Raw genomic sequence first — 71,598 nt, 5'->3', positions numbered from 1 at the left:
TCTCATGGACCAGATGGCCAATATCGTTGAACCTTCGCCAGTTGAAATGACAGAGGCACAACATGTAGATGGAAAATCAGTTGGTACGGTCTCGCTGCATGGAATCCTTTGCCTAGAACGGCGCATGTTGATAGCACTATAAATCAAAAGATGATCCGAAGTGGGGCTAGCTAGGATATCTCCATGAAGTGCTTAAACAGAACCTAACGCATGCCTGAGTCCTCAGACCAGATGCTTGGGGAAAATTAACACTAGAATATCTCCATGAAGTGCTTAAATAGAACCTAACGCATGCCTGAGTCCTCAAACCAGATGCTTGGGGGAAATTAACACTAGGATGTCTCTATGAAGTGCTTAAACAAAATCTAACGCATGCCTGACTCCTCGGACCAGATGCTTGGAGGAAATTAACACTAGGATGTCTCTATGAAGTGCTGTCTCCATGAAGTGCTTAAACAGAACCTAACGAATGCCTGAGTCCTCGGATCAGATACTTGGGGGAAATTAACACTAAGATATCTCCATGAAGTGCTTAAACATCTCCATGAAGTGCTTAAACAGAATCTAACGCATGCCTGAGTCCTCGGACCAGATGATTGGGGGAAATTAACACTAGGATATCTCCATGAAGTGCTTAAACAGAACTTGAACCCTGGATGGCTCTTCGGACCACAGGTTTAGGGGAAACTGACTACCCTGTCATTCTTTCATTTATTTAAATAGAACCTAACGCATGCCTGAGTCCTCGGACTAGATGCTTAAGGGAATTAACACTATAACATTATCATAAATGTTAAACAGAACCCCAATACACGATGGTCCCCTCGGATCACTTACTTCAAATTCTACATTCTTTAATGATTGCACTGTTCGCAATATAGAGCACACAATTATTTTCCTTATTAGTCCTACATAGTTAACCTATGTAAAGTTAGCAGTCGGGTGCCACTGTCAGTTTTGATAAGGTCAGGGTGATAACTTTTCATTACAATCAACAACACCAATTCTAAGCCCTATTTGAAAGAAAAATACCAACTCACCCATTCATGAAACGATTATTGCAAAAAGAAGGAAAGACTCATAAGGTAAAAATGCAATTCTCATTTATTAAATAAAGGGAAAGTACATCATATACAAAATGGCTTAAGCAAGCTTGTTTCAAAAGCTAACTATAATAAAATAAAATAAAAATAATAAAAAAGGGCTCATAGGAATGGTAGGTCCACAATCTTGTTCTAGCAGCAGCAATCGAGCCAGTATGGATGGTACCGGCGATGAGAAAGAAGAAGTAGCGGAGACGCTAGATTCACAATCTTGTTTTAGCAGCAATCGAGTCAGTATGGGTGGTACTGGCGATGAGAAAGAAGAGGAAGCGTGGGTGATACTGGCGATGAGAAAGAAGGAGAGGTGGGAACGCTTGATGAACCCCTCTTCTCCTAGCTACAGGATGTTCTGCTATCAAGGCTAAGCAACAGGTGGGACTCAAACCTTGTCGCACCAAAAATTTGATGCGATCTACACCTGCTTCGGGTCTTGACTGAAGGAGGAGTGATTTCCTTCTTGCTTGGTTGAGAGGAAGGAACGCCTTTGGCCTTTGCTTCCCTTGCCTTAACTGCGTTATTCTAGATCTTGGCAGCATCCTTGATTTCCGAGGAGGGCTTGTTTTCCTTGCCCTCACATTTATCCTTAGCTACCTCATTCCTTAGGCTTTGATCACCATTATGGTGGGGTCCCTGGAAATGCCTAAAGGAAGAAGAATTTGATGCTCCTGCAGAACTCAAGGATCTGTGGATGAGGAAGAATGGTTCCCCCAAATGTGTCTTATATAGAAGGTGAAATCTAGTGGAAATTAATTCGCCAAAATTTCAAAAAGTGAATTACGAGTGAAATGAATCCCACTCAATTTCCAAAGAAGTCTTTAACTGTCAGATCTGCGTCACTTCGTAAAGACCATTAATGAAGGCATGCCTTATGTACTGAAACGTCAAGAACGAGACTTAGGTAAACTCAAAAATAACTTGCAGTCAGAAATGGGTGTGAAGAGACTTTTATCATATCGAGATCTTCCTTTCCTCTCAGAGAGAAAAAAAGAAAAATCCCGAGGGGCTAATGTGGGGGTGACAAACCAGGGAGCCTATACCAATGTATATGTTGGGCTAGGGGCCCAACCCAGAGAATAACTCCTCCTTGGCCAAGCAAGGTGGAGGACAAAGGGGTCGGTTTGTCATTGAGAATGACATTCCGGATCACTCCGTGGAAGATGATAAGTATTAAGAAAGAAAATGACAAAGGGAGGCTTGGAAAGGAAAGTTGTTATCACTACATTAAGTGCTCTGCAACTAATTGAACCCTGTTTTTCAGCCTTTACAACCGCTCCCATCGACTCTGGGAAGGGGCTGATGGGACAAATATCATCACTATCAACCTAAGTCTACACGTGGACGGTGGAAAAGGGGGAGTGGACAGTATAAATAGGGGGGGGGGGATGGATGAAGAAGGGGGGGCTCCTCGAATACAATCCGAGGACGTTTCTTCTTAGTAAATCTATGTCATCTTTCTTTCTAGATCATCTAGACATGTTGGTTGATAGTCTGAGTCGCTAAGATCCAAGTTTCCAATCCATTCTCTACAAATTCATTGTATTGGGCTCGTTAAACCAAGACTCCATATAATTTGGGCTTAGGCTCCGAAATTGAGACCCTACATGAATAATTGTTAATTACTTAAAAAAATACATCTATTTTTTATTAGTATGATCCGTCAAATATTTTTTTTAACTAAATTATATTTTAGACATTTAAAATTTAGGATTATTTTCATTTTGATTCATTAAGATTGAGATTTTTTTTTGGTATGTGTGGTTATGCTAAGTTTGATTTTATTTTCAAAATGGTAATTCTGTTTATGTTCCTGACTAATTTGGCCTCATCATTCATTGATAGTTGATACTTAAGAGTTGAGTCAAATCATTTACGGAAATTGACAAAATGAAAATTTGAAAAATGAATTAAACTTAGTGGATTACAAAAAAAAAAAAAAAAATATATATATATATATATAAGGGATCAAATAAATAAAAACAACCCAAACTTTTATATATAAAAAAAAAAAGTGTAATTCATTTTTAGAGTTCAATGGAATCGCCAACTCTTTCTCCTAGAATAACAAGGGATCACATCCATATTTTTCTCATTGTCAAAACTATCAAATTATTTCACTCTTTTGTATGCAGTTTCAATTTTCATTTAAGCTTTTTCATATTTGGCTATTAAAAGAAAAAAAAGTTATTTTCACAATATTTTCACGACACTTTCATAACAAATTTTAAGTTACAAGTTGTTACGAGTTGTTATTGGTGGACAAAAAAGTAATTTCAATAATAGATTCTAATTAAAACTAATAACAAATTAACACCTATAATTTGTTATTAAAATGTTAGATGTTAATTTGTTATTAAAATGTTGTAAAAATATTTATGAATAAAGCACTCTTAAAAAAAGAAGAAGTAATATTTGATTTATTTCTGGAAGAAAAAAAAAAAAAAAAAAAAAAAAACTTCAAAGGATTCCATTTCCAATTATATCTTCTTCTTCTTCTTTTGAGGAACATTTCCAACTATATGTGGACCACTCACATTGTCCGCTTCACTCAAACAGAGGCGATGACACTTTTGGGTTTCCTGGTCCATACCCTATCCTATGGTCTATTCTGCCAAAAGCTGAGATCCTTCCTACCTAAAACCTTTTCAAACCGAGTTCAGAATTAATGTCAAAAAGAGTACAATTCGTGCAATCCACGTCAACGCTACTGTGTCAAAGCCACATAGGAGGGCTCATATCCACCGCTTCAACTTCGTAGGTTTTTGCAAAGCTAATAATAATAATATAATAATGCCCTTAAAAAGCTACGCCATTGATTAGTTTAAAAACAAACCCTATGTCATCAAGCTTAATCTGTCAGGGACAATGTGGTCCTCATCCCTCGTTACATAGTCAGCAAACTTTTTAATTTTGTGGCTATCGAGTAATGTTTTAAAAAAAAAAGAGTAAAAAATTTTCACTAACCTATTTTTTTAACAAATTTTAAGGTGAAAGAAAGTTACTATTTTTTTCACTAACCTACATAATTATACAAAAGTTTCTAATTCAAGATCTAATAAATCTCATGAAATTTAAAGTATCATTAGGTGGATTCGCTTATATTATTTTCATGGCTTTTTGCCAATAAGTATTCTAGTGCACTTTTTAAAGAAGTTTTAAAAGGATTTCATCTGCACTGAAAAATAACTGAAACTTATAAAAGTATGAACTTATAAATTGAAAATGATTTTAACTCCTTATAAAAAAATCAATCAATTGCATTAAAAATTCTAACTTGGGTGGATTAAAAAAAAAAATTCTAGCTTGGGTTGTACAATGGAACTCTTTAACATGACCTCATAATTCGGTACAAATCATAAGAGACCAAGTCAGGGGAAAAAATTGTAAAATTATTTAGTTCACTTAGATTTATGGTATGCTTCCATAAAAAAGATTTATGGTACGCTGTAGATTTATTTATAGGCACACCGCACACACAGGTGTTCCATTTTTTGTTCATTGCAACAACTGGGTCCCAGACCCATGAGGAAAAGATAGCCGTTGGGAGGAGCGGCAGGGCAATAAAAGAGCTGGGATTATACCCATGAAACTCGGTCAAAAAACATAATAATAATAACAGTTATAGGGATGGGAAATAAGAAAAACTAGCCGTTAAGCTTTGTAAAGCAAGAGAGCCTCCTAACCTTAATGCATTTAGCACCCACCCCACCTGACATTTTGTCTCGGGTTTTCCTCTCTCCCAATGCAAGATTCCCTCTCTCTCTCTCTCTCTCTCTCTCTCTCTCTGAGCTTCACGTGCACATTCAGAGAAGAGAAACCCCACCCTTCAGTTCACACTACAAAACCCTCTTCCAACTGATCTTTGTTTCTGTTTCATTCACACCTCTTTCATAGTAGCGAAAACTCAGATTCTTTTTTTGCTTTTTGTTTTTTGTTTTGTTTTCAAACTCTGCTATACAGTATTTCTTAGTGGCTATGGCTAACCAAGCTTTACTTTTGAACAATTTTTACAAATACCCTTTTCAGATTCTTGAGTTTCTGATGAAAAGGAGGGCGGGTTGGCATTGTATTTCACTCAATAAGAAAGAGAAGTGGAAGGTTCAGTCTAAAATCCATGATCCTTTTCATTTCTTGGGGTTTTTGAAAGATCTCTTCCTTTGCTCCCACTTTTTGTTGCTTTTTTTGCTACCAGTATGTTTCACTAAGCCTGTTTCAAGCGAGATTTGGGATGGGGTAGTTGTCACACAAGCTGACTATGAAGCACTTCAAGCATTCAAACATGAATTAGATGACCCCAGAGGGTTCTTAAGGAGCTGGAATGATAGTGGCTATGGAGCTTGTTCAGGTGGTTGGACTGGAATTAAGTGTGCACAAGGACAGGTTATTGTACTCCAGCTTCCATGGAGAGGACTTGGAGGCCGAATCACTGAAAAGATTGGCCAATTTCAGGCTCTTCGAAAGCTTAGCCTCCATGACAATGTTATTGAAGGTCCAATCCCTTCCTCATTGGGGCTTCTCCCAAGTCTCAGAGGAGTTCAGCTATTCAACAATAGGCTTTCAGGTTCAATCCCTCCTTCATTAGGTTCATGTCCTTTGCTCCAAACACTTGATATTAGTAACAATTTACTCACTGGGACAATCCCAGATAGTCTTGCAAACTCTACCAAACTTTATAGGCTTAATCTAAGCCTCAATTCGTTTTCGGGTTCAATCCCTGTTAGCCTCACTCGCTCTCCTTCCCTTATGTACCTTGCTCTCCAACACAATAACCTCTCTGGCTCTATCCCAAACTCGTGGGGTGGAGCACTAGAAAAGAACAACTTTCAACTTAGGTCATTGGCCGTTGATCATAACTTCTTCTCTGGAAGCATTCCAGCTTCTTTAGGCACATTAAGTGAGCTTGAAGAGATTTCGCTTAGTAATAACCAGATTATTGGATCAATCCCAGTTGAAATAGGGAGGCTTTCTAGGCTAAGAACATTGGATATCTCTAATAATGCCATAAATGGAAGCATGCCTGCTAGTGTCTCTAATCTATCCTCACTTGTTCTTTTGAATCTTGAGAGCAACAACCTTGATAACCAAATCCCACAAGATCTTGACAGATTACATAAACTTTCTGTTCTAAATTTGAGGAGAAACCAATTTAGGGGTAGCATTCCCACAACTTTTGGCAACATTTCCACTCTTACACAACTAGATTTATCCTTCAATAATCTTAGTGGAGAAATCCCAGCTTCCCTTGCTGATCTAAGAAACCTTGTTTCTTTCAATGTTTCTTACAATAATCTCTCTGGTCCTGTTCCCACTGCTCTCTCTCAGAAATTTAATGCAAGCTCTTTTGTGGGGAACGTTCAGCTATGTGGGTTTAGTGGTTCAATTTCATGTCCTTCCCAAGCACCCCCATCTCCAAAGGGATCAAATGCCCATCACCGCAATCTAGGTACCAAAGACATAATTCTCATAGCAGCTGGAGCCCTCCTCATTGTTCTGCTCATTCTTTGTGTCATATTGATCTGCTGCTTGATGAGGAAAAGAGCAGCATCAAAAGCAAAGAATGGTCAGGCCACAGAAAGAGCCGGTGCTGCAAGGGCTGAAAAGGGGGTCCCACCTGTTGGGGGTGAAGTAGAAGCAGGCGGAGAGGCAGGGGGGAAACTAGTCCATTTTGATGGACCAATGGTTTTTACAGCAGATGATCTTTTATGTGCTACCGCAGAGATAATGGGGAAGAGTACTTATGGAACTGTCTATAAGGCCACATTGGAGGATGGGAGTGAAGTTGCTGTGAAGAGATTGAGAGAGAAAATAACTAAAAGTCAGAGAGAATTTGAAGCTGAGGTTAATGTTCTTGGGAAAATCAGGCACCCAAATCTATTGGCACTCAGGGCTTATTACTTGGGACCCAAAGGAGAAAAGCTTCTTGTTTTTGATTACATGCGTAAAGGGAGTCTTGCAACATTCCTCCATGGTAAGTCTTGCAGCTTCATATTCTAAATTTGCAATGATCAGCTAATAATTGTCTACTAGTTTTGATTCCTTTAGAAAAACTTAAATGTCCTCATTATAATTTGTTCCATTTGGTTGCAGCTCGTGGTCCTGATACACCCACCATTGATTGGCCAAAAAGGATGAAAATAGCGCAGGGCATGACTCGCGGCCTATTCTACCTTCACACACATGAGAACATCATACATGGGAACCTCACATCCACCAATGTCCTGCTTGATGAGCACACCAATGCCAAAATTGCAGACTTTGGCCTCTCTCGGCTAATGACAGCTGCTGCTAATTCTAATGTGATTGCTACTGCAGGAGCATTAGGCTATCGAGCACCTGAGCTTTCAAAGCTCAAGAAAGCCAACACGAAAACTGATGTATACAGTCTTGGGGTTATCATATTGGAGCTCCTAACAGGAAAGTCTCCTGGTGAGGCATTGAATGGTGTGGATTTGCCTCAGTGGGTTGCCTCTATTGTAAAAGAGGAGTGGACAAATGAAGTTTTCGATTTAGAGTTGATGAGGGATGCATCTACAATTGGTGATGAGTTGCTAAACACATTAAAACTGGCTTTGCATTGTGTTGATCCTTCCCCGTCAGCTCGACCGGAAGTTCAGCAGGTTCTCCAGCAACTAGAAGAGATTAGACCCGAGGTAGCTTCCAGTTCAGGTGACGATGGAGCTGGAGTCCCTTCAACAAGCGAGTAGAAAGGGATTTCCCGATGTGGGTTTTATATTTTTGTGGCAGAGATATTTAGGAAGACAACTAGTAGTCCATGATTCTTTCATTCTTGAACATTCATTAGTTTTGTCTAGTAATTTGCGTTAGAGTCTGTAAATAGAGTTTGTTTTAATTTATTAAGTGGCTACTTTTGCCATGTCCATTGTGATTTGATAAAATCTTGCAAACTTCCAACTCACCCTAATTTGCCGAGTCCATCTTTCTTTCTTTTTTCTCTTAAAAAGAAAATAATAATTAAAAATTCGATAGCGTCTATCTTGAGTTATGAATCGAAGTTTTGATGTTTGAGCAAAGAGATGATTAATGCTAGGATCACAATGTTTGTCACAACTGATTGAACAAGTCAGCTTAGGTCAGAGCTAAATGATGAAAACAAGTTGTAAAAAATAAAAATAATTTGTTCTATTGAATACATCACCTTGAAAAAGAAATACATGGTCAAAGAGTAATACTAGTTAGTACCACAACATTTTACACAATTTTTGCTACAATTCGCCACGTGGACAAGTTGTGAGTAGTGGGAGAAAAAATAGTAAGTCTATGTGAGTTCAAATCTTTACCACTCACCAAAAGGAATCTTGGTCATTAGAAATGATAATGGAGGATCTGGACAACTACACCAACCCAAAAAGGATATGAAGCAACAACTCAACTTTCAGAAAATTCCAATTACTGTACATACAAAAATTACAGAAAAGAGTACAAAGGAATGTCTGAAAACAAAAAATTTAACAGCCAACAACTTCAGCTGCCATCTTTCACATATGCGTTGGTTTCTTCTGCGAGTGTCTCCCACACGTTTGCCATCTTCTCCGCATATCCCGCCTGTAAACAGGCATAGATTATTATCAGAACCAAAAATTGCTCTTATTAAATGTTATACGTAGCATTATTATCGTCCAGGAAGACATTGCCAATGTAAAAAGAAGGTACCTGATTTACAACAAATCCTCTCAACATGCTCATGAAGTCATCATGCCTCTCCTTGTCATGCCTTTCAAGCTCACTCCTGATATTTTCCTGCATATAACTCACCATTAATAATACTAACACATCTACGCATAGTCTCTCCATGGAAAACAGTTTGCTCTCAAATGTAAATGTTCCTCAACAAATGCCAAAATCAGTTCAAATTATAAGAAACATGACAACCACAGTGCACATAAAACAAAACAGAACCAGACATTGTCACTTTACCAAACAAGCTTTTGAAGGTTAAATGCATTAGAAAGATGAAAACAATAAAATAAACTGATTGAATTAGACATATACAAGTGGCAGACTATAAATCTGTTGCCAATCCCAAAACAGCAACAAATAAAACAGCTCCATTCTGAACTTGGTTCAAACAAAAACTAGTTATTAATTTATTTTTACAAAAGAAAGATAATTAACATCAGTCAACAGAGCATCATGATCGAACTGATGCCAATCTTCCAAAGCAAATTATAATTTAAAATCCTACATCACAATGTATGTTGCCACAAGCTCTCACTCAATGTGCAGAATACAGAAACAGACACAGCTACACAAGTGAATATCTTTTAAGCACAATAATTGAAGCCTTAAGTATCCACTCCTCCACACCCCCCCCCCCCCCCCCCCTTTCTTTTCTCTCTTCTTCCCTCCAAAACAAATGAGGCTAAATATAAAACATGAAGGCAGCTGGAATCTAAACAGCTAGATCATTTTTGGATGGGGAAGTGTTCCTTTCAATAGTGCAAAAGATAGAGCTCCACACCGTGTGAGATATGGAATCTCCTAGAGTATCTAGAAAGAGAAAATAGCCACTTTCAGGGTCATATTAATAAGTAAGGATCACAATATTCTCTTCTCATCTGATCTTGAAGTACATGCTTAAAGTGAAGTTTAAAGCTTGTGTTTTCAGTGAACTAGTCTCAACTATTGATGTGGTCCATGTGGAGGCTTACCATTAGTATACCAATCTCTATGGCTAAAATTTTATCATATCAAATCTATAAATATCTTTATATAAATTTAATTCTCCCTCCTTCCCTCCAATCATTGAGCTTTGCCAAAGCCAAGTTTTTTTTAGGTAAGAATAATTTAATTCATGTGAAAAATAAAAGAAGAAGCCTAAAAAATACAACAAAAAGAATTATCTACATAAAGGTAATGACTCTATGAATGAAACAATGGAATCACTATCCATAAAGCCAAGGTATAAACAAATTTAACAGCTACATGCATGCTTTAAGACATAATTGATATTTTTTGATAAATTGATATTATGACTATTAAGTGGGAAGATGCAGTAAAACTAAAAATGATATTAAGGACCAATTCATTATGGCTAAGCTAACATTATGCTCTCAACAATATTCATATGCAAGAATGTGGTCCCATATGGATGGGAGCTATATTGCATCTTAATTTTTAGCAATAGGCAAAAGAGCAAAGAGAAAATGATATTATCAACTAAAATCATTATTCCACATTGGATGCACATAATACATTACAGATCATCGAAAATAATAAAAATTGTTTCTAAAGCTGGCTATTTACCATCAAAACCATAGAGCCTAAGTTTCAGTTGCCTAAGCAAAAAAAACCAGTAAGGTTACCTTGATCCGTTCATATTCTCTCTCAGCGCAAATTTTAGCATCTTCAGTAGCCCTGACAGTTTCTTTCAACTCTTCTATTCTGCGCAACCTGGACCTGTCTCCACCAAATATTTTTGCCGAAGCAGCTTCAAGCTTCTCAATCTTTAAATGTAAGGAAGCTAAATCTGACGAAAGCGTCTGGACTGTTAGTAAAGCGCTTGATCGGTCAGAAAATGCATTGTTCACAGCTAGCATTATCCCTAGATATTCATGGAGTTTCTCCTGCAATATAATGGAACAATATGGTATGTGCAGCAATGAAAAGATTTTCCTTATGAAGGACAGTGGACCAGAAATATTCTATCAATTCACTACAACCCATCAACATAATTAAGAAAGTTTCCTAGTAATACTAAGGAGAGAGTTTTCAAGAAATCTTTCAATATTTGTGTTTATTATGGATCACCTAGATTATAAAGTTTGAATTTGAATGTATAGCAATAACTCTTGTTAGTTACCAAATGTTTTACTGTCTGCCCATTTAACTCCCGGTACAATCTACTTGATTTAACAGCAGCAGTCGCAACATTTTTCATGTCACCAGCTCGTTCTCTTTGAGAGTCAAACACTGCTTCCTCCGTCTCAAACTTGGTCAGCTTAACAAACGCCAATCCCAATTCCCCCATTGTCTCTCCCATGTCTTGCTGAGCTTTTACAAGCGATTCAGCCTGCAAAGACAATCATTCATACCAAACATTCACTACCAAAAACCAAGAAACCACCAAAGTAAGTACACCTTTAAATAACCCATTAATTGTCTATTGCGCTTTTACATATAAGTTTATTGTCAAATCCACCATTCAGAAATAGTTTTCACTTTAAAAGGACATTGTTTCATTGTAGCCTGAAACTCATACCAATTGTCACATCCCATATGGAGGAATAAAAATCTTCTGTTCTAAGCGTTTCACTTATGCTCCACCAATCGCAGCCTGCCACGTCCATTTTTTTCCCCAATAAAGAAACCAAAATTTAAAATGGAAAAAATATGACATATGGCATACCAGAGTTGGTCGAGTATAAAGTGGGACAAAAGATTTTGATCCTCACCATCATTCTATCTAAAAAATACACAACACGCCAATTCATTTTTACACAAAACATTCATAGAAACTAAACTTATATTGTTCAAGTGCCAAACTTTACAATGTACCAATTCTTCTCATAGTCACATTCCAAATGAAGCAACATATTATCACCATAAATTCCTATCCAAACACACACACACACACACACACACACAACATACAAATTCATTTCGCACGTCACCTTTATTCATATTAAACCCCTATTGTTCAAGTCCCAAACTTTACAATGCCTAATCTATTATTCATTCATTTCTCTTTCAAAATGCAACCATGCAAGTACCAAATTCTAATATCTTTACACATAAACTACAAAGCACATAAACAATAACCTGTTGAGACACATTGCTAAGTTCTTGCTCAAACTCCATCAACTTCTCCTTCTTCTCCAAGAACCACTTATCCTCCTCCACCACCACCGGCTTCACGCTGCCCCAATCATTCGACACCGCCTGCTTCAACTCCCTAAACATCCTCAACAAATCCCTCCCGCCTTTTGCCGGCTGCGCCACCTCATTCACATCAATCGCATCCTCACCAAGCAACTGCCTCGGCAGCCTCGCCGCGCCGTCGATCACCCTCGAAGCCACGTCGACACTCTTCGGCAGCGGCAACTTCCCCTTCGCCTCCAAAAAAACCCTCAACTCCTCGCTCCGCCGAATCACCGGGTGCGCCGCCAATCTCCGGAGGTACTTCTCCAACGACACCCTCCTCTGCTCCACGAACTCCTGCTTCGCCATCACCTGACTCTCCACCACGCTCTTGTCCGGCCGGAGCGGGATGAAGAACCCCCGGTACGACTCCGACAACCGATCCGATAACGTAACCACGTCCTTGAACCGCCTCCGAACACTGAATTCGGATCCGGATCCGCCGAATTCGGGTAAATTCGTCCTCGTCGTAATAAAATACGTGTAGTACGTGGTCCCACCGGGAACCAAAGAATTGGACAGCTCCTGCTCCTTTTGAGGATCCGAAACCGAGATTTGGAGGTAATCGGAGCTCCGAGGGTTTGAATTGGAGGAGGAAAACAAGGGGATTTGATCGTGGCCGTTGGATGAAGAATCGAAGGAAGTGAAGATCGCTTCGGCGTAGGAAGGAGGGTCGAGAAAAGCGTTGAAGGAAGCGTGAGAGCTCAAGATAGAGTTAGAGTTAGGGTTTTGGGGGTCCATGAAGGACGATGAGGACGAGAGCAGCGGATCATCGTGATTGAGTACTAGTTTAGCACCGGAGTGAGATTGACCGTTGGATGAATCGTCAAGAACTAGAGATTCCATTTCTTCTCGAGATTCATGCAGGTTAGTTTCTTCTATGCACATCATTTTAGCAAAAAAAGAAAGTAAATTTTTTGAAATCGATTTTTTCTTTTTTCTTTTTTTGGTTTTAGTGTGGAGGATTGGGTTTAAGACTCATTTTTTTGGTTGAGAGTGAAGAAGAAGGAAGACTTGGGAGTGTATTGTACGGTAAGCGAGGGAGTGAGTTTTGGGGTGGAGACTCGGCTGAGTCAACTCGGGGGGTTTTGGAGTGAGGTAAGAGGGAGTGGAGTGAAGTTTCTAAGTTGGGAATCTATTTTTGGTCAAGATGATGGTAATGCCGCCACGCAAGGTGGTGACATGCGTGTTTATGATTGTTCGCGGAGAAAACGTTGCTTCAAACGACAGATTTGGAGTTATAACCCAAGCCCGATTGGGACCAGTAATTAGATGTAAGAGCACTAGCATACACTTTCTATAATCTTTGCGTATTATCAATAAATTAGGAAATTGGATTTTAGTATATCATCATATTTTATTAGCTAAAATAAAAGGGGATGTTTATTGTTTATTCCGTATTGGTTATGCGTGTCTATTGTCTATTATTTATAATCCCAATCTACAACTACAAAAGTTAGACCATTTTGTAGTTATACTCTGGTTAGATAATGTATTATAAACCTAGTTTAAAAAACCAATATTACTATTTTTATGTGTATTCTAACAAATATTACTGCTAAATTTTAAATATTTTTGCTAAAAAACTATTCACATCAGTAGGTCTATAATATTGTTTATTTACAAAAATGCTATAGTACTGTGTAAATATACATCACCCCCTACTCTCTCTCTCTCTCTCTCTCTCTAGAAAAGGCGAAGGAAGAAGGAGGAATCAACCCAAAACAAACTAACTCAAACAAATCTGAAAATTCATCACAAATCCAACTTAAAATAAACCCAAAACAAAACCCAACACAAACTTATTTGAAAGGCCCAAATCAGCCCCAAACCTAATCTGATGTTGATGTTACCACTACCATGGAGTGCTCGCCACTGCCATGAGAGAGAAAGTGAAGAGCTAGACCTCAAATCTATCTAAAAATGCAAAAAATGGATTCAGATTGATATGGGTTTGTGTCGAAGTGAAGTTTGGAGGTTTGCTTATAGGGTTTTCCAGTGAAGAAAGAGGGAGGAGGAAGAAGAAAGTGACCGCCTGACTGGTAGAGAAAAAGAAAGAAATTTCAGAAAGTCACAAAGAGAGAGAGAGTGTGTGTGTGTGTGTGTGTGTGTGTGCGCGCATGCGCGCGTGTTTGATGTGGGTTATTGAAATAATAATAAAAATATATAAAATGATTATTTAAAGAAAAAGAGAGTGTATAATAGACAATTTGATGTAGGTGTTTTTGTAAAGTGCTTGTATAAAATAGAAAAAAATAAAATTAGAAGGACTGATGTGAATGCTCCAAGTTTTGTTAATGTGAATTTCAGTTAGTTTAACTCATAAAATTTTGAATTTAGTTTAATCAAAATAAAAATCATTCATGTTTTTAGCATGATGATGAATTGGTGATCGTTAAATAAAGTACCTTGGTTTGAATCTAGTATAATCAAAATAAACCTTATTGTTGTTTTTGGCATGATAATGAAGAGTAATCATCGTATATAGCTCTAGATCTTAACTTGTCTATATAAAAAAAAGGTTTTGTTAATATGTTTCTTAATTTTTTTTTTGTTTGGATTAATGACCTTATTGTTCCTTTCACAATTTGGAGGCAAATGTGCTCAAATGTAAATATTAGAAATTTGGAAAAATTTATTGTCTAAAGGGAAAATAAGCGACAAAAAGTTTATTCATTTGTTTTGTTTTGTCTATTAGACAATGAAAATTTTCGTCACCATGAATTTTTGCAACAAACAGTAGGTGACAAAATTCTTTTCCTCATCTAATGTCTTAGGTGACAAAAATACAATATTCAGTGATGAAATTTTTTGCCATCATAAACCTTGTTTATTGTTATTTTTTTTTTCCTCTTTACTTTTTCTTGCATCTCATTTCTCTCTAATCGACTAAGAGGTACTGGTGAAAGACTTGGCGATGGTTCCAGTGATGAGAGGCTAATGTCAACAATTGGGTGTCAGGATCAATGATCTCGAATGGGATATGGTCCTCGAGGTGACAAAGCAATTCAAACAGCAATTTCAATGGTTAGGGATGTGCATGGGTTGGGTTGATGAGTTTTTTTAACTCAACCCACCATGGTAGATTAAAAAAAAAATCAAATCTAACCCAAGCCATCATAGGGGTCCAACCTAACCCACGTGGATCAGGTTGGACCCACGGGTTGGACATTTTTTTTAATTATTATTATTAAATTGAGTATTAGATAACACTACCACAAATAAGAGCAAATTTATAAACAAATAATCATGAGTATAACACCAGACAAACACAAACACAAACACAAACTATATGAGGAGAATTTAGAGTTTGGGTTTTATTTAGGAAGAGGGGCAAAAAAGTAAATAATAAAATTATATAATATATTTTTAATTTTAAATATATATAAATATAGGTGGGTCGAGTTGAGTTAGACGAATTTGTGAATCTTATGAATTGAACTGAACTCAATCCACTATAAAAAATAAATAAAAAATAAAAAATTTTATAACCCAACCTAACCCAACCTATCAACCCTTAAATATCGACCCAATCCGGTGGGTTGGGTTGGATTGGGTCAGTTTTAACGGGTTGGCAGGTTTGTTGCACACTTACAATGGTTTCATCTCTCTCTCTCTCTCTCTCTCTCTCTCTCTCTCTCTCTCTCTCTCTCTCTCTCTCTCTCTCTCTCTCTCTCTCTCTCTCTCTCTCTCTCTCTCTCTCTCTCTCTCTCTCTCTCTCTCATGTGTGTGTGGAGGTTAGTGATTGTTGGTTGGAGTGGCATTGGTGGGTTATTGATGCCACTCCACAGTGGCACTTGTTGGGAAACATAGGCGGAGCCGCGGAGATGAGTGTTAGCGGATGAGGGTGACTTTTCAATTGTTTGAGACTATTTGGGCATAGGAAGAGGAAAGAATTATGTGTCTTATTTGGAAATTGTTGAGTTGGTGATTATGTGGTATTTTAATTAAGTTGATGTTCTTTTATTGGACTATCTTTTTTTGAAAGAGTTTCAACTCATAACGCCCGTTTTTTATGATAGCACTTTAGTATATGACCAAGACACCAATCAGTTTTTGAGGTAGGTAGGGATTGAATTTTAGATCTCTTATTTAACTATCAGAGATTTTACTAGTTAAACTAACTAAAGTTCACCTTTTATTGGACTATCTCATCGCATTGCGGGGATTGCATATTCACCAATTGCAGTTAATATGCTCCCAAAAAAAGCCCACATAGGTGGAGTAGAAAATCCAGGTAATAGAGGTTTTGCACTTGTCATTTGAGCCAGCCTAGGCCCATATCGTTAAGGCAAACTATGCACACGCCCTTCGGTCCAACTAGTCTGCACGTTGTTTAGGCCAGCCCATACTATTGCCTTTCGGTCAAAGTTGTTTGGGCCAAGCTTTATTTGAACTATACATTACACAGAATTAAATCTCTCCAAGTTTGACCAATCCACCTAAACCTTTAATTTTAGAAATACCAAACCCATCACTGGCTGCCCACACCGTTAAGATTGAAGGCCTTTATAAGATTTCAATGCCCTTTGTACTTGGTGCTACGTACTAGGCCTTCTTTTTTTTTTTTTTGAGAAACCAGACCCAGGGGCCAAATAATATATAAAAACAGGAAGTTACAGAACATCTCTTGAAGCAAGGGGTGCTAGATCATCAGGGAGAGAGTCCAGCCAGACCTGTAGCTTGTTACCTGATTTAGATCGTCTAATAAGGAAATGAGCAACAGAGTTGCTTACACGCTTAACATGGGTAAATGAACAAACCTGAAAATCAGAAGCTAGGACAAGAGAGTCCTGTAAAACATGTCCATACTCAGGCTAATGCACCTCTTTGGCAAGCAATCCCCACTTATACCATGTCATGTTTCAAGTTACCAAAAGGGCTTATTAATGAGATTGAGACCCTCATTAGGAAGTTTTGGTGGGGCTATAGAGGTGAACAAAGGAAAATTCATTGGGTTGGTTGGGACAAGATGTGCAGGCCTAAAGGTGAGGGAGGCATGGGGTTTGGAGAACTAGGGAAGTTTAATGATTCGCTTTTGGCTAAGCAAATTTGATGCCTAGCTAATAATGAAGAGAGTCTTTTTCACAAAGTTTTTAAGGCAAAGTTTTTCCCGATGGAGTGCGAAACAAAGGGTTTTATGTGTGGAGGAGTATCATAAAAGCTAAACATGTTATTGATTTGGGAAGGGTTTGGAGAGTTGGAAATGGTGAATCTATCCAGATTCGTGGTGACAGGTGACTGCCCCAAGTCTCAAGTGCCAGAGTCCTTTCTCTAGTCATGGGGTTGGCCTTGGATGCAAGGGTTTGTGACATTATAGACTAGGATTCACTTACATGGAGGGCTGGTTTGATTGACCAAATTTTTTTGCCTCATGAAGCAAAGCTGATAAAAGGCATTCCTTTGAGCTCGCAAGGTGTTTCGGACAAGCAAGTGTGGCTGCCTTCCAATAATGGAGAATTTACAACACGTTCAGCTTACCATTTACTTGCAGGTCAGGGGAGGAAGATGATAGAGAGCTCCGGAAGTACAGTAGGCAGAAGTTCCTTCATTTTGCTGACCTCTTAGCTTATTTGTTCATGAGGAAGAATAGTTTGGAAATTGATTTGCTGGCTGTGATTATGTGGTTAATTTGGGGTAGAAGAAATGCAGCTCGTTTGGATGATTCTATCCTTGAATATCACCAAATTCGGTCCAAAGTTGAAGTGCATTTGCTGGACCAAACCATATCTAAAGCAAGTCAATGGGACCATGGAGGAAACCTTTTAATTGATCTATTCCCACAAGTCTACAACTCTACATAAATGATAGAACTTTTCTCACAATTTCGCTGGTAAAATTTCTAAGCTGTGCCAATTGCCAAAAGTTTCTTAGTGCCAACTGGCAATTCATGCCATTTCTAATAACAACGTGGTTCAAATGCTCTCTCAAGTCTCACTCATTGTAATTATTTAATTATATATATATATATATATGGATAAATTACATATTTGGTCCCTATTCTTTACACTACATTTCAATTTGGTTCCTAACTTTTCAATTGTATCAATTTGGTCCCTAATCTTTCAGTGCCATGTCAATTTAGTTCCTACTGTTATATTTTGAATAAAAATTGCTGACATGACAAATAGTCAAAATAAAATTTTAATTTATTGTCACATCAACGGAAACTAATTTTTTATTTTGGCCATTAGACATATCATCAATTTTCATCCAAAAGATAATGGTACGGGCTAAATTGACAGGATACTGAAAGGTTATGGACCAAATTGATATAATTGAAAGGTTAGGAATCAAATTGAAATATGTTTATAGGATAGGGACTAAAAGCGTAATTTACCCTATATATATATTTATATATATAAAACAAAGGTGTTAATAGTAAGTTAATGTGAAAATTAGTAACTTGCTAGTTCAACAAATTGTGAAAAATATTATGAAAAGTTGATGTGCTTGCATAGTCTATTAACCAATCCTTCATACAAACTTTCTTGCTTTTGTGTCAACTAGGTACCCATTTGTTATTTTATTAACCTAGAGGGCATGGGCATTGCCTCTGGATCCTGGAATACTAAAGGTATGTTTGGTAACTGTTTTTTCCTCTTATTTTTTGTTTCCAAAAATATTTTTTTATTTTTATTTTTGAGGCTAAAAAACTTGTTTGGCAATCCAAAATGGATAGAAAACAAAAAATGTTCTTAAAACTCAATTTGTGAAGAAAACATGCAAAAGACTGTTTTCAGTTTCTAATTTTTAAAAGTTAATGAAAACACACATTTAATTTAATGAATCTGTTTCATTTAATGAGTTAGCATTAGAGTTCAAATCTTAGTAACAACTTATTTTAGTATTTTTATTTTTTATTTTTTTTTCTTCAAAAAACTATCTTTTAAATTTCAACTAACCAAACATGTTTTTTATTTCAAAAATATAAGAAAATTGTTTTTTTTTTTTTTTTTTTTTTTTCATATTTTCAAAAACAAGTTTTTGAAAATAGAAAACAAAAACTATTACCAAACATAGCCAAATTGTTGGGTTCTATTTTTCTTTTCTATCTGAAAAATTGTTGGGTCTACTTATTTCTTCTACTCCAGCTTTTGGTTGAATTAATTTAATTATCCAATCATTTAAGACCACTAAATATATATCTGCTGGTGGTTATGTGCCAAGACAGTATCATAAGAATGTCTTGTGTTTTTTTAAATAAAAAAAAATTAAAAAATTAAAATCCTGGATTAAAATGGCATTGTTACTTAACGGCAAATTATTACCGAATTTGAATGAAAAGACTGAATTGACTCATTTTAATTTAACAAAGTGGATTCCCTAAAAAAAAATTAAAAAAAAAAAGGTTAACAACGTGAAGAATTAAATTGAACAAAAAAAGACCACTGAAAGCAAAATGGACTTAATTAAAATTTAACCTCTTTTTTTTTTTTTAATGGATATAGCTATAACTATTTCTAACATCGCCAATGTGTGTGTGGAGGTTAGCGATTGTTGGTTGGAGTGGCATTGGTGGGTTATTGATGCCACTCCACACTCCACAGTGGCACTTGTTGGGAAACATAGGCGGAGGTGAGTGGCGGCGGATGAGGGTGACTTTTCAATTGTTTGAGACTATTTGGGCATAGGAAGAGGAAAGAATTATGTGTCTTATTTGGTAATTGTTGAGTTGGTGATTATGTGGTATTTTAATTAAGTTGACGTTCTTTAATTAGACTACCTTTTTTTGAGAGAGTTTCAACCTATGGCATCCGTTTTTTATGATAGTTTTTTAGTATTAGACCAAGACACTAATTAGTTTTTGGTATAGACAAGGATTGAATTCTAGATATCTTATTTAACTATTAGAGACTTTACTAATTGAGTTAACGAATATTGCATATTAACCGATTGCAGTTAATATGCTCCCAAAATAAGCCCACATAGGTGGAGCAGAAAATCCAGGTAATAGAGGTTTTGCACTTGTCGTTTGGGCCAGCCTAGGCCCTTATCGTTAAGGCAAACTATGCACACGCCCTTCGGTCCAACTAGTCTGCACGTTGTTTAGGCCAGCCCATACTAGTGTCGTTCGGTCAAAGTTGTTTGGGCCAAGCCTTTATTTGAACTATACAGTACACAGAGTTAAATCTTCTCTAAGTTTGACCAATCCACCTAAACCTTTAATTTCAGAAACGTACCAAACCCATCACTGGCCGCCCATACCGTTAAGATTGGAGGCCTTTATAAGATTTCAATGCCCTCTGTACTTGGTGCTACGTACTAGGCCTCTATAGTCTAAACCATATCTAAAGCAAGTCAATGGGACCATGGAGGAAACCTTTTAATTGATCTATTCCTGCAAGTCTACGACTCTACATAAATGATAAAACTTTTCTCACAATTTCGCTGGTAAGCTATGCCAACTGCCAAAAGTTTCTTAGTGCAACTGACAATTCATGCCATTTCTAATAAAAACGTGGTTCAAATGCTCTCTCAAGTCTCACCCATTTGTTTCTCAAAAAAAAAAAAAAAAAAAAGTCTCACCCATTGTAATTATTTAATTTTATATATAATAAAAAAAAAAACAAAGGTGTTAATAGTAAGTTAATGTGAAAATCAGTAACTTGCTAGTTCAACAAATATTATAAAAAGTTGATATGCTTGCATAGTCTTTTAACCAATCCTCCATACAAACTTTCTTGCTTTTGTGTCAACTAGGTACCTATTTGTTATTTTATTAACCTAGAGGGCATGGGCGTCGTCCCTGGATCCTGGAACACTAAGGGGCTGTTTGGATTCATTTTTTTGATCACTCAATTTTCATTACTCATCACTCAATTTTTCACACCCATTTGGCATCATCACCTAATTTCCATCACTCAATATTTTTCACACTATTTGTGGGCCCATACCTGTCAGCCGGTGCAGCTTTTTTTTTGTTTTGTTTTGTTTTCAGTACCCAAACTCACCGAAGCTAAAAAAAAAAAAAAAACAGAATTGAAGACCGAACCAGTGAAAAAAAAAAAAAAAAACCAGAACTGAAAACCGAACTAGTAAAAAAAAAAAAAACCCAGAAAAAAAAAAAACCGAACAGCCAACCTAGGAGAAGAAAGAAAAAAAAAAGTCAAAAGTGGTCAAAAGGTGCGGCTGGTACTGTTTGTGGGTCCCTTATGTGTGTTTAATTACAATATTGTCATTGAGTTATGAGTTATGGAAATTGAAAACAGCCAAAAGGTGTTTTCAGTTTCCATAACTCATAACTCAAAAATCAGAGAATTGAGTGATGGAAACAAAGTTATCGTTTGCCAAACAACCTTTTTGCTATGGGTTCCACAATTTTTGAGTTATGAGTTATAGAAACTGAGAATTGAGTTATGGAAATTGCCAATCCAAACAGCCCCTAATTGTTGGATTCTATTTTTCTTTTCTAGCTGAATAATTGCTGGGTCTACCTATTTCTTCTACTTCAGCTTTTGGTTGAATTAATTTTATTCTCCAATCATTTAAGACCAGTAAATATATATATGCTGGTGGTTATGTGCCAAGATAATATTATAACCTCAAAAAAAGAAGGGTAAATTGCAAATTACACCCTTGAAATTTTGGGTTGACTGGATTTTACATCCCAAAATTTCAGAAACTTGATTTTACACCCTAAAATTTAGTTCCGTTAGCAATTCACACCCTACGGTTAGTTTTTGCTATTAAGTGACATATGTGCATGCTGACTTGTTTTATTTTCGCTAAATTAGCCCTAAAACCATGTCATTTCTATAAAAAAATATAAACTTACCTGGCACTATACAAACGGTACCGTTTTTCCCAAGCTAAAACACAAAAAAATCCAATCCTAAAACTATACCGTTTCATCCTAATTCTAAAATCTCAAATTAGTCACTCATATCATCAGCTATTCCCAAATCTCTAAGCAAGCCTCATCGTGAACCTATCCACTTGAAAAGTATCAGTGGTAGTGGCTCATCGTGAACCCATCATCCCAGCGGCAACGGCAGCGGCCTTATCGTGAACCTGACAAACGTCCTCGGCTGCTGTGAACCTCAGCCATCAGCCCAGCGGTGACCACAACAACGGCCACAGCAATGGTGAGGTTTGATTACTGTTTGATATGATATGGTTTAGGCTATTTTCATAGCTATTGATGATTTTTCATAATTCTTTTTTTCTTTTTCTAAATTTAGTTTTGATTACTGTTTATATTCACTATTACAGACTCGTGTAAAAGATTATAATGATGACTGTAAGTTCTAAACTAATTATGGTGTAGGAAAACTCGCATTGTGTCGACTTGAGATTAGGTTGTTAAGCACTTGGATTATTGTTGAGTGGTTAGGCAAACCCATGATTGTTGATTGGTTAGGCAAACCCATGAGTGTTGACCTGAGTTCTAAACTAATTCATGTGTTAAGCACTTGGATTATTGTTGATTGGGTAGGCAAACCCATGATTGTTCTATTGCGTAGATGATTTCAACATCTAATAGATTTCCATATTGGAATGAGATTTTTTTTTTTTAATTTATTTTATTTATACAAATGACTGGTTTTTTTACACCTAATAGATGATTGGTTTTTTTACAGATGATTGGTTTTATCACAATGAGCTGCTGCCGCCAGTACCTTTCAGGTGGATGGGTTCATGATGAGGCTTGCTCAGACATTTGGGAATAGCTGATGATACGAGTGATTGATTTGAGATTTTAGAATTAGGCTGAAAAGGTGTAGTTTAGGATTGAATTTTTTGTGTTTTAGCTTGGGCAAAACGGTACCATTTGTATAGTGCTAGGTAAGTTTATATATATATATATATATATATATTTATTTATTTATTTATAGAAATGACATGGTTTTGGGGCTGATTTGGCAAAAATAAAACAAGTCAGCATGCACATGTGTCACTTAACAGCAGAAACTAACCGTAGGGTGTGAATTGCTAACGGAACTAAACTTCAGGGTGTAAAATCAAGTTTTTGAAATTTTGGACTGTAAAATCCAGTCAACCCCAAACTTCAGGGGTGTAATTTGCAATTTACTCAAAAAAGAATATGTCTTGTGTTTTTGTTTTTTTTTTAAATTAAAATCCTGGATTAAAATGGTATTGTTACTGTGGTTGCACGATTTTCCTGGCCCAACTTCTATTGATCAGGCCTTGGCCCAAAGCGCAACCCACAATAAATATTTGTAGAGGATGGGTCAAAGAACTTAGCCTCAGTGAACCTATTCGGTCTGATACATGGACAGTATAGTTTGCAAAAAATAAAAACACAAGAATGAATCTCTCACGTATGATTCTATTTCTTCAGTTCTTAATACAGTTTTTTTTTTCGTCCTCCTTTTTGAGGGACTTCACTACATTATATAGTTCTCCTCCTCTCATCTCAACCTTACACCTGTTGATCATCTAAGCATCTACTTCAGCACCTGTCACATCAGCCGCCCTCATCACTCCCTTTGTGAGTTGCAGAGGCCAAGGTGGTACTGTTCAGGGGTCTTTTCCTCATTAATGCGGCCAAGAGGGTGGTTGGGGCGCAATTAATGTGGTGGTAGCTTTCCATGAGATATTTTGGATTTTATTCATTTTATATGTTGGGAGGATGAACTGAAATGGCTGGGGAGAGTTCCTCGTCTGGGCTCCGTGATGTCCGAGGAGGAGTTACTCCTCGGACAGATTTCCTTGGTGTTATTGGGATCGAGTAATGCTTCATATGTGGTTTTTCTTCGGACAGGACGCTCCTTGGACGGGCCTGAATTTGGAATAGCCCATTATTTTTGGGCCGGGCCCCACAATAGCCCCTCAAAACTCCGGTTTTTATCTCCTTCCGAGGAGAAAAGCGGGGTTTTGATGTTTATGAGAGGATGGAAATAAGGAGATCGTGTGGCGCGCGTGCGGATCGTTACTTTTGACGCGCTACAATTTACGAGGCGCGGCCATTAACTTCTGGAGGCGTTATGTTCCCTTCATCCAACGGCGTGGCGTGGATCGAACGGCCATCGTTTTTTCTCGTATTTTTAGGCAGGAGTGATCTTTTCTCTCTCCTCCTGGCTATATAAGACGTCAGAGGGGTTCAGTTCCTTCTTTTTATCTGTATTTCATAAATCTCAAAGGACTCCAGAGAACTCCATCGAATCCCAGAGATATACGAACACTTGCGTCCGTTACGCCACCGTAGCCGTTTTTTGTGAAGCGTTTCGTCTAGGAGAGATTTCCAGGCGTCCCATTGAGCGTTTTGTGAAGGTACCAGTACATTTCGTTCTTCTCGCCGTTTCAGTTCCTTCCTCGGACTCTATTTTTCTTCTCGGTCTTTACTTTCATTTCCCCAGTTCAGTTCAGATGGGTAGATTCGAAAAACTAGTAAAAACTCCAGTCGCTACGGAGGCCTTTAGGGTAAATACCACATTCCTCCGGGGGTTGGGCTGCAGTACTGTCCTCTTGAAGGAGTATTGACAGATAGAGGTGAGGGAGAAGTCGTTATCCCCATGATTGCTTTCATAGAAGGAGGGATGACACTTCCCATGCGTAGGATTACAAGGGAATACCTGTTCAACCATAGGTTGACGCCGTATCAGTGTGCCCCGAATATGTTCAAGATACTAGGCTGTGTAAATGTCTTAGACGAGCGGATGAATCTAGGCCTTACTTGGCACGATGTGGCTTATCTGTACGAATGTCACCGCCTCGGGGATGATGGGTATTATCTTAAATCCCGGAACGAGGACGTTAGGTTGATCTCTTGTCTCCCAGTATTCAATAAGACCGTGAAGAATGACTTCCTTATTGCTTCTGGGGAGTGGTTCGACGGTATTCATTGTCCAACTCGGGTAGGAAACCCAGGTGCGGCGTTTTTAGGATCGGTCCTTTTTGGGAAAGGATTTAGTATTGAGGGGTTATTTTTCTTGCTTTCTTTGTAATTGGAAAATTTCATGGACTAACCTCACTTTTCTTGGTTGTTTGCAGACAAAGTTCACGTTGCTCCTCGGATAAACTTTGTGAACATGCCAGCGTTGAACTATCTTCTTAGGTCGGAGATTTACGTTGCCGAGGACGGACAGTTGTGTGCGGCCCATCTGGTTCTAGGCTATCAACCTCTGAGCAGCGCTTTCCAGGCAATCGGTCACGCTATAAGGGCTGGCAGTCCGAGGCTGGCTAGGATTGATGTGTCCAAGGACAGGTTCCTAGCTCAATACGATCTGCCACCAGTTGTGTTGCCTGGTGTCAGAAATCCCTACTTAGCAGAGCAGCTACCTCCGGTAAACGAGCCTGGCGCTGCTGTTTTGGTTGAAGAAGAAGCTGAATCATCTCGTCTTTCCCTTGAGGAAGAGATAGACAAGTTTTACTTCGAGGAGGAAATTCAGCAAAACCCCTTGGTGGAACTTTCTAATCCCGAAGCAGAGCAGGACCAACATTCCGCAGTTGGTGTTCCCTCAATCGTTATCTGCTCGGACGATACTTCAGACGAAGAGGCAGAGCCCATGGCAGGAAAGGGAAAGTCTCTAAAGGAGCTGATGTCCTCCCGAGGGAAAGGTCAGTCATCGAAGGGACCAACTCCATCACAGGTCAAAACCCTTCCCCCCGTGGTCCTTCAGGGCGTCTCGGACCCTGGCCTTAAGGTTAATCCGGACCTGAAGAAGAGGAGGCCGGTTGACACTCCTGAGGAAGGTGAGGTGATTGCCCAGCTGACCAAGCAGCAAAAAACCACACGGGCGCCAAGGAGCAGGAGGGGTAACTCCTCGGAGAGCCGGGATGAGGAGAACCTTGCTGAAGTGCGCGCCACCCCTCGCGCATGGAACCCCAAGTTGGAGCTGGATGGGGTTGCCATCCCTTTCAATGCTTCGGTCCGAGAGTATAACCGAGGCCGGGCAGGGTACGTGGCGGATGCCTTAGAGCAACCCCTACTCCTTCCTCGGGACATGGAGGCCTATAGGCGGTTCTCTCAGCCCGAGATCTTCCTATCCCTTAAAAGGGATCTCGCGCTGGTAAGTAATCCTTTTACTGTTTTATTAATTTACTTACACCCCTGTTAGATTTAAAAAAAAAAAAAAAAAAAAAAAAAAAAAAACAATCTTGTTTCGTTCGTAGATTACTCAGCAGGTGTTCGTGGCTGAGGAGTTTTGCCGTGATAACTGTAGTCGGGCTGAGGCTGAGTCCCAGGCTTGGACGGAGATGGAAAAAACCTTGGGGTCCCTCAAGCACGATCACCTTAAACTCACGGACGAGTTCAAGGAGTCGGAGAACCGGCGCAAAAGTGCAGAGGCTGGTTTGAAGAGTGCCGAGACCCAGGCGGAGGACCAGCGCAAAGAGCTGTACTCGACACAAATTAACCTCGCCACCGAGAGGCAGGCAGTGCAGGATCTCAAGACTGCCCTGCAAAAAGTCGAGGATGAGCTGAGGCAGGTCAAAGAGGAGGCCCAGCTGATCCGAGAGGCTACTGAGGCCGAGAAGAATGCTGCTCGCCAGCTCGGGGCCGAAGAGACGGAGGCCAGGCTATCCGAGGAGATCCCCGAGGTGTGCAGGGATTACTGCAGTATTTCATGGGCTCATGCTCTCGATGCTGTAGGAGTTCCTGCGGATTCGGCACTAAGACTGCCCGAGAGCATCTTCTATCCTCAGGAGATCCGAGAGAATCCTGATGACGCCCAAGTCGCTTCAGAGCAGGACCTGGCGGTGCCTGATGCCGTCCTTGTGCCTGATATGGCGAAGGATCCCGCCGCAGACTCTACCATCGAGGTTCCTCCTCCTCAGCCCGAGCAGAAAGAAGATCCTCCTGCTAAGGCTTAGCCTTTTAGGCTTTTGATCTTTGTACTCTTTCCCTTTTTTTTTTTTTTTTTTTTGAATGAGAGTCGTCTTATTTTTCCATTCTTTTGTAAGGACCTCCCTTTCTAATGTACTCGGAATATTAATACAAAATGTTCGTTTTGCTTACTATGGATGTATGTCAGTAGCGCTCTTTTTTAAACATTTGCAACGATGTAGATGCAGGTAAACGATCAAAATAAAATGGGTTTTTGGGCTGCGCATTTGAGGGTTGCGATGGTGCTAGACTGCGCGCACGCATTAAAATGATTTCCTTTAAGTAATAATCTCCCAATCTATCATAAGTAATAATTTCCCCTAAGTCTGTGGTCCGAGGAGCCATGCATGACTTAGATTCTGTTTAAAACTTATGAATAGTTGCCTTAAGTAATAATTTCCCCTAAGTCTGTGGTCCGAGGAGCCATGCAGGACTTAGGTTCTGTTTAAAACTTATGAATAGTTGCCTTAAGTATTAATTTCCCCTAAGTCTGTGGTCCGAGGAGCCATGCAGGACTTAGGTTCTATTTAAAACTTATGAATAGTTGCCTTAAGTATTAATTTCCCCGAAGTCTGTGGTCCGAGGAGCCATGCAGGACTTAGGTTCTGTTTAAAACTTATGAATAGTTGCCTTAAGTATTAATTTCCCCGAAGTCTGTGGTCCGAGGAGCCATGCAGGACTAAGGTTCTGTTTAAAACTTATGAATAGTTGCCTTAAGTATTAATTTCCCCGAAGTCTGTGGTTCGAGGAGCCATGCAGGACTTAGGTTCTGTTTAAAACTTATGAATAGTTGCCTTAAGTATTAATTTCCCCTAAGTCTGTGGTCCGAGGAGCCATGCAGGACTTAGGTTCTGTTTAAAACTTATGAATACTTGCCTTAAGTATTAATTTCCCCCAAGTCTGTGGTCCAAGGAGCCATGCAGGACTTAGGTTCTGTTTAAAACTTATGAATAGTTGCCTTAAGTATTAATTTCCCCCAAGTCTGTGGTCCGAGGAGCCATGCAGGACTTAGGTTCTGTTTAAAACTTATGAATAGTTGCCTTAAGTATTAATTTCCCCTAAGTCTGTGGTCCGAGGAGCCATGCAGGACTTAGGTTCTGTTTAAAACTTATGAATAGTTGCCTTAAGTATTAATTTCCCCTAAGTCTGTGGTCCGAGGAGCCATGCAGGACTTAGGTTCTGTTTAAAACTTATGAATAGTTGCCTTAAGTATTAATTTCCCCTAAGTCTGTGGTCCGAGGAGCCATGTAGGATTTAGGTTCTGTTTAAAACTTATGAATAGTTGCCTTAAGTATTAATTTCCCCTAAGTCTGTGGTCCGAGGAGCCATGCAGGATTTAGGTTCTGTTTAAAACTTATGAATAGTTGTCAGTAGATCAGCAAGCAGCGGATAGTCATGAAAGAAAACGTATGCTAAGCCATTCTCATTAATAACAATATCTTCTGAGGTTATTTACATTCCATGGTCGAGGTACAGCTTTTTCATCCAAATCTTCTAGGTAGTAGGCGCCTATTCCGGCCACGGATGTGACACGGTATGGTCCCTCCCAATTGGGCCCCAACTTGCCCCAAGAGGGGTTCTTTGCGCTGCCAAGAATCTTCCTCATCACGAGATCACCTGGACCCAGAGGCCGCAGTTTGACGTTAGCATCATACCCTTGTCTCAGCTTCTGGTGATAATAGGCCATATGAATCATCGCTTTTTCCCTTCTTTCTTCAGCTAGGTCCAGACTCTGTTCCAATAACTCGTCGTTATCGTTTGGGGTAAACGATCTAGACCTTAGTGTGGGAAAGTTGTTCTCGATCAGGAGCACGGCCTCAGCCCCATAAGTCATTGAGAAGGGGGTCTCACCGGTCGATCGTCGTGGCGTCGTCCAATAAGTCCATAAGACGTGGGGGAGTTCTTCTACCCATCTCCCCTTTGCCTCGTCCAGTCTCTTCTTCAGTCCATTCACTATGACTTTGTTCACGGCCTCGACCTGCCCATTTCCTTGAGGGTAGGCGGGGGTGGAATATCGGTTAATGATTCCAAACTCGCGGCAATACTCCCTAAAGTTCCTACTGTCGAACTGCAGACCATTGTCGGAAATGAGTGTACGCGGAGTCCCGAAGCGGGTGATGATGTTCTTCCAGATGAATTTTTGGGCGTCCACGTCCCTAATGTTGGCCAAAGGTTCAGCTTCCACTCATTTAGTGAAGTAATCAGTTCCGACTATTATGTATCGCTTGTTCCCCGCAGCTTTGGGGAAAGGTCCGACTATATCAAGGCCCCATTGTGCGAACGGCCATGGGCTAGAAAGGGGGTTGAGAACCCCTCCGGATTGGTGGATATTCGGGGCGAATCTTTGGCACTGGTCGCACTTCTTAGCGTATTCTTGGGCCTTTCTTTGCATGTTCGGCCACCAGTACCCTTGGGTGAGTGCCCTGTGCGCTAGCGACCTTCCTCCGGTGTGGCTTCCGCAAATCCCCTCGTGTAACTCCTCAAGTAAAGACTCGGACTCTTCTGGATGTATGCAGAGTAGGTACGGTCCAGAGTAAGAGCGTCGATATAATTTGTGGTCCTCTGACAGCCAGAACCGAGGAGCATTCCTGCGTATCTTCTCTGCTTCCAGTTTTTCCTCCGGTAAGATGTCGTTTTGGAGGAAGCTCTTTATGGGATCCATCCAGCTGGGACTTTTTCTGATCTGATGGACTTGACCCGGGTTTCTGCGGATGGGACTTGCCTGTGATAGATCTTCCACAAGGATCATTCGCGGCAAATTATGCGCCGAGGACGTGGCGAGAGTGGCCAGCGAGTTTGCATGGGTGTTTACGCTCCTGGAAATGTGCGTCAGACTGAAGGATTCAAAACTCGTCTGTAGCCGTTTGACTTGTCCCAGATACTCTTGCATCCTAGTATCTCGAGCTTCAAGCTCGCCCATCACTTGTCCGACCACTAATCTGGAATCCGAGAATGCTTCTATTATTCTCCCACCCAATCTTTGAACTATCGCCATCCCTTGAAGTAAGGCTTCGTATTCGGCTTCATTGTTCGTAGCCGAGAATCCGAGTCTGAACGATTTTTCAATGGCAGTGCCGTCCGGCGATATTAAAACTATCCCAACTCCTGATCCTCTCTGGTTGGCCGCGCCATCCACATAGACCTTCCAATGCATGGTCCCCCCTACTGAAATTGCGCCAACCGATTTTCCACCCAGGTCTTTCTTCTCGGTCATTGTTTCTATAGAGGGTTCAGCAAACTCTGCTACCAAGTCTGCGAGGACCTGTCCTTTGACGGAGGGTCTGGGCATATATTTAATATCAAAGGCCCCCAAAAGAGCACTCCACATGGCGATCCGTCCTGTGTAGTCAGCGCTTCGAAGCACGGCTCGAAGGGGAAGCTGAGTTAGAGCGATGACCGTATGCGCCTGAAAGTAATGAGGAAGCTTCCGGGTTGCATGCACTATCGCCAGAATTGCCTTTTCTAAAGGTAGGTATCGCACCTCGGCCTCATGTAGTGATTTGCTCACATAGTACACCGGTCGCTGCACCCCATTATCATCCCGTATTAGTACCAGGCTTACAGCGTGGGGGGCCACGACGATGTAGGCAAACAGCACCTCATCTGCCTCAGGACTGGACATGATGGGTGGTCGGGACAGGTAGTCCTTAAGTTGCTGGAAAGTCTGAACGCAATCCTCTGACCATTCGAACTCTTTCCACTTGTTTATCAGGAGGTAAAAAGGCTGACATCGATCCGCCGATCGCAATATGAACCGGTTTAATGCTGCAATCATGCCAGTGAGCTTCTGCACCTCCTTCGGATTTCGAGGAGTCTGTAGGCTGTTAATGGCTTTGATTTGGTCGGGACTTACTTCTATTCCCCTGTGGGTGACCATGTACCCTAGGAATTTCCCAGACCCGACCCCGAATGAACATTTGGAGGCATTCAGCCGCAACCGGTGCTCCCTTAAGATAGCGAAGACTATTCCGAGGTCTTTCACGTGCTCGGACACCCTTTTACTCTTCACAACCATATCGTCTATATAAACCTCAATGATCTTGCCCAGTTGTGGCTCGAACATCCGAGTCATCATCCTTTGGTAGGTTGAGCCCGCGTTCTTTAGCCCGAACGGCATCACCTTATAATGATAATTTCCGATGGGCGTCATGAAAGCCGTTTTCTCTTGGTCTTCTAGCGCAAGGGGTATCTGATGATAGCCCTAGAAGGCGTCCAGGAAGCTCATTCGAGGGTGCCCCACGGTTGCATCCACCAATCGATCGATTCGGGGTAGGGGGAATGGGTCCTTGGGGCACGCCTTGTTCAGGTCCGTGAAGTCCAAGCAGACCCTCCACTTCCCTGTCTTCTTCCTTACCACCACCGTGTTCGCCAACCATTCGGGATAAAAGACCTCTTTGATAGCCCCTGCTCTTTTCAATTTTGCCACTTCGTCTCTTACGGCACTAGTGTGTTCCTTTGAAGGGCGTCGGGGTGGCTGCTTCTTCGGAGTGGAAGAGGGGTTGACGTTCAGGTGGTGACAAATGAGGCTAGGATCAACTCCCGGGGCGTCGTAGGCTAGGACATTTTCTCTGAGAAATCTGACCAGTTCCTCCTTTTCTTGAGAGGGTAATTCAGAGCCGACCTGAAAGAACTTCTCCGGGTCATCGTTGACAGCAATCTTATCTAAACTTTAACACCTTATCTCCTCGGCCAGCCCATCGTCTTGCCTTACCGAGGAGGCTGGTTGCTATAAGCTCTCTGGGACCGAGGACTCGACTAAGGGCCGATGTAAAATGGCAGCCACCATACACTTCCTGGCCACGGCCTGATCTCCTCGGATCTCTTCTACTTGTCCTCTGGATGGGTATTTTACTTTTTGGTGAAGTGTGGAGGTCACGGCCTCTAGGGCGTGGATCCATGGCCTTGCAACTATCGCGGTGTAGGGTGAATAAGCGTCGACCACGATGAAATTCACCTCCACCACTTCCGCCCCAGTCTGTACGGGTAATCGGATTTGCCCCTTTGGCGTAACAATCCTTCCCTCGAAGCTGAGAAGGGGGGAGTCATAAGCTGTCAAATCTTCCGGCTTCAAATTCAGCCCCTTGTATAGGTCAGGGTACATTATCTCCACCGCACTTCCCGAGTCTACTAACACCCTTTTCACATCGAAACCCCCAATCCGCAATGTGACCACCAAGGCATCATCGTGAGGTTGAACAGTTCCTCTCTTATCCTCATCCGAGAATCCCAATATCAAAGAGCTTCCCTTTTTCGACCTTTTGGGCTCCCTTTGCCTGCCCTCGGAGGGGAGCCGATCAACAGCAAATACCCTGGGGATGGGTGGCCCAGTTCTTCCTGGTGCAGCGAGGATGACATGTATCGTCCCGGTAGGGGGCCTTAAAGACACGTCCCTTCGAGGCTCTTGTGTTGCTTGGCCGGGATGGCCGCTCGATGGGTGCAGCAGGTGACGTAACTTTCCTTCTCGGACCAATTGATCTAGGTGATTCCACAGATTCCTGCAGTCCTCAGTAGTATGCCCATGGTCCTGATGATAGTGGCAGTACAGGTTCTGGTTACGTTTGGAAGGGTCTCCAGCCATCTTTCCCGGCCACCTGAAATAGGGTTCCTCCCTTACTTTCTCCAGTACCTGTTGTACTGGCTCTCTGAATACGGCATTCACTGTTTGCGGGTTGCTCTGCCCAGCCTGTCGCGGAAAATCTCTCCTCGGCTGACCAGGATTGTGACGTTCCGTCCTGAAATCATTTGCTTTGGGGGGGATAACCTTCTCCTTTCCCCTCCCTTGCAGCTGATCTTCCTCTACTCTTTTGTACTTGTCGATCCTATCCATTAGCTGTTGGACGTCAATAACTGGTTTTCCGGTGAGGGATTTCCTTAAGCCATGCTCGGTAGGGAGACCGCTTTTGAACGTGCTGATAGCAACATTATCATGGTTGTCATCTAAATCGTTATACACCTCCCAATACCTATCCGAGTACGCTTTCAGGGTTTCTCCTTCGTGCATGGATAAGGATAGTAGCGAACTGAGAGGTCGAGGGACTCTGGTGTTTGTAATAAAACGGGAGCAAAAAGTTTGAGTGAGCTGCTTGTAGGAGCCTACGGAGTTTGTCTTCAGGCTGTTGAACCACCTCATTGCCATCGATCCCAAGCTGGATGGGAAGATTTTGCACATTAGGGCTTCGTTTTGCGAATAAATCGCCATTTTTTGGTTAAACTGACTCACGTGCTCTACCGGGTCTGCTTTGCCGTTATAGATGGCGAACACCGGTTGGTTGAAGCGTCTTGGCAGCTTAGCCCCTTCGATTCTATTCGTGAAAGGTGACCTTGAGACCTGATCCAGCGCCTTCTTCATGGCGTCGTTCCCCGAACCTTTGCTGGATGGGCTCTCATACTTCCGTACAGGGCGTGGTTCCTTTTCGTAAGAAAAGGTTTCACTTGGAGGGGTCCTTGACCTTTGTCTGTAACTCGCGTCCTCCGCGTTAGAAGACTCGCCTGAGTCAGAGGGAGATCGTCTTCGCTGCACACGTCGTAACTTCCTTTTTAGGTCATCTATCTCTCGCTGCATGGCCTGGTGACTATTTCGCCTCTGAGACACGTGACTTCCTATCTGAGTGTGACTCTGGCTTGTCCGGATAGTATGCACACTTCCCTCACGATTCCCCCCGCCGCCTGGGTTGGTTGGGTTATTTTGCCTCTGGGACTCGGCGGGTTGTGTCCGTTGGGAGTTAGCTTGGTGAGGATCCTCCTGGTGCGGACCTAGTTCTGCCATGCTCGACCGTTGCACTAGCTGATGCCTTAGTTCTTCCCACAGACGGCGCCAATTGTGGTTGCACGATTTTCCTGGCCCAACTTCTATTGATCAGGTCTTAGCCCAAAGCGCAACCCACAATAAATATTTGTAGAGGATGGGTCAAAGAACTTAGCCTCAGTGAACTTATTCGGTCTGATACATGGACAGTATAGTTTGCAAAAAATAAAAATACAAGAATGGATCTTTCACGTATGATTCTATTTCTTCAGTTCTTAATACAGTTTTTTTTTCCGTCCTCCTCTTTGAGGGACTCCACTACTACATTATATAGTTCTCCTCCTCTCATCTCAACCTTACACCTGTTGATCATCTAAGCATCTACTTCAGCACCTGTCACATCAGCCGCCCTCATCACTCCCTTTGTGAGTTGCAGAGGCCAAGGTGGTACTGTTCAGGGATCTTTTCCTCATTAATGCGGCCAAGAGGGTGGTTGGGGCGCAATTAATGTGGTGGTAGCTTTCCATGAGATATTTTGGATTTTATTCATTTTATATGTTGGGAGGATGAACTGAAATGGCTGGGGAGAGTTCCTCGTCTGGGCTCCGTGATGTCCGAGGAGGAGTTACTCCTCGGACAGATTTCCTTGGCGTTATTGGGATCGAGTAATGCTTCATATGTGGTTTTTCTTCGGACAGGACGCTCCTCGGACGGGCCTGAATTTGGAATAGCCCATTATTTTTGGGCCGGGCCTCACAGTTACTTAACGGCAAATTATATCCGAATTTGAATAAAAAGACTGATTTGACTCATTTTAATTTAACAGAATGAATTCCCTAAAAAAAAAAGGGTTAACAATGTGAAGAATTAAATTGAACAAAAAAGACCACTGAAAGCAAAATGGACTTAATTGAAATTTAACATTTTATTTTTTTATTTTTTTGGATATAACTATAACTATTTCTAACATTGCCAATTGTTGGCAGTTATCATTTTTTTTCCTCACTAGATAAAAAGTTCAAGAGATACAACATTTTTTTTTAATATTTAATTTTTGATATGGTCAATCATAATTAATGTATAATAAAAATAATATCAATAACGGAAACGACTTGAATCCAATCAAAATAGATCATATAAATAAGAGTTTACGCAAAAAGTTTGAGAACTTTTATTCATTCTACAATTTTTCAATACAATTGAGACCCATCAAGATAGTGGCGGCTCCAGGAATGTTTTCCAGGGTGGTCATTAAGGAACATAAATTATACAATATTTGATAAAAAAGATAGTTATATCTCATTATCAATGTTGCAGGCTATATATATTTCAAAATTTTAGTTAAATAAAATTTTTCTTTTTGTTTGTAAAAGACCAATATATTGTTAAAAGGACCAAAGTTTGATTACAAACTTAGTTGTACCCTAAGACTACAACTTTCACTAAACAAATTAACGTGACTACATATTTTGAAAATTTAACCGTTGAATTGTATGTTTTTTATGTTCTTAAAACACATGTCAGTTTCATGTCAATCAGATGTTATTTACTATTTGATTCGTAAACTTATTTTTTGCATATAATTTTAGACTACAAAAATTAGAAAATTAAACATTTGATTAATGGCATAAGCTATTGATTTTTAATTTTCTTGAAGTTTTGCAAGCATGTAGGATATAAGAAAAAAATGCAATCTAATTATGGAATTGTTAAAATTTATATCCAATATGAGTAGAGTTGTAGCCTTAATTTATAATCAAATTTATTGCTAAACTTTGTCCAAAATTTAATTATAATGGGCTTAAAAAAATTTACAACGGTCACTCTTAAAAAATAAATTTTTTTTTTTTCAGGTGGTTCCGTGACCACCTGACTTTAACGTGGAGCCACCAGTGTATGGAGAAAGTTGACAATACGTTTGATTGTACTTGTACTGTACACACTGGTTTCGCTGTTTTAACTCAAAATCAAAATCCTGGTGAACTAGCAGTACTTGGATACGGACCTTTGGGCTTTCGAACTTTGCTCATCAGATTTTTGAGAGGTTGGGTCTGCTTGGTACACATATTTAAATACATATTTTTAATTTTTAAATAACATTATACATTATATGTATTTTTATATATTTTTTCATTCACATTTATTTTAAATAAATTAAAAACTGTTGTTTAAATTAACATACCAACAACCCTAATATTTGGTACGGATTTTTCAGAGGCAACTCGTACACAGTATATCAGATATGACCAGGTATAGCTTATTGTCGCTGACTTTGAGAAGTGTGATTTACTTTTTTATTTATTTATTTATTTTTTTAATTAAGGTCCAAGCTAACGTGGCCAAACGGGACAAGATGAAAGTAGTTTTTTTTTGACAAGATGAAAGTGGTTGAGTTGTTCAATTCTCGTTCCTTTCATTTCTGTTATAGTTTGGTATTGGAAAAGGACTTTGTTATCAGCTTCGAATAATTGCTTGAATGTTCGGGACAATTGAATAAGTAGTGAGTCTAGTGACTCACAAGGAGGAAAAAGGAAAAAAGATAAAAAAGAAACAAGCTTTACCAATTTGTGGGTTTGTTGTGTTTATATTAAGTAAGGTACAAGCAGTGCTTTGCTTGAATCATAGTAATCAATCAATGTTTATTTCTTAATTCTCTCTTAAGTTTCCCTGAAATTTCCGTTCAAATGACCTTGGGTTACTTGAAGATTAGTTTATAGCAAACCAAAGGTATTTGAACTTGAGCTACTTCCCTTTTTAATGAGCCTAAAAATCCATATACAGAAAGGGACACAGATAATGATGGATCTTTTCATTTTTTTTGCTATATAGATAACGATGGATCACTTGTGAGGATAGGAATAATAAAATCTTGAGAGAGAGAGAGAGAGGTTCTATACATTGTGAATCATGTTTTTTTTTTTTTTTTGTACATTTTAAGTTTTCTAACTAATTTCTTAATAGTTGAATTTATTAGTTGTATAATTAATATTGAAGCATTTAAAAGCATATGAGTAAGTCATAAATTTGAGACTTAGAACTCAAATGGATTAATTTTGTTGATTCTTAAAAGAAGAAGAAGATTAATTTGATTAAGGCGTAAGAGATGAGGTCATAGTCTCTAATTCACTAAGCGAATATGATCAAACAGAATATTGATCATTATAAAAGATAAAGATAATGAAGAAAAGTACCCATATAATTCCTAGCAACCTTTTGAATTTTTTGTCATATAGCTTTCTATGATGTTTCCACATGCTACCTCAATAAAACCATCAAATACACTTTTGTTCCGCTAAGTAATAGACATCAGCTTTTCCTTTTCGCAAAAAAGAGATGCTAATTGATACTGCTAAACCTTCATCTTGAGTGTGAACTCTAAGAATTTATTCTTTTTTTTTTTGGATCAGACAGAACATAACATGAATTTGTTCAAAGTTGTACAATTTCGCACCCACCATAACAACCAATGAAAATGAAAACCAAAGAAAAAAAACAGTAAACAACCTAAAGAAAATAAAAACAATAAAGGATTTCTGCTCTTCAGTCAATTTTTTCCTTTCATTTTATTTTATAACGACTTGTCATGTACATTTAATTTTCTTGTTAAGATTCTGAAAAGTCAGTAACAAACTCACCCAACTATGTTAATTGCTCTTTCATGATTCATCCTCGCCTGTCTAATCCTAACCATCCTTTTCTTCTCATAAAAAAAAAAAAAAAAAAAAATTACATCCTTCCATTCCAAGAGACTTTGAGCTTTGAACTTGGTTGCTATCACTCAGTTGTAGTTGTAGCCATCCATTCTTTTAGAGAACTAGACAAACCCGCTAGGCTCTAGAAATGATCTATCACCCTTACTTGTGCTTTAAGATTTTTGTACAACTTCAAGGCTTAAACCAGTTTATTTTTCCTTTTGAAAAAGGTTATAATTTTGCTGATATTGACAAGTATTCAATTTTCGGATATAAGGATTACAACTAGCTGTCACCAATGTTGATGTGATCTTATTTATTTTTTTTGCCAAGAGTCAATTGAATCATTATATTCTATACAAGATCACCCAGTTTGGATCCAAATGCCAACTAGCCTAAAGGTCATTTATCGTTGTAATGTTGATGTGATAATTTCATGAAAAAGAATGCCAAATTCTATAGTTACAGCAAGTATATTTTTATTTAGCTTTGGAATGTTTCAATTGTGTGGTCTCCATCAATCATAGACAAAACCCTACCTTCTTCTTTTTTTTTTCTGTTTCTTTCTCTTTGGAAGGGAGTGTAGGGGCATTTAACAAAGGGACTCTAGCCTTGAACATTATTTTCCTTTTGGTCACCGTGATTTACTAGAATGGGAAATTTCGTTTTCCCCTGTCGGATGTGAATTTTATTATTATGTATTTCCATCTCTTTCCAACTTTTTGATGATCACACGCAGCATTACTGTGAAAATAGATTAAAGAAAAAGGCTCTTTGTTAGCGCCTAATAACATTTCAATGATCACCAAGTTAGCATTTCAATGAATTTTTCACTATCTTATTTACATTATTAGTTAATACGATAATTATAATTAGAACAAAAGCAATTTCACATGAGTCCGTTATTGTTACTACTTTTCTTAACAACAATCACAACATGTTAATTACGTCCATAGTTGTGAAATTTTAAAATCAATTTTGTCTTTAGATTTATTGCTTTAGAGGAAGCTGATCCAAAACCACCTCAATAGATCCCAATCAAATATCACCATGAATAAATCATTAGCGGGTGAGATAGAAAATTGAGCATCCTGGGTCTTGTTTGGTTTATCAAACATACAAAACGTGCATGACAAAAATGCCAATAAAACATTTCCTATAGACCATTCGTATCTATTGTTTAGTGACGGGCTACCTAATTGTGTAATTTTATCGATCTAATTTATCTGTGTTTTAAGTATCCCCAACTGAATGGCTGTTGGACCCAATCAAATTTCCTTTTGTATTATTTATATATATAAGGTTGCCACCTAATAAAAACATATATATTTCTGTACTCATTTTTCCTTTCAAAGGAGACTTGATTTAGTCGGTGGTTATGGTCCACCCAGTGTAGAGCAAACTTGTACACCTCTCCCATGTCTTAATTTGTGTATGTGTGTTCAACCAACCGATCATCCTTACCCGTTTGGGCCATCATGGTACTCTTAGGTGGGTTCACATGTGAACAGCTTTGTCTAGTCTTTGTAGTTTGTACGTAGATTTCAGTCATTAATCATGAGATCTATAACCAAAAATAAATAAATATATGAGAAATGGTCAATAGTCTAATACTTCGTTAGCCATTTTTATTTGACTATCCCCATCAAACAAGTAATTGTTGGTATTGGTTATGCACTTATTTGTTTCAAAGTAGACAAAAATACAAAAAATAAAAAAATGAATTAAATTATTTTCATTTTTAAAAAAAGCCAAGCCAAAGAGACCCCAAAATAATAATTTACCAATGAGATGGTGTTACATATAATTGGTGGACCCACTTGATGCGTGGGGAAGAAAACTGATAACTTAGAAGGATACTGGTCCATAAAGGGATCGGAGCAATTAATTTGCAGGACTTTAACCACACAAGGGCCAATTTGCATTGGTTTGGTTTGATAATGGATCTAATAATTGAAACTAGCTATGAACCCAAACGATATAGGTTTTTTTTTTTTGGGCATCGGCAAATGATTTAGTTCTTGAACAAGGGTTGGTTATTTATAGATTATTTGAGTTGTTTATTTGTATTGAAGAAACTATTAGGATATATAAATGATTTGGACACTTACATTAAGAAATTAGTTAATTAAGTGGTTTTAAAAAACTGATTAAATTGTGTTTAGGACATTTATTTCTGGAAATATGTCTTGAGGTTTAAGAAATTGGCTGAGTTGTATAAAGGAAGGATATTCAAATGAACTATTTTAAGGACATAAAAACAGGAAAATAAGCAGAGATTGAAGAAGAAAAAAAATCTTGTGATTAACTTAATTTAATTGGTTTATTTTATTAAGAATGAAAAAAAAAATTAACAAATGCTTTATAAGCATTGGTTTATGAAATATTTAAAAAAAAAATTTAAGAAAAAAAATTATATTAACTATATTTTATATTTTTCATGAAAATAATATTAAAACTTTCATAAAATGATTTATTAATATTTGTGTTAAATGTAACGGTTAACGGGACTCTTTTAAAAAAATAATAAGTTTAAAATATGATTTTATTTTATTTTATTTTTATAAAAATTAAACTTTAGAAGGTTGTATTTAGTATGATCCTACACATAATTTGCTTTGGTTTTGAATTAAAAAAAAAAAAAATTAGAACCAAAAATTGGCACGGTTCTTTTATTTTTTCACCTACCCTAGCGAGAATTGAACCAATCGGAACCCCCAGTTGCCACTTGCCACTGCCTCTTCAAAGAATCCTTATTTGAAGTACTTTTCCCGTAAAGGAGTGGACTTTAGGCACTGCTTTTTCATTTGTCGCTGCTTTTTCTATTTCCACAATTCTAAGGAACAGGACAAGTTGGACTAATGCAAGAATAATGAACTATCCCTTTCTCTAAGCCTTTAATCACATATCAAAGTCACCCCATCGATTAAGAGAGGCCAAGTTAATAGAAAATGAATATTTTCACTCAGAAAAAGATAAGTAAAAAACGTACGTGAATTAATGTCTTTTGCAAGGGACTAAGGGTGTGGCCTTACATATATAACCTAGGCTTAGTATTTTTATTTTCAATGGTAATATTGATTGTCAACATTAGAGTGCTCCATGACTAAATATCTTTCTTGGCTTTCTTTTCTCATATGAAAAGAAAAAAAAAAAATCACTCGTTTTCATACGTATATTGAGATACACATGCAAAATATGAGCATCAAATTAACGGTACTTTTAATTATTAAGTTATACTAAAAGCAGTGAAACAAATTTGCCGCAAATTCTCACGTAATAATGATGCTTTTGTTGAAAAGATTCAACCCCAAAAGAAAGAAGGCTTGTCAAGCAAGCGTTTAATGAAATTATGCACTAAATTTGATAGGCTAGTGGGTGCAACAACTCTTTTTAGGGTTGAACTAAGTTAGCCCGGGGATCTGACCATTTTTTTCCAATCAAAACCTAATCTCTGCCAACCTCAAACAACTTTCTCTCTCCTATAACCTATTATAAAAGGAGCCTCTTGTCCCTCACTACTCCTCACTGCAATTATCACCTCAAGCATCATTAGTCATACAAAGCCTTCGTAGAGATGGAAGCCCCCAAGAACTTTTTTGCCAATTCTCAATACTCTTTCATCATCTTTGGCATTTTTCTTCTCTTTGCTTCTTCGGCAATGACTTTGGCAGATCCCATTACTCACCAACACGAATTTGTTGTATGTCTTCCTCTTCTATATCTCTTTCTGTTTTTCACTTTTTGTTGCTTCTTCTTCTTTTTCTTCCTTTTGAATGCTAACTAGTGTTTGGCATGAAATAGATTCAAGCAACACCAGTGAAGAGGCTGTGCAAAACCCAGAACGCCATCACGGTGAATGGGCAATATCCAGGTCCAACCTTGGAAGTGAATAATGGTGACACTGTGGTTGTCAAAGTCACTAACAAAGCTCAATACAATGTCACCATTCACTGGTAATTACATGCATTATTGAGCTCTATTGACTATTGAAAATACATACATGGAATTTCTCATATCTTATTAAGGGTCTGTTTGGGATCTGCTTATTTTATTGAAACTGAAATTTTTTTGTTGAAAGTACTGTAGATAAATGTAAAAGTTAATTGAAATAATAGAACAGGACCTATGAATAATACCAAAAGTGCAGTGGACCTATGAATAGTAGGAAAAATAAGCTGAATAGTAAAATAAGTTATCCAAATGCGACCTAAGTTATTATTGTGACTGTTGAATAAAAAAACAAAAAAATCTTTATGCATGGGACATGCATGCATATATGGTCACATTACATAGAAAAATCCTCCTACTTATTGTAATGGAAAATTTTCTTTTACTTTACTATTCTTTTTATAAAATTAATATTTAAATAATTTTTATTTTCTAGGCATGGTATTCGACAAATGAGAACAGGATGGGCAGATGGACCAGAATTTGTGACTCAGTGCCCAATTCGGCCAGGAGGGAGTTACACATATCGTTTCACAATTCAAGGACAAGAAGGGACATTGTGGTGGCATGCTCATAGCTCATGGCTTAGAGCCACTGTTTATGGAGCTCTAATCATTCATCCTAAAGAAGGAGCTTCATACCCATTCACTAAGCCAAAGCGTGAAACAGCTCTTCTTCTTGGTAATTAAATTGACGCTCCTTTATTTCACAAATACCACTTGATTTCTCTCTTTTTCTTTTTTGGCATTAATTTTTTTTATTTTAAAAGTGACAATTTAAATTGTTATGATGACATAGTGTGGAAACAAGATCTTGGTTTTGAAAATTATGATTGTAATGATGATGAACTACGTAGGTATCTAATTAACGGTGATAATAATTAACTTTGATTGTTAGGTGAATGGTGGAATGCAAATCCCATCGATGTTGTGAGAGAGGCAACTAGAACAGGAGCTGCTCCAAACGTGTCAGATGCATACACCATCAATGGTCAACCTGGTGATCTTTACAATTGCTCCAGCAAAGGTTTGCTTCTAAGAATGAATCTTTTAATAAATTAATTAGTTATCATTTCTATCTTATAAACCATTGTATAATATTTTAGGTGCTATTCATGACACCCCCACATTATAAGCAATCAAAGCTAGTAAAGAACCAACAATATGACACAGAAAAATGTGTATACTCTCCGCACATAGGTGACAATTTATGGACTGCCTTTAATTTGTAAACTACCAAAAATAAAGTAATAATATTTTTTTTTGGTAGAAATAAACTAATAATAATTACAACTGTACGACCATGACAATGAGAAAATTATTGTAATACATTAAATTGCGTAGATACCCTTTTGCTTCTTTTTATTTTTTTTTGGTCATCAATTACTATCTAGATTTTTTTTTCCCTTGTTAATTGGGCCTAGCGACTTGGCTTGGACATGGGCCACTAGTCTTAAAAAAAAAAAAAAAAAAAAAAAAAAAAAACCAATTCTGATTATCCGCCAAGGTTTTATTTTGGTTGGTAAATTGATACAAAAATTTATCATATGCATGATTATTCTATCTTGATTTCAAACGATATGACCTGCATGACTTGATAGCCTATGCAGACACTTTCATAGTCTAAGCCTTTTTGTAGTGAAATTGACAATTGTTTCATCATATGCATGGCTTAATTTCAAAGAAGATGACCCATATGACTTGATTGCCTATGCAGACACTTTGATTGTTCCAATAGACTCCGGCGAGACCAACCTCATCCGAGTTATCAATGCCGGCTTGAACCAACCGCTATTCTTGACAATTGCAAACCACAAGCTCACAGTTGTTGGAGCTGATGCCTCCTACACCAAACCATTCACCACCACAGTACTCATGCTAGGACCTGGCCAAACCACTGATGTTTTGATCAATGGTGACCAAGCTCCAGCTAGATACTACATAGCAGCACGAGCTTATGCTAGTGCCCCAAATGCACCATTTGACAACACCACCACCACAGCCATTCTTGAATATAAGTCTGCCCCTTGTGCTGCCACAAATTGTGCAGCAAGCAAACCAATTATGCCTCCTCTACCGGCTTTCAATGACACACCAACTGTCACTGCATTTTCTAACAGTTTCAGAAGTCCTAGGAAAGTGGAAGTGCCAACTGAACTTGATGAGAGCCTCTTCTTCACAATTGGCCTTGGACTCAACAAATGCCCACAACATTTGAAAGCCAGGAGGTGTCAAGGACCTAATGGAACACGCTTTACTGCCAGCATGAACAATGTGTCTTTTGCGCTCCCAAACAATATTTCTATTTTGCAGGCATATCAACAAGGCATACCAGGAATTTTTACCACTGATTTCCCAGCAAACCCACCATTGCAGTTTGATTATACCGGCAATGTTAGCCGCTCACTTTGGCAACCTGTTCCTGGGACAAAAGGGTACAAGTTGAAGTTCGGGTCAAGAGTGCAGATTGTGTTACAAGACACAAGTATCTTCACCCCTGAGAACCACCCAATTCATCTTCACGGATACGATTTCTACATCATTGCAGAGGGTTTTGGAAATTTCAATTCTAAGACTGATACCTCAAAATTTAACCTTGTTGATCCACCTCTTAGGAACACAGTGGCAGTACCTGTGAATGGATGGGCAGTCATTAGATTTGTTGCTGACAATCCAGGTAAATTTTCATGAGTACACATAGATTATAATTTCCAATATACTGACTGTTATTTCATAGATATGAATTCAACCATCTAATGTTTAAAATCATATGTTTATATAGGTGCCTGGCTAATGCATTGTCACTTGGATGTTCATATCACCTGGGGCTTGGCCATGGTGTTCTTTGTAGACAATGGACTTGGGGAATTGCAGACCATACAGCCTCCTCCATTAGATCTTCCACTTTGTTAGGATAATCAACACAAATACATACCAACAAATTCACAAACCCAGTAACTGGGGTTACTATTTTTCTACTATTACTATACAATTTCTCTGTTTGTTTCCCTGCATTTGGGGACCCAGTTCTTGTTATGTTTCATTGTTCTTTTTGATAGATAAAGAGGGTTTAGATAGGAGATGGTAAAGTAATTGCAATACTATGTACCATCTATTTATCCGTAGACCCTACATATTTCTGGATTTAGTTGTATTTTTTTCTATATCTATTGTTAAAGAATGAATTAAAAAGTTTTGAATATTTTTATGGTGTGCACCTTTTATTTGTATTCAGTCAATTTAAGGATCCTTCTTATTTCTAGTACGGTAACAATATACATAGACTAAAGAAACATGAACAATATAATGTGGAAAGCATCACGAAATGCCAGATTTTGAAGGCAGCCCTTATGCCATGTATCTTGGAGGATGTTGGTTAAAGCCAACAAAGCAGAGCAAGAAAGAGCAAAACTCAAAAGTGAGTAATAGAAAATGTGAAGGATAGCATCCATCTTGTCCACGAAAGAAGCAAACATGAGAACTTTTTTCTGAGAGACAAAAAAAGAAAAAAGAAAAAAGAAAAAAGAATCATGCACAAAAGAGTGCCTGGGTTCACATTTGGTCCACTAGTAACATACACGAGATGCACATTGAGGGCAATCTGCAACCACCATACCAAAGTTATGCTGATATTTAATAAAGTCAAAGCATATAATCTAATATACTTTGTAATCAAATTTAAGAAACCAAATATACTTTGTCGTCAAATTTAAGAAACCAAATATGCCATATGATTCTACCTCTAAAGATGAGTCAAAGTGGGTACAACAACACGTAGTGTATAAACAAAACACTGAACTGACAAAGGACAGAAGGAAACAAACTACAAATAACCCAGGAACCATTCTTCTAATCTTTGACCCCTAATAAAAAGCAATTGCTAGCCTCAGGGGCGGCCCAACATAATTTGGGGCCTAAGGCGAAAAATTTATGCGGGGCCTTTAATATGTAAATATTGATTAAACAAAATTATTTAATACTAATCAAATTAAAGTTAATTTGATACATTAAATACATAAATAATACCAACTAGACTAATGTTAATTTCATATAGAGAATTGAATATCATAGTTGAATTATAAATATTAATAAAAAGAAATAAAAATATATTGCTATTGAAAAAGATACTTTATTTTGGATATAAGACGATGCATAGTTAAATAAAGTTGTAATCTAATTTTTAATTTTATATTTTGATTTTAAGAGAGAGAGATAGATATTATTTGGTGTGTGACTTTGTAGGATATTAGTTTACAAAAATCAAAGTCTCAAACTATCAAGGGAGATTAATCTATAATTGATGATTTAACACATTTACAACATCTTTTTGAAATATTTTAGGGTTTCAATTGAGTTAAGGATCTATTGGTCTCGTAATTTGAGAACATTAATAGAAATGAAAAAGAAAAATGCGCTAATTAAAAGCACTATAAAATTTTCAAAATATAATGTGACACTGTCTCTCATTGATGAACTTCATCAATTTAACTAATGAATATTTATATCACTTATTTGTGATTAATAACATGACAATTTGTAAGTCAATAATAAAATTTGTAGTACCCTTAACATCACTAATAAAAAAAAATGTACAACCTTTAGAAAATATATAAAAATTTGGGCCTTTAACTATGAAAAATGGGGCCTTTTTTCTTAAGAAAATTTTTGTTTTTTGGTGGGGCCTTAGGCCTAGGCCTAACTTGCCTAGGCCTTGAGCCGGCCCTGGCTAGCCTCCAACTTCTCAAGTTTTTCAAACATGGAAGGAATGTAAATATAGAAAATACAAGGTGAGGAGTTGTAGTTGAAAAAATTGGTGGTTGCATTCTGATTGAACAATATGTTTAGCTTCTTCAGACAGAGAGGGTCAGGGAAACGGCCTAACATCTAAATATAAGTCCACAATCAGACCAACTACAATATAAGAGAAAACAAAATAAAATACAACAAAACAACCAATCCTTAGTCGCAAAACTTTTGGGTCAACTATGGATTCTTAATAGACTAATCAACGAACATTCTTGAAAAAAATTAGCAAAAGGATTGGGGAAAATATGAGTGGATGCCTTCAATACATCTTTTCCTGGCATATAATAAAAGTCATGCAGATCCTTTGTCTCTACTCTACGTCGGTTACAAATAAATACCAAACAAATTGTGCCAAGAAATCGGTCACTTGGAACAAAAAATTTCAAATCCTAAAAAAGATTCTCACAAATTCAACTATCCGAAGAAGATAAAATTATGAGCAACAACAAATCCATAACTACCAAACGTATTTCTACCTCTGTTTTTCCTGCCAAATTTACACAATTGGAAAAGGAAACTTCTTAAGTGTGGCTAAATATGTCAACAAGAGCTTATCCAAAAAAATAAATGTCAACAAGACCACAACTACTTCACTATAAGGCAGAGGAAAATCTAGTACAATGAACCCAACTTACCACAAACAAATCAGCAGGTAAAATGAACCCTTCGAATACTCTAACATGTGTAGCTCCATTTTTTATATTAAAAATAAGAAGATACCATTAATAAAGCAATAAGGAACAGTCTGCTGTGTCCTTGAAAATAGACAAAATTATTATTTAAAAAAAAAAGAAAAAAGAAAGAATACAAAACAATAGAGAAATTAAAATACTACAAAACATCAGTGTCCAAATTGACTAATTAATAGGAGACTTGTTGAAAGCCTACAGGAACAATCTGCTGTGTTCTTGAAAAAGACATTAAAAAAAAGGAAAAAAAAAACATAAAACAATAGGAAATTAAAATTCTACAAAACATTAGCACTGTCCAAATTGACTAACTAATACGAATTAGCCTTGTTATGAGTAGATAAACATTGATTTGGTCTGCAAACAGAATCAGCATCACTAAATTCACTCTCAAGATCAATGCCCCCTTTCCCATGGTCTTTGTCAGAAAACCCATGAAAAGCAAATCCATTAGAACCACAACTACCCACAGAAGAAGCAATGCTCTCAATATCATCACCATCCACATCATGAGCTTCTAAGGGTTCTTCCTCCTCCTCCTCCTCATCATGTTCCCACGGCATTGTTCTGTTTGCGCTTGGTTTTTTAACCGGAGAACAACGATCTCTATCCTCACATGGCAGCTTCAATCCATAACTCCCACATCTTTTTTCACCCACATTTTCTTCTTGGTCCTCATCATCATGCTTCAATGGTGGACAGCAATATTCATCACAGTCTCCCTTTTCTTGAACATGTTGTTGCAAAGACTGTCTTCTGATAAGTGATCTATGGACTTCCACGTCCCTGTAGTTGAGACCTAGGTAGTTTTCAACCTCAAGTAACCGGACCAAGAAATACTCTTCATCAGTGTCAGAACTAGCCTTTGCCAAGACTATCCCTGATTTCCAAGAAAAGATGTACAAGACCTCAACAAGAGTACCAGTCACCAAATACTTCTCCTCCTCCTCCTCCAATGGTGGTTCACATGGATCACTGCCAAAGGAACCCACATTCTTGCAAAGAAAACTCATCTTTGCTCTGTAACTTGCAACCCAAGCAACCAGAAAAACAGAACCCAAATACACAAATTAAGACAGTTGTGTAAGCGTAAAAGCAAGACCGCTTGTTAGACCGTTGTGTTTAGTAGTCATATACAAAACATGGTAAATAGTAATCCTAGGGCTAGGGGGAAAAGGAATCCCAACTTATTTAGGATTTCTATCTGGTTCGTAATAGCCAATAAGATTGGGACAATGGAACACCATACATATATATATATATATATATATATATATATAAACTAGTTATTCCCACGTTGTTTGCTTGTAGGTATGGGAGATAAGGTGAATTTTGTCCCGCCTGATACCTTACTTGGTATCTTACAACTTCTTGGTATACCTGGTGTGGTTTTTTATTTTGGGATAAATGTTGTGATTAACACTAAAGGTGAGATGTATTATTATTAATATTATTGGAAAAAGTCAAAAAGATTCTTTGGTATTTGCTTTTTTGTACTATCAATTATTTTTTTAAAAGAATAATTAATATTTCTTTAATATTAGTCATAAAAAAAAAAAGAAATGAAGAAAAAAAATTAAACTAACAAAAGAAAAGGTTAATAAAGTGATACAAAGATTAAATTCCTTAAAATGAGACCACACCAAATCTTTCAAAATTAACTTAGAGCACTATTTCTACTAGAAGGATAAATGCTTACTTACAAGCAATTATTTAGAGAAAGAATCTCCTCCAATTGAATTGAATTTTGAACCAAATGTGTGATAATTCATGACATTTATTTGATTTTAAATGCTATATGTCCTTCTCAAAAAAAAAAAAAAAAAAAAATTGAAGAAATTGGAGGGTTCAATGGGAGAGGGTCTTATCCCATTTTTTGTGCATTAGTTAATTTTATCTCATTATATAGTAGTTATCATCATCAAATATATATTTAATTTATTCTTTGAAGAAAAAAAAAAAAGAAGGAAAAAGAAAGCCTTTGAACACTCATGTAGCGCATGTGAGGAGAAAAGTTGTTGTTGTTGTTGTTTTTTATTTTATTATAGTTATTATTATCATCTTCACCGGCAAAGGGGTTAGAAAAGTTAGAGAGAACTATTTTAGAGAAGATTCATTCCCCAACTTATCTTGAAACATATATATAAGAGAGATGCTATATTTATAATATTTTTACAATAAATTACAGGTGGTTAGTTGTTATTGGTTCAAATTTGAAATTAACATTAAGATTATTTTTTTGTCTTAACAATAACAACTAATAATAACCTGTCACTTAGGATTTGTTATAAAAATGTTGTAGACATATCATTTCTCTATATATAAACATAAACCCAAATGGATTTTGTATCATTCTAAAGTATATACCCTACATTCTTTTTTTTCTTTTTTATGCTAAATAATATAAACATACACTATAAATTCAAAAACTTCAAAATCACTGCCTTAACTTCTTATGCAACAAAATAGTGCATTTACATTTTGGACCCATTAAAACCTTTATAGAGTTTACTATAGTTTCTACCAGATTCATCCTTTATCGAGGTCCTCGACAACGGTGCAACACCAACAGAGATAGCCAACCCTGATAGAACTCCGACGAAACAAGTGCATCACCAATCAATCCCAAGGGCTCATTATTCTTTGAACGACTTGATGGCATTTCAATGTCGTTTAACTCCATAACTGGGTATCTACTCCGCCCCACCATCACAAGGTCATAATTGGCTTCTAATGACTGAATTGCATCCATCACTTGTGCATTGCTCTCTGCCACAACTTCCCTACACACCACACACGCATTACTAATGTTCTTGACCTTGAACTCATCGTACAATGCATCGTCCATCAACATCTCCATCTCCATCGCCTCCTCCTCCTCCTTCTCCTTCTCTGCCTCCTTGCTTTTGCCCTTGTTTTTACCTTTGTTTGTGTGGTCTTTCTCACCCTGTTTCTTGATACGCAAGGAAACACGCAAAATAGTGAGACTCACGTCTACATGGCCAGACATGCGTTCAGCGTAAGCAAGGGCTTCACGGTCATCCTCTCCGCCGATGAAAATCACAGCAACATTGTAAGAAAAACTAGAAGTGTTCATTTGACGTGTGCCCCTATCGACAAGAATTCCAACAGTACACGGTGCATATGTTTGTAAGTTAGTATTGAAAGCACGTATTAATGAGGTAACACGGTTTCCATGAATATGTCTTTGGTTTTCATGGTAGGGAACGATGATGAGAGGGGTCAGTTTTTCTTGAGCCATCATACAAATGTTTTCATGCATGCTTTTGTAGGGGGCGATCATAATGAAGGGTCTGACAATGACTGGACCATTAGAATTCCCGGAGTAGTTTTCAAAGGCAGTAAAAATGTGATCAGAGATAGGAGAATCGGTGCGCATAAAAATCTTTTTTTTCTTAGCAATGTAAGGGGCGAGGAGTGGAGCAGCGTTACCCGTGAGTTCCTCAAGGTGGATTACATAGACACAAATGGGGCTTATTTCAGTTGGGTTAGAGGCTTCGAGGAGGCTAATGATGCTGTTTACATTTTCTTCATTGTGGACACAAGTAATGACACGAAATTGAAATGTGCATGGTGTGGTTTGGATTGCCAACGTGCATCTTCGCCTGTTATTTGGAGCGAGTCGTACTCGAGGCTTGTATAACCTTTCTGTTAATGGTGCTATAAATGCGGTAATAGCCAGCGAGGAGAGAATCATTACAGCAAAAGTTTCCTCATCTAAAACCTGCAGCATTAGGAACACAAATTAGATAATGCACAGAGGTACCGTACAATAAAATTGAGAAAAATGCTGATACTATGAATTGACTAGATAAAATTTTAGATAATGCACAGAGTTCCTCAAAGTGGATTACATAGACACAAACGTGATAATGAGTACGAACAATGCTATTTTAATAATATATTAAAAAAATTTATATGAAAATTTTCTTTAAAATTATACGGTACAATGTTAAATTATCACGTTCGTATTCCTAATATATCTCAACGAAAGAAAATATGGTAAAATTTAAGACAAATCTATTTCATAATAATTCTTTAAATTAAGGAATTGACTATTTCTATTTTAATAAGGAAAATGTTAAATTTATTACTAATTTCTTACCAAAAACTTAAAAACTTACGTGACAAAGAATGTAATTATCAAGTTATTTCAACAACATAATAAATAAATATATGAATCACTTTTAAAAGTGATTCATAGAAATTTATATAACACTAATCATAGAAATTTCTATAACTAGTGTTATATCCGATTGTAAAATTTATATAATAATTAACTTTGTGATATGAAAAGGGTAAGGAAAAGAAATAATAGACTCACCCCATACTTCTTCCATCGATAATAAATGATAAACTCAATAATGCCCTTATTATTCATAATGAGGCCAAGCAAGAAAGCAGTTCTGGGTCTCAACTTGAATGATATCGAAGATACAAAAACTCCCAAAAACTTGGCAAAGTATCCCACAAAAATGATGCACACTAATACGACAGAAGTCTTCCAGTTACGCAAGGAACTCACATCTAATTCATAGCCAATACGGATAAAGAACAATGGCAGAAGAATCTCCATGACAAAACATTCTGCCTTCTCTACTAAAATTGAACCAAGAGGTGGTCCACCCGGTATGATAAAGCCTAGAATGATAGGCCCGTAGGCAATGGAAGACCCCACGAAGTCGGTGACAAATCCCATGACTGAAGCTCCAAGTAGTATTAGTACAACATAGAACTCATCTACCGCTTGCCCTTGTGGTGTTTTCTTGATGATTGAAAGCAATGCAGGGCGTATTCCATAGATACAGATAAGTATAATTATGAATGTGGAAGCAAAAGCGGCAACTGCTTGTGTTGTGTTTCCTTGCTTAAAGCTTGCAACCGTTATCACGAAGAACCATTGTAACAAATCACCAATTAGTGAGGAAGAAAGGGAAAGTTGGCCCAACTCAGAAGTTAGAAGGTTGAGTTCATCTAAGGCAAAAGCAACTACACCGAAGAATGTTAAGGATAAAATAGAGGCAACAAAGAAAGGAATGAATTTTAATTGTAACGAAGGTGGAAGGTAATCATGATACGAGTAAAAGAGGCACGTGAGAGTTATCCAAGGAAAAATGGTGCCTGCAAAACCAATGACCCATGTGATCCTTCCGGCCCTGCAGACCAAGGTCTTGTAGTCTGTTTTCACTGAAACAATGAAGAGAGTGTACATTACGCCTAATATGGAAAATGTACTCAACAGCCCCATGTCAATTGGTGGGAACAAAGCTTCCCTGAATTTCATGTTCAGCCCCATAACACTTGGTCCTAAAATAATGCCACCCTGCACAAGTATCACACAAATATTTCATTTAAACACATTTTTGGCAAACTATTGTTTACAATAAGGAACCAAAAAAATCTACAAATTATCCCTATTCGGCTCAAGAAACTCTAACCATATTAAGGATATGTAATAATAAACCATAATAATCATAAGAAAAAGGATTGTAACCTTAGTTGTGAGTTTAATATATAGGAAAAGTTAACGTATACTATATAAAAGTATTAGTTTAAAAAATATTTTTAAGAAAAAAGAAAAAAAACAATTAACTATTTTGAAAGCTTTTTATATTTTTTATGAAAATTTTATCATTTTTTTTATAAAAAAAAAAATAGTCTATTAACTAATACTTAAAGACATCTGTTAACTCAAAAGAAACAACTAACTCTTCAAACTCAACTTTTCTATTTCAATGGAAAGAAGATCTTCAAATTATCTACTAATTAAACGCCATGTAAAAAGAGTTGTGAAAGGAATGCTTTAACTTATTAGGGTAGTCTGTAAAAATTGATCTCCTGCAAGAAGCATGACAGAGTAGCTAGAGAAAAACAAAAAGAATATGATCGTGCCTGACAGGGTAAATTTTCTTGAAGTGGATTTTTTAAGAAAGAAACAAATAGGTCAGTATTTTCCCTATTCACAAATCTTTTACACAACTTTCATGTATAAGAATGTGATTGTAAGGGGCTGCATCAACCTCGTGCAAAAAAATTGTGTAAGTAACATTTTTCCAAAAATTTATCTCGAAAAAGTAAATGAGAAAATCACATTACAAGCAATAGAATAATATAAATTGTGGAAAATAACAAGAATTTCAAAAGGAATGCATATATACCAGGACACTGCAGACAATTTTGGATTGTCTAAGAGGCCTAAGAACCAAGTAAATAACTCGGGAAACCACAATGCCTGCTAGAAGTTGGAGTATAAAAGTAGGAAAGATGCTGTCAAGGGGATTATATCCCGAAAAAATGCCTCTGGTTGAATCAAATTCGGCAGATCCACAAACAAATTTTGAATCAGCTTCCATGGAGGGTTTCGGTAAGATTAAACTGGTGGCATTTATTGAGGACGTATGATCCATTCTGCTCACAATAATCAATATGACCAAATTGGTATATATATGTGTGTGTGTTACTGAGAAAAGTTTTTGAATCTCCGAGCCTAAAGATCAACCCCTTAAGAAATTCAAGACTAACAAAGAAATGAGACATATTTAAAATTTTTATTAGTTGTTGGAGATTTTCTGTTGAAGTTGTTCGACTATTATATACAAATTTAACTCATGTATACCAAAAATGAAAAAAAAGGGAAAATAAATCAAGTAAAATCACAAATTCGGTCTACAAACCAAATTACTGGAAGGATAACTATAAAAAGCTATAGGATAACCAAATATAACGGCAAAAATAACCTACAAAAAACCGGCCAGGGTTTAAACAAACTCTATTGACCCAAAATAACACTTAAAATCTTTAACACCACAACCGATGAGAATAACAAAAGAAACCTTTAATCCCAAAATCCTCCCGGAGTTGGTTTTAAATCTCACCAGATTAGTCCTTTAATTGATACTAGCCTCATCCTCATCACAAGATAAGGCTATTGTCTTATTTTGAGTTTCATGTAATTTTTTAATTTGAATTTATCTACTGTTAGTGTAACATCCGGTCAGTTTAAAACAAAAAAAAAAAAAAAAAAAAAATGTAAGTCAGCATTTTGAGGACACGTGTGCCCCCACCTAACCCCACTACCCATCATTCTCATCCACTCAATTTCACCCACATCTCTTCTCTCTTTTGGCCGGCTCTCTCCTTTCTTTCTTTCTTTCATTTTCTCTCTTTTCATTTTACTGAAACACACACACACACTCACCCGCCAGCCTCCACTCCAAAACACACCATCTCATCATCATTTTTCCGGCAAGATCACCGGAAAAATACTTAGGAACTCCAAAGCATCTTCATCATTTTATTTGAGGTAAAAGTTCAAATCTTTTTTGATGGGTATTATGTTCTTGTTTGAGGTTATTTTACCCAAGCTTTAATAATGTTATTCATGTGATTTAAGAGCTTTGGAAATGATATTCATGTGTTTATATGTATGGGTTTTGGTCTTGGTGGATGTATTTGATGAGTGAGTTCATGATTTTTACAATGATGACTATCTAAGGCTTGTTATGGTGAAAATTTAGAGGTTTTGAGTTATAATATGTGATAGATGATGAATATAATTTTTATTGATTAATTGGAGCTAGTTAAAGATTTAAATTGTTTGTCTTGGAGAAAAATATGATTTTGGTGTCATGGGTCACTTGATGATGTAATAAAAATCTTGTGGGAAGCACTTGTAAAGTGTGGAGGTTTTGATGTTAGATATGACACCTTGAAAGATTTATGAGTATAAATGGGAGTCTATGTCTTACAAATTAAAGTGTTTTGAGAAATTTTGGAAGTAGAATACATTACATGTGAGGTTGAATACTAGGCTTGCCTAATTGAGTTCTTACTTGGCAATTCCTAATTTGTAGTTAGATACAATTTCAAGCTTTGTGCTCATTGTGATAGATTTGCTTGACATTGTTTAGGTTCTAGCTAATCTCCCCTTGGAGCTTGGAGAATTAGGATTTTGCGGTTGCGAGGTAAGTAGGTTTTTAATGGGTATTTTTTGGGAAAATAACCATGTCTTATAAATGTTGTTTTTGAGTCAAACACATTTTGGAAAATGATATATATGGATATATGCTTTCTTAAAAGTATTGTGTTGTGACCCTTATTATATATGAAAAAATGCATCATATTTGGTATTGCATTTGGGGAAATGCATGAATTGTTGATATGGAAAAATGAGCATCTTTCATTTAATCTTTGATAAGAAAATCATTGATTTTATGGTGTATTGAAAAATTTAAAGATGCTTACCTTGTCTTGTATTATTTGAGAAATTGTTAGAAAATCTTTTGATAAGAATGAAGTTTGAAAACCTTACAAACCTTGTAGAAGTTAGATTATTTAAGGTTTTTTGAAACTACTTAGATATGAACTATATGTTTCAAAGTAGGTAACCTGTGAGTTTATGTGATTTTAGCCCTATGCCATGTATGATTTTCCGGTGATCACCCGATTTGATTTCCGTAGTCTTTGTGACAATGGAATCAAATTTAGGTCAGTGCCCTTTCACTTTGGATGACGCGTTCTTCCCTGCTGTCCATGGGGGGAAGAGGTTCCTTGATTGTGTGTGGGTGAGGCTGCTGTCCATGGGGCCAAGAGACCACATGCAAGAGAGGTCCTATTTGATGCGCTCTCTTTGCTGCCCATGGGGGGAGAGAAAAACCTTGAGGGTATGGGTGAGGCTGCTGTCCATGGGGCCAAGAGTCTGCATATCAGAGAGGATAATATCATGCCAGTTGTGAATGGGTGGATCCCCTGACTGGTTTATGTGGTAGTATGGTAGATTTGTGATAATTTATCTTATGTTAGATATTATGGTTTTAGAAATTATATTGTTGATACTCACAGATTATAGTATATAGTTTCAAGGTATTTACTTTGAGAAACTTTGTGCTTCATTATGTAAACATTCTTGTCATATTATTATTATTGAAGATGAAATTTGCATTTCCCCCACCCCCATTAATGTGCTACTTACTGGGTTCTGTCTCATTCCATTATTTTTTTATAAACTTTTCAAAGTAGGCAACAATCTTTTGAGACAGTTTTTTGGTGGCTAATAGTATTTAGACTAACTACTAATGGAGGCTGAATTTTTGTAATGGATATATTAGATGGTGTACATCCTAGACTAGGCTTGACTCATTTTTTGTATATTATAGTGGTTATGACTGTATTTCCACTGATGGGACAAGCTGTTGGTATGTAATTGTTTATTCAGACCTCTATTCTTTTGTGGCCTATGGTCCTTGTAATTAATGCTTAGAGCTTTGACTTACTCTGAAAGTATATTCTATGGGATGATTATGATAATTCTTGTTGTTGGCATTTGATAATAATTATGTGGATTGAATTGTCAAAAAGGAAAAATTTACAGGTACTTGAGATGTCTCTCTCATGCTTTGGACCCTTTGGGGTTTGGGGCGTGACAGTTAGTGAGGTTACACAGGAATGAATTTTTAAGGGTCTGTTTGATAAGAGTATTTAAATATAGTTTTTTGTTTTGTAATCCATAAAATGGTGGATCCCACACTTGAATTTATTGTTTGACTAATTTTTTCTAAATACAGTTTTCAAAAAACTGTATCCTATTTTCCTGATTTTAAACAAGATTTTAAAAACGGTTTAAGAGGTGTTTTCAAAATATAGAAAAAAAATTTAATGACATAGTTGTAAATAAATTGAAAATAGTGAACCCCACATATTTGTCCAAATTCTTCTATCTCTTAAATTAAAGAGCTTATCTTTATCACAAAAAAGAAGGGAAATTATTGTGTACTCCCAGAGTACCATAAATGCGTACTCCCCCCTCTCACATGAATGGTGGGTTCCACTAATTAAATTCATGGTGAGACCCACCATTCATGTGAGAGAGGGGAGTACGCATTTATGATACTCCGGGAGTACTTAATAATTTTCCCAAAAAGAATTCCCACACTTCAAATTTGAAATTTATCATTAAAAAAAATGATGAGCTCATTCCCTTATCATTATTCACAAAAAAGAAAAAGAAAAAGTAATCTACAGATTTTACCTGTTACTTTTTGTAATTTTTTTTAAAATCTCAAAAATAGAAATGGTTTCCTAAACAACAACTTTTTGTTTTTAGTATTTTGAAAATTGTTCTTTAAAAATGGGAGCCAACCACATAAAATATATAAATTATTAGCTGAAAACTAGTTTCAAGTTCAATTTTTTGAAAATTTTTTTTATACTGTTTTGAAAACAAAAACAAAAATGCTCTTACCAATCAGGCCCTAAGAAACTAAAATCTAGGCTTTGAAATGGAGTAAACTGCTGAGTTTAGTGTGTGTTAGTTTTTAGGGAAAAAAATGTATTAAATGGGCGTGAAATATATTTAAATAGAGAGTGTGCTAATTTTTAGGAAAAAAGTTTCTCTGACAATTTTTTTTTTTTGAATTTTTTAGACTTACAATTTTAACCCTAATTTTTATTTTTTAAGAATAAATATTATAAAATATTTAGATTATGAGTATTTTTGACATTTTTTGAACCCATAACTAACTTTCTGAATCCTCTTAATATGTAATGTCCGTTTGGGAACAACTTATTTAGCTAAAACTGAAATTTTTTTACTGAAAGTACTGTAAATAAAACTAAAAGATAGTTGTAAATAAATTGAAAACAGTGGACCCCACATATTTGTCCAAATTCTTCTATCTTTTAAATTAAGGAGCATATCTTTATCACAAAAAAATTCCCACACTTCAAATTTGAAATTTATCTTTAAAAAAAATGATGAGCTCATTCCTTTATCATTATCCACACAAAAAAAAGGTAATCTAAAGATTCTACACATTACTTTTTGTATTTTTTTTTTAAAATCTCAAAAATAGAAATGGTCTCCCAAACAATCATTTTTTTATTTTTAGTATTTTAAAAATTGTTCTTAAAAATGGGAGCCAACCACATAAAATATAAAAATTATTAGCTGAAAACTAGTTTCAAGTTCAATTTTTTGAAAACTGTTTTTATACTGTTTTGAAAACAAAAACAAAAATGCTCTTACCAATCAGGCCCTAAGAAACTAAAATCTAGGATTTGAAATGGAGTAAACTGTTGGGTTTAGTGTGTGTTAGTTTTTAGGAAAAAAATGTGTTAAATGTGCGTGAGATATATTTAAATAGAGAGTGTGCTAATTTTTAAGAAAAAAGTTTCTCTGACAGTTTTTTTTTTTTTTGAATTTTTTAGACTTACAATTTTAACCCTAATTTTTATTTTTTAAGAATAAATATTATAAAATATTTAGATTATGAGTATTTTTGACATTTTTTGAACTCATAACAAACTTTTTGAATCCTCTTAATATGTAATGTCCGTTTGGGAACAACTTATTTAGTTAAAACTGAAAACTCTTTACTGAAAGTACTGTAGATAAAACTAAAAGATAGCTAAAATAGTACAGTGGAACCCATGAATAGTATCAAAAAGTGCAGTGAAGCCTATGAAAAGTAATAAAAATAAGTTAAATAGTTAAAAAAAAAAAAACTGATTTTTTAAGTCATGCCAAACGCATACATAAGGATAGAGATAATTGATAAGTCCCTTATTATTACATTAATCAATGTTATTTTGGGTTTTTTACTTTTATTTTTTATTTTATAAATTCCCTCTACTCAACTTGAATTAGTCACTTTTTGGGTTTTTTAGTTTTTTTTTTTTTTTTTTTTAATTCAGTGATAAGTGATAGATAAGCGTGAATGTGATTTTTTTTTTTTTAATCATGAATGTGATGTGTTTTTTAATATGTAATGTCTATTTGGGAACAACTTATTTAGGTGAAACTGAAAATTCTTTATTGAAAGTACTGTAGGTAAAACTAAAAGATAGCTGAAATAGTACAATGAGATCCATGAATAGTATCAAAAAGTGCAGTGAAGCCTATGAAGAGTAATAAAAATAAGTTAAATAGTAAAAAAACTGATTTTTTAAGTCATGCCAAAGCACACATAGAGATAGAGATAATTGATAAGTCCCTTATTACTACTTTAATCAATGTTATTTTGGGTTTTTTACTCTTTTTTTAAAATTTTTTTTTATAAATTCCCTCTACTCAACTTGAATTAGTCACTTTTTGGGTTATTTATTTATTTATTTTAATTCAGTGATAAGTGATGGATAAGCGTGAATGTTATGTGTTTTTTTTTTTTTTTTGATCGTGAATGTGATGTGTTATTTTTTTTTTTTTTGGAAAGGAGAAAGATTTGGAATTAAACCAAATAAAAAGTCATACAAAGCAGCCTGCACAGCAATGCAGAGGCTAAACATTACATCATATCAGATTGAAGAGAAGCAGCTACAACAGGAGGCATAACTCCTTTCCAAAGGTGCTGAGAATCGGACCTCCTAGCATGTTGGGCTAATTCATGAGCCACTGTGTTAAAATTTCTGCTTAAATGCTTAAAAAAGCAAGATTCAAAGGACTCACAAGTTTGAAGTATTCTCTGGATTATGTGCCCAGAGCTGCTACCTGTGGCTTTTTCTTGAATTGCTTGAATGACATTTGAAGAATCTGATTCGACAATAACCCGAGGGAGCTGAAGCTCTTGAGCCAAAAGCACACCTTGTTCTAAAGCCATGATCTCCGTAAGCTCAGCAGGGAAGCAAGCAAGAAGAGGCTTACAAAGGGCAGCTACAACTTGACCCAAACTATCTCTAATGACAACACCAACACTTGAGGAGCTATCCAATTCTGAAGATGCCCCATCAACATTGATTTTATGAACTCCAGGGGGAGGAGGACTCCAGCTGGAAGGGGAAACTCTAGCTTGGTTAAAATCCCATGTGGCTGAACAAACAAAATCATCAACACTGTTTTTAGCTAAATGCCACACCTGCATAGGAGGCAGCCCACAACCTTCATGAACCAACCTGTTTCTGTTGAACCAGATAGCCCAAGCAGTAGCAAAGAAAAGTTCTAAATCTTGGAGTGTTGCATGAGAGAGTATATAAATTATAGAGTCAAGGAAGGACTTTTTAATACCATGGATACTCAAAGGGTTCTCAGACCAATGACTCCAAACTGTAGATGAGAAAATACAGTCAAGGAGAGCATGGTCCAAACTTTTAGCTTCATTTCCACACACCGGGCAGATTTTAGTTTGAGATATCCCCCTGTTATAGATTGCCTCCATTGTAGGGAGGCCATTGACACATGCTCTCCAAGCGAAGATTTTGATTTTGGCTGGGAGATTAAGATGCCAAAGCTTCCTCCAAATTGGCTTATAAGGATCACCATTGGAGCATTCCTCACCCATCTTAGATCCCATCAGATTATGGGCTATGTGGTAGGCACTTTTAACAGTGAAGACTCCACGGCTATTTCCCAACCAAATAATTTTATCTTCAAGGAGGTCATGGCTTAAGGGTATTTTAAGGATTGTGTTTGCTTCAAAGGGAAGGAAGGTAGCCCTTATTAAGTCCACTCTCCACCACTTTGTCATTGGATCGATGAGAGAGGAGACCATTGGGAATTGGGGGGTGTTATTTGGAGGGGAGATAACCTTATAGGTAGATGGGGTTGGCAGCCATTTGTCATCCCAAATATGGATTAGCTTCCCGTTTCCCACTCTCCATCGGGTTCCCCTTCTTATAACTTCAAGACTACTGTGGATGCTTCTCCAAGAGTATGATGGGGAGTTACCAATTTTTGCATTTAGAACATCTCCAGTAGGGAAGTATCTAGATTTGAGAACTCTTGCTACAAGAGAGTGAGGATTTTGGAGGATTCGCCAAAGTTGCTTAGCTAGCATTGCTTTGTTGAAAGCTTGCAAATTTCTGAAGCCCATGCCACCACAAGCTTTCTGTTTACACATTGTTCTCCAACTAACCCAACACATTTTAGTTTCATGCCGCCTTTGGCCCCACTAGAAGTTCCTCATCATGCTCTCAATCTCATCACATAAGCTTTGGGGAAGGAGGAAGCAGCCCATGGTGTATGTAGGAATTGCTTGTGCTACTGCTTTGATGAGGATTTCTTTTCCATCCATAGATAATAGCTTGCCCTTCCAGCCAGCAAGCTTCTTCCCAATTCTTTCTTTTAGAATAGCAAACACCTGCTTTTTTGATCTTCCAATGAAGGATGGAAGGCCCAAATACTTTGTGTGTCTAGTATCTTGCATGGGGCCTAGAGAAGCCAAGATCTCATCTTTGGTTTCTTGAGTTGTATTGGGGCTGAAGAAGATTGAGGATTTGTCAATATTAATTTTCTGACCCAATGCTTCCTCATACTTTTGAAGGATGCTCCTCAACTCCTGGCTTTCCCCCACACTAGCTTTGCAAAAAAGGATGCTATCATCCGCAAAGAGAAGATGGGTGACCCTTAGGCAGCCCCTACAGATAGATATGTCTGTCAAACACTAGTTTCTAGCTACCCTATGAATGAGAGCAGAGAGCCCCTCGGTACAAATGAGAAAGAGAGTGGGGGAGAGGGGGTCCCCTTGCCGAAGTCCCCGAGTAGGGATAATGTTACCACAAGCAGCCCCGCTTACAATGACAGAGTATGAAACCGAAGATATGCACCTCATTACAAGATTTATCCATTTTGAACTGAATCCCAATTTTTCCATGACCCCTTTTATGAAGCCCCACTCAACCCTGTCAAAAGCCTTACTCATATCAAGTTTGGTAGCCATATAGCCATCCATCCCTGCATTTTTATGATTTATAAAGTGAATTAACTCAAACGCCACAAGAACATTGTCAGTAATTAGTCTGTCAGGAATAAAAGCACTTTGATTCTCAGAAATGATGCGAGGGAGAATAACCTTAAATCTATTGGCTATAGTTTTAGATATGAGTTTATAAACTACATTGCATAGGCTTATGGGTCGGAAATCAGTCATTCTTTTGGGATTGTTTATTTTGGGAATGAGGGCGATGTTGGTTTTGTTCAGGCATGCTATAGACAAATCATTATTAAGAACATTTAATACCATATTTGTGATGCTACAACCAACAATACTCCAATATTTCTGATAGAAGATAGCAGACATACCATCGGGGCCGGGCGCTTTGGTGGGGTGGATCTGTTTGAGAGCAATAGCGACCTCCTCCCTTGTGAAGTTTCTATTGAGTCTTTCATTCATTTCTACAGACACCCATGTAGGAATAGCATCTGTAACCTCATCGATTCCAGATGGGGAGGCCGATGCGTAAATATTTTCAAAGTAATCTATGTTAGCTTGGGCTATGCTATCCTTTCCCTCACACCATCGACCTTGGCTGTCCCAAATCCCCAGAATTGTGTTCTGCTTACGCGGCTCTGAGGCTTGGGCGTGGAAGAAGTTGGTATTTTTGTCACCCTCTTTTAGCCAGTGGGCTTTTGCTCTTTGGCCCCAATAGATTTCCTCATCATCAAGGAGGTCATTGATTTCCCGTCTTAGGCAATTTATCTCGGTGCTTAGCGATCCATCCTTGTCTTGTAAGGTCAGAGAGCTCAGAGTATTTCTTTTTTCCTTTATCTTCTTTGGGATCTGACCAAACACATTAGAACTCCACTTCATTAACTCAGCAGTGCAGCCACTAAGATTGGACATAATTCCTTTCGGTGTACTGAGATCAATATTCACTCCCCATGAGCTTTCAATTATGGTTTTACATTCTGCATTCTTTGTCCACATTGCTTCAAAATGGAAGCGCTTAGCTCGGCTTTGGTGCTGGGTTGTTGAATCGGAGATAAGTAAAGCACTATGATCAAATGTGGAATCGACCAAATGATGCGCTTTCATTCCCCCAAAATTTTCCGTCCATTCTAGGTTTGCAAAGGCTCTATCCAGCCTTAAGTATATTCTATTTTTCCCTCCTTGCATATTACACCAGGTAAAATCAGACCCACAATAACCTAAATCCTGAAAAGCACAGTAATCAACTACCTTTCTAAAACCATCCATTTGTTGTTGAGACCGAATGGTCCCCCCCCTGCTTTTCAAAATTAGATAAAATTTCATTGAAATCTCCTAAGCATAACCAAGGAAGATGCAATTGATTATTTAGGAAGGCTAATAAGTGCCAGGATTCATACCTTCGGTGGGTCTCCGGCTGGCCGTAAAATCCCGTCAACCTCCATTTGAAATTTCTCTCAGCATCATTGATCACAGCATCTATGTGATTTGGAGAGTAACTTTTGATCTCCAAGTTAATCTCTCTGGCCCACAACATAGCTAGACCCCCTTTTCGGCCTACACAGGGGACAATAAGCCCATTTGCTAGCCCGATTCTGTTTTTTATTCTTTCCATTCTCCGATTCTTTGTTTTTGTTTCCATCAAAAATATTACCTTGGGATTCCATCGTCGCACCATATCATGCAACACCCGAACTGACCGGGGGTTCCTAAGTCCCCGGCAGTTCCAACTTATGGGATTCATGGCTCCCGGCGGTGCTGCCTTGCAGCCATCGCCGATCTCTCATTAAGTTGGTTTTGGTCTGCTAGTGCTACTGACCGTTGCTTCTTTTGTGGGAATTCTGGTTCTCCTTCGAAAATTAACTTTCCAGCTCTCTTTGATCCACTACTTAACAACTGGGCATTTTTGCATGGGCTTTTATTTTTACCTTTTTCCCTTGCCAATCTTTTCCATTGGGCTGTAGTCTTTGCCTTTTCTTCTACACCTTGGCCTGTAACCTCAGCCATGCCTTCCTTTTCCCCCAATTTGCTAGCTACGGGTTTGCTTGGGCTATTAACCTCCATTTCCTCATTTTCAAAATGGGCTTGTTGGCCCACTTGTGAAAAAGCCTCAGTCGTGCCCTTATGTTCCCCAAAGCCACACGTGAGAGCATTAGGAGAGTAATTTTGCACTACACGTGCTTCTGACGCACCAACAGTGGGCTGTTCCATCCGAGTGGAGTGGGCGCATGTGACTACCTGCTCTCTGTCTCCATCACTGATGCCGTGTAGTTCAAAATTTTTTGAATTTGAAGTTGAACTGTTTCGGTTTTCTTTGCTGCCTGAACCGTGACCATCATCAGACACAGAGGCAGAGGATTGTTTCGTCGTAGTTAAATTATTTCCTCCAAACTGATCTGCACTACCTTCCTTTCGGTCTCCACTGCTAGTAGACCGTGACTTCTCTGATCCCATTTTTGTGTTTCCTTGTGCATAGAGCCATTCGCCATATTGCTTGGGGTTTTGCTGGTCAGGAGGGTCTTTGCAATGCTTCTCATCATGACCCAGCTTCCCACATTGAAAACAAAAGATTGGGAGCCTTTCGTACCTGAAACTTACCCATAATTTTTCTCCTTCCATACTAGCAATCTTACCCCCCCCCCCTTCTGAGAGGCTTATCTAGTTGAAGATCCACTCTAATTCTCATAAATTTTGCTTGATCCGACTGTCTTGTTCGCCGATCAACTTCAATAAACTTCCCTATATTATTTCCAAGCTCTCTACCAACTTCATCAGACATAAGTTCAAAGGGGAGTCCGCATATCTGAACCCAAAAAGGGGAGTGAGAAAAATTTATGTTTGTGGCTGAGAGTCCCCTACGCCATCTGTACAACAATAATAGATTATTCTCAAAATTCTACGGCCCATTTTCCTCAACCCATTTCAATTGATACTCTGATCTAAATCTGAACTGCATGATGTTATTACCCACTTCAACGATCTGTAAGTCTGAGCCCATCTTCCATGCCATCCTCAACGTGGTCTTCAGTGCTCTTAGATTTTGGTTCCTATCCGCCAGTAGCCGGCCAAACAAGGAGAGCGAACACTCTTCCAGTAGATCAGATTTGCATCTCGATTTTATGGAGATTTCTTCTTCCTCCTCCTTTGTGAGGCGAAGGTTGGACAGCCCCTCCACCACCGTGTGTTCCATGGCAGTGTTGGGAAGAAAAAAGAGAAAAAACACTCTTTAGAGAAAGCCCTTGTTACAATTGAAAGGGAGGAAAGACTCGGATGGGAAAGACGAGAGAAAAAACTTCTACTTAGGAAAGAGAGAGAGGCTCCTACTTGGGAGAGAAAACTAATACTTTTTAATGTGATGTGTTATTAGAACCATGTTACTCTTAAGGGTGAATGTTACTGTGTTAGGTGTACTGTGTTAAGTGTGTTAAATACTAGGATTGCTGAAGTGGGCAGTTGGAACTGGGAAGCCATGGTTGTTGATTTGTTGAATACTAGTGTTGAATTGTTACTGTGAAAAACACGGTAATTTCTTTTTTTTTTAAAATTTCGGAGAGAAAAATTAAAAATAAATGGTTTGCTGATTTTTTTTTAGATAGGATTGTTGATTTGCTGTGCGGTGCCCATGAATAATTAGTTGTTTGGGACTCAAAGTTAAAAGTTTAGTTTAGTTTAGGATTTTTTTTTTTTTTTTTTTGGGTATACCACTAATTAGACTTTTAGTTCAAAAAATATTTATTAACATATAAAGAGATGAAACATATAACTTTTAATTACTTGGTAAATTCAGGGAAATCTAGATACAATATTTGACATTTTTTTCAAAAGAAAAAAAGCAAATAATTCAAATGATTTTTTTTTTTTTTGAGAAACAGATAAGTCAACTTTATTAAGGTAAATCAAACTGAAAAACATCATCTAAATCTTGTAGTAGCTCTTCTACCCACACATCAGTATCATCAGCTAAAACTGCTCTTCTAGCTAGGGAGTGGGCTAATCTATTACCCCCTACAAATATGAGAAAAAAATACATAACCGCATACAAGACCCCAACCACTTAATATCCTGTATAAAATGGCCCAGCCACGATCTGTCTTGCTTCAGATTTTTGATAGCTTTGATGACTTGCAGGGAGTCACCTTCAAGCTCCATTGTTGAAATACAAATTTCCTTGGCAAAAATGAGAGCACGCCTAGCTGCCAGTGCTTCCACCATATCCACCGAGTTGGGCAGGGGAATTCGCTGAAATTATTTTGTGTCTTTTCTTTTATTGACCGGTTAAAATAATTTATTTAGAATAATGGAACAATTATTACAAGTTTTAGAAATGGATGTTTTAATTTTTAAAACACACAAAAAATGTTAAGAAAAATGCTAAAATTACTACTGTAAGGACTCGATTGGTAACGACCCGTAATAACGCTGGGTTCGCACGTAAAAGGCCCAAACAATATCATTTGTAGAGCGTGGGTTTGAAAGGCTAGGCCTCAGTCACAAGACGGTGGTTTTCCGTGGTGGTCATATATAATTAAATCGTGTTCGCCCTAGGAGTCTTTCTCCTGGAGGCGGGTTGGGAGGCTTTGGTTTTTGGCCATTTTTCCCAGCCTCTGCTCTGGATTGCTTATTTTTCCTTTTATACTAGCAGGTGTTCCTTATCCTTCGTCCACGTGTAGGATCGACTTTTCCAAGACTGATACTTGTCCCATCAGCCCATATCCAGAGTGGTTGGGGGTGGTTGTAAAAGCTGGAGAGTATGGCTCTGTTAGGTGTAGAGTATTGAATGGCAGTAAGGGCAGCTTTTCCTGGTCGTTATACTTTCCAGCGTATCCTTCTCTATTGACCTAGATATTTTAGATTTTTTCCAAGCTGCTCCTATACCGTTTTTGCCCTTCCTTCCAGTGAGATCTCGGACATGCCGAGGACTGAATCATCCTCGCCGGTGTCCCAAGACCATTTTGTACTTGTATTACCGGGCCTGGGCTATAACCTTCCTCGGCTCGGGCCTTGGGCCCCAATGAATAAATGGGTCAGGGCCACAAATTATTGGGCCCCACAATAGCCCCTCAAAATCCTGCTGTCCGACCTCTTGGTTGGAGAGGAGGATTTTGGTAATGCCAAGCCTTTATTACGGCTCGTTTAACTCTGTCCTTCATTAATGTTGGTGTCTTTTTATCTACCCAGGAAACATACCGGGCTACGAGACATTCCTCTGAATTCACTCATAATGTGTTCCTGCCGTTTGATTATCCAAAACGCGCCTTTAATGATTTCCTTTTACGAGATCATTTAAATTCGACGGTTATTGACGGTGTAGGGAAGTGGAACGGGTATATTCTCATTTGCCGATTTTCTTGGAAATATGGATAGATTAAATGCCTCCCATTTTGCTCTTCATATAAGAAGGAAAGCAAGAGGTTACCTCTCTTACACAGAGCCCTTTCAATCCTTTTGAAGTCTGAAAATCCTTGGCCTCCCCCAGAGTTTCCCTTACCCGTTTGCTTACACCTTGAATCGTGATAAGTCCAAGATAGGAGTGGGAATGAAGAGACCATACCCTTCCCAGAAATGCTACGTTCTTGCGAAACTCAAAATGGCTCGGTCAGGACAGGGATGGGAGAGACTCAAGATGCTTCTCATCCTCCTTTTAGTCAAAATCCGAAGCAGGGGCTCGTCGCGTCAAACTTTTGGTGCGGCTGAGCTGGGATCACCCATTATCAGTACCAGCCGCTCTCTTATGAGCATAGCTAACATGGCACCAGCGTGTTAGGAGTCAGGACTGACACAGGGACAAAGTATCCCTGCTTCTTCCTCTCTTCCTTCACTGGTGCCTCCTTTTGCCTCTCTTTCTTCTTCTTTCCACCACCAGATCCATCCTGGTGCTTTTCCTTCTTCCTCTTCTTCTCCTCTCCCACCAAGGAAGGTCCTCCTCTCAATATGGGTGCCACTGGGGCAGAGCTTGGAAAGACTTGGGAGTAAAGCTTAAAAAGATTTCTGTTTGTTTGCTATTATTTTTTATTGTTTTTATAACTCATTTTCTATGTAGGCTTTGTTTAAGCCCTTCATTGTACACTGTAACACCTCTTTACATTAATAAAGGTCGTCATTTCTTGATTTCGTATATTCTATCTCTTCTTTTGAAATAGTTATGTTGTAAATAGGCGTACTATCTTGTAACTTCTTTCTTTTTATTTTTATACTATGAACGATGCTTGGGGCCGAAATCTCAGTAAATAAAAAGATCTTGCTCTGTGCTTATTGGAACTATCTGGCATAATAATGCCGACTTAAATAAATGGCACTTAGGACAGAAACCTTCACTGAGGAAAAGGTGTTCATAATGAACTTAATAATATTGTTTGGCTCAATAATGCCGACCTGAGAAAGTGATACTTAGGGCCAAAATCCCTTACCAAGATAAAAGATACTATTATGAACTTATGAGAGCTGTTTGGCACAATAATGCCAACCTGAACAAACGACACTTAGGGTCGAAACCCTTGCTAAAGAAAACATATTATTATGAACTTAACAGAGTTGCTTGGCACAATAATACCGACCTGAGAAAACAATACAAATAGTCGAGATGACAGCTGAATGCTTGGTGCGGTGTAGGAGGTAATCACCCGAGGACATATAACCCAAAAATGAACAGCCCCTACAGGTTGCCGAGTAATGAGGTATTTCACCATCTTCCTAATAACTTTCATAGCTTTAACCTCTTCTGGTACTTGATCCGAGGATTGAGCAACTTAGAATTCTTATTAAGTAGTTGACCTTTCCTTAGGTTTGAGTCCGAGGACTATACAATATCTTGGTTCTGTCTAAAACTTGATATTGAAGTAGTTGGTTTCCCCATAGGTTTGAGTCCGAGGACCATGCAATACCTTGGTTCTGTCCAAAACTCAGTTTCTCTTCTAAGTAGTTGGTTTCCCCATAGGTTTGAGTCCGAGGACCATGCAATACCTTGGTTCTGTCCAAAACTCAGTTTCTCTTCTAAGTAGTTGGTTTCCCCATAGGTTTGAGTCCGAGAACCATGCAATACCTTGGTTCTGTCCAAAACTTGATTTTGATAAGTAGTTGGTTTCCCTATAGGTTTGAGTCCGAGGACCATGCAATACCTTGGTTCTGTCCAAAACTTGATTTTAATAAGTAGTTGGTTTCCCCATAGGTTTGAGTCCGAGGACCATGCAATACCTTGGTTCTGTCCAAAACTTGATTTTGATAAGTAGTTGGTTTCCCCATAGGTTTGAGTCCGAGGACCATGCAATACCTTGGTTCTGTCCAAAACTTGATTTTGATAAGTAGTTGGTTTCCCCATAGGTTTGAGTCCGAGGACCATGCAATACCCTGGTTCTGTCCAAAACTCAGTTTTTTCTTCTAAGTAGTTGGTTTCCCCATAGGTTTGAGTCCTAGGACCATGCAATACCTTGGTTTTGTCCAAAACTCAGTTTTTTCTTCTAAGTAATTGGTTTCCTCATAGGTTTGAGTTCTAGGACCATGCAATACTTTGATTCTGTCCAAAACTCAGTTTTTCTTCTAAGTAGTTGGTTTCCCCATAGGTTTGAGTCCTAGGACCATGCAATACCTTGGTTCTGTCCAAAACTCAGTTTTTTCTTCTAAGTAGTTGGTTTCCCCATATGTTTGAGTCCTAGGACCATGCAATACCTTGGTTCTGTCCAAAACTCAGTTTTTGATAAGTAGTTAGGGGAATTAACCCCTCGACTATGGCATGAGACCTTGGTTTTTAGGGGAGTTAGATCCTCGGCCAATCCCCTAGAACCATCCGTGCGACTGACGCTATGAAGCGTAGCCCCTAGTAAAGAAACATAGCCCCTAGTGGAACTTTACGCTAGAACACTACAACCGGCTGTTAGAAATGACAAGGGAATTGTCTCGACCTACCGTCTATGCCAACACACAAGCCTTTCCCACAGACGGCGCCAATTGTAAGGACTCGATTGGTAACGACCCGTAATAACGCTGCGTTCGCACGTAAAAGGCCCAAACAATATCATTTGTAGAGCGTGGGTTTGAAAGGCTAGGCCTCAGTCACAAGACGGTGGTTTTCCGTGGTGGTCATATATAATTAAATCGTGTTCGCCCTAGGAGTCTTTCTCCTGGAGGCGGGCTGGGAGGCTTTAGTTTTTGGCCATTTTTCCCAGCCTCTACTCTGGATTGCTTACTTTTCCTTTTATACTAGCAGGTGTTCCTTATCCTTCGTCCACGTGTAAGATCGACTTTTCCAAGACTGATACTTGTCCCATCAGCCCATATCCAGAGTGGTTGGGGGTGGTTGTAAAAGCTGGAGAGTATAGCTCTGTCAGGTGTAGAGTATTGAATGACAGTAAGGGCAGCTTTTCCTGGTCGTTATACTTTCCAGCGTATCCTTCTCTATTGACCTAGATATTTTAGATTTTTTCCAAGTTGCTCCTATACCGTTTTTGCCCTTCCTTCTAGTGAGACCTCGGACATGCCGAGGACTGAATCATCCTCGGCGGTGTCCCAAGACCATTTTGTACTTGTATTACCGGGCCTGGGCTATAACCTTCCTCGGCTCGGGCCTTAGGCCCCAATGAATAAATGAGCCAAGGCCACAAATTATTGGGCCCCACAACTACAAATTAAATTTGTAAGAACCAAGTACAAGAACTCTGGGCCTTAGATCCCTTGGGCTCACAATTTATTTGTAGTGGGTTTAAGGATTTCCTACAATGGGTCGTTCTCGGCAGAGAGACTCAAAGCAACATTCAGTTGAAAAGCTCTCTCCTTGACTATTTTCTCTCCATTTTTCTGAACCCCTTCTTCTCCCAACTTTCCTCTATTTATAGCCAATGTTAGTGGGGAGACCATGATTATGTTCATCGTTAGTGCTATTGAAGGTCCAGTATTATCTGGTTAAAGTGGCTGTTTTTGGTGAGAGGGCGGTGCAGCATTTATGATCTTGGAACTTGGCTCCATTTTCACCGATTGTGTTCGGCGACTCACGTTCCCGTGCATATCATGACCTTCCCGGGTATTGACTCACGCGCTATACCGGGAAATGTTAACCGGTCAACCCCGAGAGCTTGATAACCAAAACTTGTTTTTGGCCCTAAGGCAGTTTTAAGAAGGGCATAAGGTAACGGGAACTATCTGCCGGGCCTGCGCCCAAGGCTGGTATGGGCTTGGGCCCGGGGCCTAGATGGGTCTGGGCCCAAGGCCTGTATGGGCTTTGGGAGCTCGGTGCCGTACAATAGCCCCCCTTGATTCATACTCGGTTGCCGAGGAGAATCAAGGAGCTGCCTGGGCTTCTTGACCTCGGGAATCTTTTAGTCTGGGACTTCTGGCTGTCATTTCTTATTAATAGCCATCTCAAAAGACGCGCCGTTCCGCGGCGCCAGGCGCAGACGTCATTATTGCCTGACGGTTCGTGAACCGAAGCGGTGCGCAAATCAGTTACGCCTGGCATTTGCTGGGTCGCTCGCTTGCTGTGCCCATCTATTGTTTGATCAAGCGTTTCTTCTTTCCCCATTTCTTCTGGCTCTATAAATAGTTCTTCTCCAAACGTCACTCCACTTTTCCTTTGCCTCTGATTTTTAGCGCCTACTCTCTGCCGACCACATTTCTGTGTGCTTGCTTGCTCAACGCTCTTTTCCTCCTTAGAACCCAACGTAAGTCTCTTTTTCCCTTCCTGTTCCTTCAGCTTTGTTTCTTTGATTTTATTCTCGTAGTTTTAGGCTTTATAGATGGGTTATTCTTACCTTCTAGATACCCCGGTTGCTTTGGCCAACTTTAGGAATAAGTTTAGTATCCCCAGTGACGTGGACGTGGCTTACTGCCATGAGAGTGATATGGAACTCCACCGAGGGCATGGTACGGCCTTCTTCCCTTTGATGTCCATCTTAGAAGGAGGGGTTAGGTTCCCGGTAGATCCCCTCCTGATATCGTGCCTACCCGATTCGAACAGGAACTCCGCCGGGGAGTTTGTCAGGGTGCGCGGCAATTGGTTTGCCGGGGAGATCCCTTGCCCCCTCACACGGCGTGAAGTGGGTTCGTACCTTCCCCTTCTTATAGTTGTTTGAGTAAAAGAAAATCTTTTATTGTTAAAAGCTAACGTGTTATTTGTTCTTCTGCAGACGGCAAAGTGTTTACTCAGGACCTCAGAGCCGTCCACGTCAACGACTTAAACTTCGTCCTTCGTTCCGAGATCTACGTGCACTGGGACGGGCAACTCCGGGCCTCACACCTAATCCTCGGCGTGGAACCGGTTTACTCCACTTGGCAATCATTCAAGCAAGCGTTGATAGTTGACAG

The 71,598-nt window shown here is 38.2% G+C and overlaps 4 protein-coding genes and 1 long non-coding RNA gene across 6 annotated transcripts; 3 read left to right on the top strand and 2 right to left on the bottom strand.

Moving 5' to 3' along the window:
• The first annotated feature begins 4,810 nt into the window (after positions 1-4,810).
• LOC126697790 (probably inactive leucine-rich repeat receptor-like protein kinase IMK2) lies at positions 4,811-8,016 on the top strand. The gene is made up of 2 exons (XM_050394890.1): positions 4,811-7,068; positions 7,188-8,016. Exons 1-2 carry the CDS (start codon positions 5,076-5,078, stop codon positions 7,802-7,804), a joined length of 2,610 nt encoding a protein of 869 aa, XP_050250847.1. The 5' UTR covers positions 4,811-5,075; the 3' UTR covers positions 7,805-8,016.
• Positions 8,017-8,215: 199 nt separating this feature from the next.
• Positions 8,216-13,247, bottom strand: LOC126697791 (sorting nexin 2A-like). Its single transcript, XM_050394891.1, has 5 exons — positions 11,880-13,247; positions 10,921-11,130; positions 10,424-10,684; positions 8,772-8,858; positions 8,216-8,663 (listed from the first exon to the last, which is right to left on the bottom strand). Exons 1-5 carry the CDS (start codon positions 12,867-12,869, stop codon positions 8,583-8,585), a joined length of 1,629 nt encoding a protein of 542 aa, XP_050250848.1. The 5' UTR covers positions 12,870-13,247; the 3' UTR covers positions 8,216-8,582.
• A 27,472-nt stretch (positions 13,248-40,719) lies between these two features.
• LOC126697789 (laccase-12-like) lies at positions 40,720-44,358 on the top strand. The gene is made up of 6 exons (XM_050394889.1): positions 40,720-40,909; positions 41,011-41,162; positions 41,594-41,838; positions 42,055-42,183; positions 42,874-43,833; positions 43,939-44,358. The coding sequence occupies exons 1-6, from the start codon at positions 40,784-40,786 to the stop codon at positions 44,067-44,069; spliced, it is 1,743 nt and encodes a 580-aa protein (XP_050250846.1). The 5' UTR covers positions 40,720-40,783; the 3' UTR covers positions 44,070-44,358.
• Positions 44,359-49,187: 4,829 nt separating this feature from the next.
• Positions 49,188-53,079, bottom strand: LOC126696659 (cation/H(+) antiporter 15-like). Its single transcript, XM_050393346.1, has 3 exons — positions 52,831-53,079; positions 50,997-51,995; positions 49,188-50,396 (listed from the first exon to the last, which is right to left on the bottom strand). The coding sequence occupies exons 1-3, from the start codon at positions 53,077-53,079 to the stop codon at positions 49,188-49,190; spliced, it is 2,457 nt and encodes an 818-aa protein (XP_050249303.1).
• Positions 53,080-53,789: 710 nt separating this feature from the next.
• On the top strand, positions 53,790-55,978 carry LOC126697788 (uncharacterized). Of its 2 annotated transcripts, none has more exons than XR_007646255.1 (3): positions 53,790-53,975; positions 54,583-54,636; positions 55,133-55,978. It is a non-coding gene; the product is annotated as an uncharacterized LOC126697788 (long non-coding RNA). The 2 variants fall into 2 exon arrangements; XR_007646254.1 differs by having other exon boundaries at positions 53,795-53,975; positions 55,160-55,978.
• The last annotated feature ends 15,620 nt before the right edge of the window (positions 55,979-71,598 follow it).

This window comes from Quercus robur, chromosome 8 (assembly GCF_932294415.1).
Source record: "Quercus robur chromosome 8, dhQueRobu3.1, whole genome shotgun sequence".
Lineage (NCBI taxonomy): Eukaryota > Viridiplantae > Streptophyta > Magnoliopsida > Fagales > Fagaceae > Quercus > Quercus robur.
Note: the sequence above shows the minus strand (reverse complement) of the source record. Positions and strands in the feature narration are given on the sequence as shown.

Bases quoted from the DNA above. Each gene is read 5' to 3' on its own strand.
- LOC126697790 (XM_050394890.1), top strand. From the start codon at position 5,076: ATGGCTAACCAAGCTTTACTTTTGAACAATTTTTACAAATACCCTTTT. The intron at 7,069-7,187 runs GTAAGTCTTGCA...ATTTGGTTGCAG, and splicing joins TCTTGCAACATTCCTCCATG to CTCGTGGTCCTGATACACCC.
- LOC126697789 (XM_050394889.1), top strand. From the start codon at position 40,784: ATGGAAGCCCCCAAGAACTTTTTTGCCAATTCTCAATACTCTTTCATC. The intron at 40,910-41,010 runs GTATGTCTTCCT...GGCATGAAATAG, and splicing joins CTCACCAACACGAATTTGTT to ATTCAAGCAACACCAGTGAA. The intron at 43,834-43,938 runs GTAAATTTTCAT...ATGTTTATATAG, and splicing joins ATTTGTTGCTGACAATCCAG to GTGCCTGGCTAATGCATTGT.
- LOC126697791 (XM_050394891.1), bottom strand. From the start codon at position 12,869: ATGATGTGCATAGAAGAAACTAACCTGCATGAATCTCGAGAAGAAATG. The intron at 11,131-11,879 runs GTTATTGTTTAT...TTGTCTTTGCAG, and splicing joins TTAGCAATGTGTCTCAACAG to GCTGAATCGCTTGTAAAAGC. The intron at 10,685-10,920 runs GTAACTAACAAG...ATTATATTGCAG, and splicing joins GGCAGACAGTAAAACATTTG to GAGAAACTCCATGAATATCT.
- LOC126696659 (XM_050393346.1), bottom strand. From the start codon at position 53,079: ATGGATCATACGTCCTCAATAAATGCCACCAGTTTAATCTTACCGAAA. The intron at 51,996-52,830 runs GTATATATGCAT...ATACTTGTGCAG, and splicing joins AAATTGTCTGCAGTGTCCTG to GGTGGCATTATTTTAGGACC. The intron at 50,397-50,996 runs GTGAGTCTATTA...CTAATGCTGCAG, and splicing joins ATCGATGGAAGAAGTATGGG to GTTTTAGATGAGGAAACTTT.